The sequence below is a fragment of the Jaculus jaculus genome, chromosome 7 (assembly GCF_020740685.1).
Source record: "Jaculus jaculus isolate mJacJac1 chromosome 7, mJacJac1.mat.Y.cur, whole genome shotgun sequence".
Taxonomy (NCBI): domain Eukaryota; kingdom Metazoa; phylum Chordata; class Mammalia; order Rodentia; family Dipodidae; genus Jaculus; species Jaculus jaculus.
The window spans coordinates 38857057-38928610 of NC_059108.1; the positions used below are offsets into that span (position 1 = coordinate 38857057).

Below are 71554 nucleotides of genomic sequence, written 5' to 3' on the forward strand. Positions count from 1 at the left end.
TACCTGCAAAGCTAAAGGAGCCAGGTTTGATTCCCCAGGACCCACATTAGCCAGATGTACAAGGAGGTGCACGTGTCTGGAGTTTGTCTGTAGTGTCTGGAAGCCCTAGTGTGTCCATTCTCTTTCTCTCTCTCTCAATTTCTCTGTCAAATAAATAAAAATGAAGTATTTTCTTTAAAAAAATTAATAAGTGCAATAAGGAGTGGCTTGGGATTGTTTCTGTTTCTCTTTTCTTTTTCTTTTATTATTTTTATTGTTTTAATAAAGTTTATTTTATTTTATTTATTTGAGGTAGAGAGAGAGAGACAGAGGTAGATAGAGAAGGAGAGAATGGACATGGCAGGGCCTTCCACCCACTGCAAACAAACCCCAGATGCATGTGCGATCTTTTTCGTCTGGCTTTACATGAGTACTAGGATATCAAGCCTGGGTCCTTTGGCTTTGCTAACAAGCATGTTAACCACTAAGCCATCTTTTCAACTTTCCTTCCTTCTTTCTTCCTCCCTTCCTTCCTTCCTTCCTTCCTTCCTTCCTTCCTTCCTTCCTTCCTTCCTTCCTTCCTTCCTTCCTTCCATTCTCTCTCTCTCTCTCTCTCTCTCTCTCTCTCTCTCTTTCTCTCTTTCTCTCTTTCTCTCTTTCTCTCTTTCTTTCTTTCTTTCTTTCTTTCTTTCCTTTCAATGTTGGGAATTAAACCCAGGGCCTGATCCATATTAAGCATGCGTTCTCTCACTGATGCACACTCCAGTCCCAGGATGCTGGATTTCTGGATCAACATCTTTAGCAGTTGAAGGTATCAGCCAAGCACATTTTCATTCATCTACTTTCTTTCAACCTTCATGGTGACTTGGGAAGTCCCCCAAGTTCACAGAAGTGGCCTACCCCTGACCATGGAAATGGGTGAGACCTACTGATCCACTGTAGCAAGCATTGTACCACTGGCATATTCATAATGGAAACATATGTATTCTCTGTATTTTTCTAACAGTTTCTGAAGTGTTCATCAAGCCTTTGATTAAGCACTTTTAAATTCTGAGCAATGAAATGGGCCCTCTCGTACCCTCTTGGCAGGAGTGCAAATTGATATAACCCTTTTGGAGAGCCATTTGGCTGTATCCATCAAAATTAAAAATGCATATAATCTTTGACCCAGAAACACCACTTCTAAGAATTTATTCTGCAGAAATAACCTCACACGGCCACAAAACTGTATATAAGATTTTGGTTCTTTGTGGTTGAGTTTGGTGTAGTGAAAAGCTGCAAGTTAGCCAAGTCAGTCAACAAAGAATTGGTGTGATAACCTGCAATGCAGGCATGAAGTGGGAGATTGGTGCAGCTAAACTGAACAAATTCGAGCCAGGTCTACATGATAGGAGAGTGCCAGACACACAGAATAGTAGAGTGTTTCCATTTTTCAAAAATATATTTTATGTTGGGTGTGGTGGCACATGCCTTTAATCCCAGCACTTGGGAGGCAGAGGTAGGAGGACCACCATGAGTTCAAGGCTGCCCTGAGACTACATAGTGAATTCCAGGTCAGCCTAGGCTAGAGTGAAACCCTACCTTGAAAAACATATATATAATTTATTTATGCACAAGAGAGAGAAAGAGAGAATGAATGGGCTCACCAGAGCCTCTAACCACTGCAAAAGAACTCCAGAAGCATGTGCCATCTTGTGGGTCCTGAGGAATCGAACCTAGGTTCTTAGGCTTCACAGGCAAGCACCTTAACCACTAAGCAATCTCTCCAGTCCTGTTTCCATTTTTGTTGTTGTTGTTGTTGTTGTTGTTGTTATTGCTGTTGCTTGAAGTAGGGTCTCACTCTAATCCAGGCTGACCTGGAATTCACTATGTAGTCTCAGAGTGGCTTTGAACTCATGGTGATCCTCTTACCCCTGCCTCCCGAGTGCTGGGATTAAAAGTGTGTGCCTCTATAACTGGCTATGCTTCCATTTTTTAAAAAAAATTATTTATTTGCAAAGGGAGAGAGAGAGGCAGATAAAGAGAGAATGGATGTGTCAGGACCTCCATCTACTGCAAACAAATTCCAGATACATATGCCACCTTGTGCATCTTCCTTACCTTGGTACTGGGGAGTCGGACCTAGGTCCTTAGGCTTTGCAGGCAAGCGTCTTAACCCTAAGCCATCTCTCCAGCCCAGTGTTTCCATTTTTTTTTTTCTAAAAAGCATTTTTATTTATTTATTTGAGAGCGACAGACACAGAGCGAAAGACAGATAGAGGGAGAGAGAGAGAATGGGCACGCCAGGGCTTCCAGCCTCTGCAAACGAACTCCAGACACGTGCGCCCCCTTGTGCATCTGGCTAACATGGGACCTGGGGAACTGAGCCTCGAACCGGGGTCCTTAGGCTTCACAGGCAAGCGCTTAACCGCTAAGCCATCTCTCCAGCCCCAGTGTTTCCATTTTTATAAAAGTGTTCCAGGGGCCGGGTATGGTGGCACACACCTTTAATCCCAGCACTCAGGAGGCAGAGGTAGGTGGATCACCATGAGTTCAAGGCCACTCTGAGACTACATAGTGAATTCCAAGTCAGCCTGGGCTAGGGTAAGACCCTGCCTTGAAAAACCAAAAGTAAAAAGGGGGCTGGGGAGATGGATTAGTAGTTGAGGCACTTGCCTATGAAGCCTGAGGACCCAGGTTTGATTCCCTAGTATCCACCTAAGCCAGATGCACAAGATGGAACGTGTGTCTGGAGTTCATTTGCAGTGGCTAGAGGCCCTGGCATACCCATTCTCTCCCTCTCTCTTTATCTGCCTTTCTCATAAATAAATAAACAAATAAATAAAGCAACAAATAAAGTAAACAAAAAAATGTCTGTTTTATTTTCATTTTTTATTCTTTTGATTTTATTGAAGTAGGGTCTCATTCTAGCTCAGGGTGACCTGGAGCTCACTCTGTAGTCTCAGGCTGCCTTCAAATTTACAGCCATTCTTCCAACTCTGCCTCCTGAGTGCTGGGATTAAAGGCGTGTGCCACCATACCTGACAAAATGCCTGTCTGGAGGCCTTGAAGCTGCATCTGCAGAAATTTCAAAATCCAGGAAGAGATTGCTACTGATGTTAATTCTAGACCTTTTCCAAAGTTGAGATCCACATTGGATCCTTTTTAAAAAGACCATTTGAGTCAGCACCACAGCCTGGAGCCAATCTGTACAGCAACTGGTGACCACAAGTCTTGTGAGTGAGACATAAATTTGCTGGAAACTTTGGGATTGTTCGTTACCCAGCAATGCTGAAGCTAAATTGACTAATACATGGATGAGCAGCCAACACTACTGGAGCATGTCTTTTTTATTTTTATTTTTTCAAGGTAGGGTTTCACTCTAGTCCAGGCTGACCTGGTACTCCCTATGTAGTCTCAGGGTGGCCTTGAACTCACTATGATCCTCCTACCTTTGCCTCCTGAGTTCTGGGATTAAAGGCATGAACCACCATGCCCTGCTTATTTATTTCTTTGAGAGAGAGAGAGATACAGAAATAAGCAGGTAGAGAGAGAGAGAACAGGTGCACCAGGGCCTCCAGCCACTGCAAACGAACTCCAGACACGCATGCGCCCCCTAGTGCATGTGACTAACGTGGGTTCTAGGGAGTTGAACCTGGGTCCTTTGGCTTTGTAGGCAAATGCCTTAACTGCTAAGCCATCTCTCCAGCCCTGGAATATGTCTTGGATTTCACAGGTGTTTCAGATTTTGTTTCTTAAAAATTAATCTATTAGCCGGATGTGGTGGCACACGCCTTTAGTCCCAGCACTCAGGAGGCAGGGGTAGGAGGATCACTGTGAATTCGAAGTCAGCCTGAGATTACATAGTGAATTCTAGGTCAGCCTGGGCTAGAGCAAGACTCTACCTGACAAAATTGAAAGACAAAACAAAACAACAAAATCACAATATTTTTTTTTAATTAAGCTATTATACAAGCATTTGAGAGTCCTCTTGGTATCCTTCACCAATCTCATCTATATCCAAAGGGAACCAGTCATGAGTATTTACTATGTTGTTTGTACTTGCCTTAAATGTTTCCCATAACATCTACATACCCACAAAGATTATGAAGCACTGTGTTGTAGGTTGCAAAAGATTAAATGTGGTATACATACTACGTCATTCACGTCTCCTCCATAGTGCACATTTACCCATATTAAAACATCGCTGTAGCCATCTCCTTAAACTAGTCATTGGGCTGGAGAGATGGTTTAGCGGTTAAGCGCTTGCCTGTGAAGCCTAAGGACCCCGGTTCGAGGCTCGTTTCCCCAGGTCCCACGTTAGCCAAATGCACAAGGGGGCACCCGCGTCTGGAGTTCGTTTGCAGTGGCTAGAAGCCCTGGAGCGCCCATTCTCTCTCTCTCTCCCTCTATCTGTCTTTCTCTCTGTGTCTGTCGCTCTCAAATAAATAAATAAAAAATTTAAAAAAAAAAGCTTAAACTACAGTCACATTGCCTGTGTCTACCACAAAGTGTTTATTCTCTGTTGATGGGCATTTAAGTTATTAAATAGAAATGGGGTTTCAATTAACATTCTTTTTTAAAAATAACATTCTTGATTTGAATTTTATTTTATTTGTGAGAGAGAGAGAGAAAGAAACAGACAGAGAGAGAATGGGCATGCCAGGACCTCTAGCCCTGCAAACGAACTCCAGTCATATATGCTACTTTGTTCATCTGACTTATGTGGGACCTGGGGAATCGAATCTGGGTCCTTTGGTTTGCAGGTAAGCATCTTAACTGCTAAGCCATCTCTCCAGTCCACAAGGAACATTCTTACATACCTACTTGAGTACCTTGCTATTGGGGTGTCTGTGTGTGTGTGTGTGTGTGTGTGTGTGTGTGTGTGTGTGCATGTGTTGCTGGGGGTTGGACCCAGAGCTGCACATACATTGGGCAAGTGTTTGAACTACCTTTCCAGCCCAATTTTTCCTCTTCTCTGTAGAATGAGCAGGCAAGGGCATGGATAATGGATGATTGAACTTTTTTTTTAAACATATTCTACTTTTTTATTTATTTGAGAGAGAGAAAGAGGGAGAGAGAGAGAGAGAATGGGTGCATCAGGGCCTCCAGCCACTGCAAATGAACTCCACATACGTGTACCCCTTTTTGCATCTGGATCACGTGGATTCTGGAGAATTGAACTGGGATCCTTTGGCTTTGCAGGCAAATGCCTTAACCATTAAGCCATCTCTCCATCCCTGATTGAACTTTTCTTTTTAAATTTTTTTTTGTTGTTTATTTATTTGAGAGCGACAGAGAGAGAAAGAGTGAGAGAGAGAGAGAGAACGGGCACACCAGGGCCTCCAGCCACTACAAACGAATTCCAGATGCCTGTGCCCCCTTGTGCATCTGGCTAACATGGATCCTGGGAAATTGAGCTCGAACCGGGGTCCTTAGGCTTCACAGGCAAGCACTTAACCGCTAAGCCATCTCTCCAGCCCCCTGATTGAACTTTTATGTAAATAATATACAAGGTCGTTTCAGCCGAGAGCACAGCACTCTTGCTGAGGCCAAGACCCGGGAGCCTGAGTGCCCTTGGCCTTCTCCAACTCTGGCCTTTGGTGGGGAGTGAGATTTGCTGGAACAACTGCATGACGTTTCAATTGCTCTTCCACTTCTATATGCATATATATATATATATATATATATATTTTTTTTTTTTTTTTTTTTTTTTTGAGGTAGGGTCTTTCTCTAGCCCAGGCTGATCAGGAATCACTGTAGTCACAGGCTGGCCTTGAACTCACAGCGATCCTCCCACCTCTGCCTCCAGAGTGCTGGGATTAAAGTCATGCACCCCCATGCCCAGCTGCTCTTCCACATTCGACTCACCTGTAGAGTTCTTCATGTCTTTTTATTTTTATTTTTTAATCACTCTGAGATTTTAAGTTCTTGGTCAGGACTGAAATGCTGGCAAGAGTTAGAAACAGAGGAGAGAATGAAGACTGTTAATCGGCCTCTTTCTTCCTCACACAGCAATTTTTCTAACAGACGCAATTACAATTGAGAGCTGCAGAGAACGGAATCTTATGTTTTATTTCTTTATTCATCATTTTACAAATGTAGTTCCGGTCTCGGCTCCACACAGGGGGCTCCCGAGCCTCGGTTTTCACGCCAGCTGCCGCTGCCGCCACCTCGGATGGGGTGAGAGAGAAGCAGTCAGGGAGGAGGGTAGCAAAGACATCAAGCAGAGCTCATTTAAATTCAATATATTTTTATTCTTTGTAAATACAATGAGTACAACCTTTTAACTTCACAAATCAGTTAATTCACTTTGTACAAGAAAACTTTTACTCATCCTATGATAGTCCAAGTGCTGAATGTTTTTCCTCACTGCTAGTACCTAACAAATCAAAACGGGAAAAGTACAGCAGCTATTTTGTAATGTTGGCCTTCTACATTTTCATAAGTATAGACTCATACCAAAGGAGCAGCTTAGAGTGTAGGATGGTGCGGGGTGTGTGTGTGCACGTGTGTGTGTGTGTGTGTGTGTGTAAGTGTGCAATCTAGGCTTTATTAGAAACCAGAGTTTTCTGAAAGGCATTGAGGAGTCTCGGGCTGTTAGCAATGGATCCATCCAGAAACCTTTTAGCATGTACCACCTTGAAGCTCCTTCTGGCACCGTGTCCACGTTCACGTACCGTTTGGTGTGGCTCGCTGACCCATGAGTCCGGACCCCATTGCCTTTGGTTTCAGTACTGTGTTAACAGGACAGGACTCTGCCTCACTCAATCACTCATTTCCACTTTATTTGGTTTTGCTGTTTCCACTCATCCTCCCTCCACTTGGGTTCTTTCAGTAAAGCTCTTCTGGTTTTGAGATGTTATCCAACCTGAAGTCCTGATGAGAATTTCATGTTTGTCCATGAATTCCTTTCACAAGGTTGCCTGGCCTATGGTATCCAAAAAAAAAAAAAAAGGATTTAAAAAGGGTGTGTGGTGGGGCAGAGAGCGTACAAGGAAATCACACAGCCAGCATAGGCTACTTTTCACTGACTTGGTTCTGAAGGCCACTTAATGATGTATTACAATAGAAGGGAACTTTTGATAATACCTCTGATTAAAAACCTAACCATTATCTTTAACAGAAATGTTCCAACGCAACGTAGTTCAGAAGGCCGCAATATGATGTTATGCACAGAGCTATCATTGCTCAATCAACTTTATGTGCTAAGAAGGGAAAGTATGACTTGTCTTTCAGCTTTTGATAGTTCCAGGTCAGATGCAGAACGCCTCGCCTGTGATGCCCCCAGCTGGCCCCTTCCCCGGGCATGGCTGGCAGCAGCGACTTTTGTTCCATCAGGTGGTCCTGTTGTGCCACCCCTCCTTTTTGGCTGCCCTATGCCAGTGGGGCAGCAGGGCATAGCTATTAGAACTGTTTTGTGTCCTCCGGCTCCACATTCCCAGGTTTCTGCTTCCTGAAGGGTTTTGTTAGTTGAGGTCTGTCCTCCGTAGCTAGAAGTCCGTCTGATACTGTCTGTCCCATCTTGAAAAGCGGGTACTTGAAGAGCTTAGATATCGCTCGATTTGTACATATCTGAAAGCAGTCTCGTAATTGGCACGTTGCCAATGGTTTTCTTGAAAAACACTTCTTCTATGGTGGAAGGGCTGATGGAACGTAAAGCTGGCAACAGCAGCAGAAGTTTCCCAAAGCGGCAAGGCTGAGTAGGGTATCTGAAAGTAATGTCAGAGCCCCACACAAATGGGAATTAATATCTTTCACTTGAACACACAATATGCTCTCTTGTGTCACATATGATAGCTACAGTCCTGCAACCCTAGATGAGCACCGCTGTGCCCATTCCTCAGATAGGCTACTTCAGGCACAGAAAACAAAAATGACATGGCCCAAACCACACGGTGACTCTCTCTACATTAATAAAGAGGGTGCATTTGGTTCGGGGGAGCAGTTTTAAGACACCTGATGCTAATTTTAAGCCAAATAATAAACTTAATGTCACCACTGTAGGAAATGACCATGGCATCGATAATAAAGCTGGCAACAGAGTCCACGTTTTTTAAATTCTCAACACTCTTTCACAAGGCCATTTCCCTCAAATAAAATGGCTTCTTTTTCTAAGCAATTCTTCAAATTATTATTCAGGCATTATACTTCGTCACTCTCAGGAATAATTCCATCCTTATTACACTGCAAATTAAAGACTAAGTTCTGTTGGGTGGCACTGCCACCCAACTTTCATGTCAATGAAATTGGCATATAATTAAAGATGTGAGAAATTGCTGAACAATTTCCTTACTTGATGTCCAACACACATCTGTACTCAGATGTGTGAGTTCGGTTTCCTGCTGTCTTTAGATGCCTTTTCCCTGCAGCCCTGACAGACGCCTGCATGCCTCCGTAGCCCCAATGCTTCTCCAGCCATCAGCTTAGAACGAAGCATCATTCCGTACCCTCTACAAGGTGGGCTCCCTCCACTGAAACAGCCCACCTAAAACAGAGCCCTTGGAAACTGAGAGACATCAAATTCCTTCAAAGGAGTTTTCTAGCTGTGTTTAATTGCCTGGTAAATCCACAGAGTCCACAAGAGTAACTTTCATGCCTGCTTCTTAACTTGGGTTCAAGAGGAATCCCTCTATTCAACCAGATATGAAAAGTGTATAATTCTCCCTGGTCACTTCATGTGGCTCTTACACTGCCAAGTTTCATGACCACTCCACGGGCAGCCCGTCAGACGACACTTAATAATTTGGATGGGAAATGATGTTTATCAAAAAAGAAAAACAGCTGGATGTGGTACTTGCACCTGTAATCTCAGCACCTGAGAGGAGAATTGCCATATGTTTGTGGCTAGCCTGGGTTCCAGAGTGAAATACTGTCTCAAAATCAATTAATTACCCGGCATGGTGTCGTATACCTTTAATCCCAGCACTTAGGAGGCAGAGGTAGGAGGATCACTGTAAGGTCAAAGCCACCCTGAGACTACATAGTGAATTCTAGGTCAGCCTGGGCTAAAGTGAGCCCCTACCTTGAAACTACATTCCCCCCCAAAAAAAAAATCAGTCAGGCTGGAGGGATGGCTTAGTGGTTAAGGCGCTTGCCTGCAAAGTCAAAGGACCCATGTTCGATTCTCCAGGACCCACATAAGCCAGATGCACAAGGTGGCACATGCATATGGAGTTTGTTAGCAGTGTCTGAAGGCCCTGGAGTGCCCATTCTCTCCCTGCCTGTCTCTCTCTGCTTATCAATCAATCAATAAATAAAACATCAGTCAATCAATCGATCCCTAAGTTCCATCACTTGCTCTCCTTGCTGAATGTATCTGACAGCTTATCTAGAAAGGAATCCCAAGCTTTGTGTCTTCCTTTCATTCTGGCCACCTCTTTGTTTAGTGGCTCTGTCTCCCTCCCTAGAGACAGAGGAGAGGCAGCTCTGAAGACAGTCAAGGGCAGGCCTGCCACACTTCAGCAGCCGTCCATGTGCTAACTATCCCCATAATGAGAAACAACTTGAGACATAATGTCTTCCAAAGTGGGTGAAGCCAGGCGTGGTGGCACAGCACTCGGGAGGCAAAGGTAGGAGGATAGTGGTGAGTTCGAGGCCACCCTGAGACTACATAGTGAATTACAGGTCAGTCTGGGCTAGCATGAGACCCTACTCAAAAAAAAAAAAAAAAAAAAAAAAAGTGTGTGGATATTGTAGATTCTAGAGACACATGGACAATTAACGTTATTTTGTGTATGTGCATGTGTCCATCTGAGTGTTAGAAATAAACCCAGGGCCTTGTGTAGGCAGGTAAACATTGTGATACTGAGCTACACCCCAGCTTTACCCCTAGCTCTTCATTTTCTATGAATAGGTTATCCACTCATCTGCTGTCTTTTATTCTGTAGGTAGGAAAGGACTGGTTAGTCAGTCAACAAGAACTACCTACTATTTGTGGAGTAGAGAACCATCCAAAAACAATAACAATGTGTTTGAGTGCTCAAAATTATTCTGTAGAATATATACCCCTGACTTCATCTATTAGCATAATGAAGTAGACTTTTTTTTTTTACAGTTTAAAGTATTTTGTATCTATCACATATTCATGATCTCCAATTTGTAATATAGTTTTGTGAAATGCCAGTTCCTGGTCTTTTTATGTCCTAGAAAATTAGAGGAATAGCTTAGAGAGCTATAACAATTACTTCAGTTTGCATGTTAACTTTTCAGTTTAATTTCAGACCTTTCTTTCCTAGACAAGGGAGCACTTAGAGGAAAGAGTGTTCCCTGATTTGAAAGAGCTAAGAAAAAAGGCATAGTCATTTTTGTCATATATGTCACTCTAGCTGGTGCTGGTACGTGAGAGAGGAATTCTCTGCCAAAGCAGATGTCTGGCCAAAGATCATTTTCATATTTGAGGTGGGGAGGAGGAGCAGAGTTTCTCCAAAATACACTGTTCACTTGTGGTGCAATTCTCCCAGACTACCCTATTAGAACCTTCCAGAGTGCCAGGCTCTTGCAGACTCCCCTGGCTCGCTCTCTGGCCCCTCTTTTAACGCCTCCATCAGCTCCTCCACTGGCTTTCTCTGCGCGCACTTTTCCCTGCTAATCTTCCTCCACTATTCAAGGTTCCAATTCACACATCATCTCCTCCATCAATTAACCTCTGAATTTCCCCTCACTTCTTTCCAGCGAGAATGAATTTCTCTTACTCCCACTTTTCTCTCTGGCCTGAAGCAAAGTGATATTGCTGCACACTTTACACAGTGGAAAGGATAGTGCCTTGTTCGTTCTAATAATTCACAACACCCAGCAAAGGCCTGGCTGAACCAATAACTGAATGGCACATCCCTCTCCATTTGGTTTTCCTAATATCCTAAAGGCTCCAAACATCAGAGGTCAGTTGTGTTACACAGGTCAACTTTTGTTTATTTATTTGTTTATTTGAGAGCGACAGACACAGAGAGAAAGAGGCAGAGAGAGAGAGAGAGAGAGAGAGAGAGAGAGAGAGAGAGAGAGAGAGAGAAAAGGTGTGCCAGGGCCTCCAGCCACTACATGAACTCCAGATACATGTGCCCCCTTGTCCATCTGGCTAACGTGGGTCCTGGGGAATCAAGCCTCGAACTGGGGTCCTTAGGCTTCACAGGCAAGTGCTTAACCACTAAGGCATCTCTCTAGCCCACAAGTCAACTTTTAATGTGCTCAAATTATGTACTGCTCCATCTTATAATTCTGAACAAATATTAAGTGCCTGCTATTTATAGTCTGTAAATCAATCAGGATTTTACATTTCAAACCATGGCACTTTACTTTGGAAAACCATATATGCATGTACTATCACTCAAACTGACTTCAATGACATTCCATTAATACGGAACGGTTTATACATTCAGCAGTCAAAAGGGATTTGTGATAGAAATAAGGAGTTCCTAGCAACCTGCATGGATATCACTGACTTGGAATTTCTCTGACTCCTTAGTTGAAGAAGGCCCTAGTGGCCTCTACCTATATATGTACTTAACTCCACCACAGTGAGGTCCAGGCTGAGATGATTAGGATAGACTTCCTAGGGACCCTCTCAATTCTATTGTGACCTCAGAGCTACCACAGTCCTTACTTGGAAAGCTAGAGCGATTCCATTGCTCTGTTTTATTGTTTTTTAAGGTAGGGTCTCGTTCTAGCTTGGACTGGCCTCAGAATTCACTATGTAGTCTGAGATGGGTAACTCGCAGAGATCCTTCTGCCCTTGCATCCTGAGAGCTGGGATTAAAGGCATGTGCCACCACGCCTGACTTTTTTGTTGTTTGTTTTGCATCTGAAAACCCACATCTCTTGGTAAACTTACCCTGTTCTGAGCCTGGGAGGGCTTTTCTGGTGTTAGAGAGTTTCTAAGAGCCAACGCCTGCCTTTGCCTGAGGCCACTGCTTGGACAGAAGCCACCTGATGGGTACTAGCCCTCAAGAGAACGCAGTGGATACAGATCACCAATGCCAAGCAATCGGTCTGGCAGGGGAGGGTGTGTGTGTAAAGATGCCTCTCTAGAAAGCCCTCTGGTCCTGGTACTTGGGATTGGCATCTGAAGAAAGACACTTGCCTTCTTTCAAGGATGATCTGGCCACTGTCATCGACTTAATGTCTCGGGCTTCCTTTCTGACCTTCCCCACACTCAGGTGTATAGCCGTTTTGGTTGACCCTGTTCAGCCCTCATGGCTGCACTGAGTCCAACACTGCTTCTCCTCTGATCACTTCATTCAATTTGCTCCTCTCACCCAGCCCGAGAGATAGGTTAGGACATAACTGAAATAACTGGCTGCCAACAGGATAATTAGTCACCATGCTTGAACTGGCTTCTCACTGCCTACTGGAACGTTCACACTGAAGGCAATTTTCTCAAGTACATGTTCAAGGCCAACAATGCTCACCTGGTGTGGATGTAGCTGTTGAGAGTCAGCTGAGCCTCATCTTGGAGAGCCGCAATGGCAGCGGCATTCCGGAAACTTCTCAGCTCTGAACCACTGTGTGTAGGAACTAGAAATGAAGATCAGAAAACGGTAAGAGACAGCACAGCACGTTCTACAGAAACAGGAGGTGCCTGGGAAAACACAACTCTGAAAGTGGGTGCCCACAGGGAGGGCATGCAGGTCCCCCAGGACTATGGAAGATGGCAGGCGATGGGGTTGTCTGCCTCAGTGTAACAACTTCCTTGAAAACATTATCTTTTTTTTTTTTTTTACTCCACAGGTCTAAACTATACTGACGAGATGGCAAGCTGGAGGAGGAGGGGACACAGGGGTCTGTGTGTACGTACCGGCTTTGAAAGTGACAATGCATTTCAGACAGGCAAACTCGGTGGCATCTAATCGGAGCTGTCGAAACCGAGCCACCACCTCTTGTAAAGCCTGTATTTCAGATATGATCTTGTTCAGCTTCTGGGATTCTGTGTTGTCACTGTTCATGCCTAGAATAAAAATCTGGGATAAATACTCTAATATGAAGGCATTTTCATGATTTAAGATTGATTTTTGACAAAATCTTGCATATCAATATCTATCTATTCAACTGTCACTCTAAGATATCTGATTCCATGTAAACTGGCTATATTGTATGAAAGTTAATATAAAATCTTCTCTTGGATGATAACAAACACAGTAATTTGCATTTAAATAACAATGCAAGCAGTCATGAATACAACAAAACAACATTATTTGCATTTAAATATAGATTTATAAATGACAGGTATACTCTATTGTTCAGCAGGAATTTGTTATTCTTTACATGTTGTTCTTTTTTCAGTAATGTATTTTTATGGTAATTTCTACAACAAAGTCATTAAATTGAGCAATTCTTACCAGATACAGCCAGTAGAGTGTTAGCATCAACCGGAATGGCCCATTGTGCTATTCCTAGAACAAACAGTTCTCTCCAAGCATCTTCCAAAAGCATCAGCTGTCATACAATAGATGTATAATATAATATAGTGTGTCATTTATAAATTTATAAACAATTTCCATATGTAAATTTCCATTATTTTAAAGTGTTTTCAATGCCTGTCTCGGTGGATTTTTTTTTTCTAAATAGTTTTCATTTTCTCTTATTTCCCATATTTTCCCTTTGAAGAGGTGCCTATAGATAAGCACATGCATTTCAGAGTCAGCCATTCCAACTCCTCAAAGTTTATTTCCCCCAGAAAAGGATTAACCCCTCACATCCTTGCAGCCACCCTGACTGACCATCTAGAAACTTCTCCAGAGACCTAAGCTCTATTGAAATGCCACCAGCACTGAGCCAGGTGGATTCCCCTGTTGCAAAATGCTGGTGTCCTAGAGGCTGAGAATTCCTGATTAAGCTTGTAGGTTTGGATGCTCATATTCCTGGAGGACTGAGGGAGATGGTGCGGGGGGGGGGGTGGAGAGAGAGAGAGCGGGGTGGGGGGGGAATATCACTAATTCCCAAGAGGCCTGTGGGGAAAATCAGGGTGTAATTACATGAATTGGGTTTTGCTGAGTTTACCTCATCTCTCTGCCTGATTTTTCTGAGATTTATAAGTGGATAGCATCAAGGTGCTTGTCAGTTCTATTCTAATAAAATGTGCTTTTGAATATTTAAAATGAAACTCTATTGCCTTTTTTAAATTAATGTATGACTCCACTTCATGGCAGTGGGCTCACTGCTGAAAGGTTTCCACCAAAAGGCTAAGTGGGCAGACAGGAAGTGAATTTTATTTGCATGAGAGTCTACAAATACTTGTTTTGAGAAAAGACAGCCAATTTACACACGTGTGTGTGCACCTGCACCCAGAACACAATATTAAAGCCAACTGCCTACCAATAAACCTAGTCAAAGATAGGAACTAACAATCTTGGGTGGGGGGGGGGGGAACTCTACTTTTGAAAAATCTCGCCAGATGTGATGGTGCTGGATGATGTATATGAAAAAAAAAATTCTTTCTGAAAGCTAAGCATCATGAAGGCCTGTAACTAAAATTACAATTAGATCAAAAGACTTAATATTTCAGGTGCTTTATTACTTTTCTTCTTAATGCATTAAGTCCAGGAAATGATTGTTTTAAATGCAAGTAGGTTAATAATATCTAATTCTGGTCATATTTCATGCTAGAAGATTAAACGTATTTAGCACATTGTCCAGTCCTTCTGAAGAAAACATATAAAAGACACTGCTCTTTAATCCCAGCATTCGGGAGGCAGAGGTTGAGGATCACCATGAGTTCGAAGCACCCTGAGAATACATAGTGAATTCCAGGTCAGTCTGGACTAGAATGAGACCCTACCTCATCACCACCCACCCCCCAAAAAAACAAGAATGCCATGGTTTTCTTGGTTAGAAATGAACTGAAGAGCTGGGTGTGGTGGCGTACACCTTTAATCCCAGCACTCGGGTGGCAGAGGTAGGAGGATTGCCATGAGTTCAAGGCCACCCTGAGAGTACACAGTGAATTCCAGGTCAGCCTGAGCTAGAGTGAAACCCTACCTTGAAACCCACCCTCTCCAAAAGAAAGAAAGAAGAAAGAAAAAAAGAAAGAAAGGAAGGAAGGAAGGAAGGAAGAAAGAAAGATACTGTTTTTATAACTACTTGTGAGGGCCCAGTGCTAGAGCACCTGCTTAGCATATGCAAAGCCCTGGATTTGAGTCCAGCACCAGAAAAGAAAAACACACAACAATTATTTATGAGCCCCTTGGGAAAATTTTGTTAATTTCTTTTACTTGTAACAGCCAATAGTTGTGAACATTCAATTTTTTTTTCTTTCTCTTAAGATTAGAAAAATTCTGTCAAGGGCCATTTATGATATTCCTAACAACAAATTTCTGGGGCTTGATATAATGTACCTTTTAGCCATATATAATTTTCTTATCTGTAGATGTCCTTTATAACCACAGAATTATGTAAAATGCCTATTTGTTTACAAAATCTCTAAAAGCAAATTGAAGAGATATCAGCAGTTATAGGTGCTTGTTTGCAAAGCCTGCCTGCCCAGACTCAATTCTCCAGTATCCCCTTAAATACAGATGCACAAAATGGTACGTGCATCTAGAGTTTGATTGCAGCCCTGGTGTATACAAATAAATAAAAAAATAAAAAAAAAACCCAACAAGTCCTGGGCCTGGTATAGTGGTACACGCCTTTAATCCCAGCACTCAGGAGGCAGAGGTAGGAGGATTGTCATGAGTTCAAGGCCACCCTGAGACTACATAGTGAGTTCCAGGTCAGCCTGGGCTAGAGTGAGACCCTATCTTGAAAAAAAAAATCTTGGGCTGGAGAGATGAGTTAACAGTTATGGTGTTTGCCTGCAAAGCCAAAGGACCCAGAGTCAACTCCCTAAGACTCATGTACACCAGATGCACAAGGGAGGGGCGCGTGTGTCTGGAGTTCCTTGGCAATGGTTGGAGGCCCTGATTGCCCATTCTCTATCTGTCTCTTTTTCTCTTATTCTCTCTCCGAAATAAATAAATAAAAAGAAAATTTTTTTTCAAAATCTCTAAAAGCACTTAATGAATCAAGAAGGATGGGACTGGGGATGTGGCACAGTAGTAGTGTTCCTTAGAGGGATGCCCTGGGTCTCTAGCACCCCATAAAACAGACCAACAAGAATCAAAAACAAGGGCTGGAGAGATGGCTTAGTGGTTAAGCGCTTGCTTGTGAATCCTAAGGACTCCAGTTCGAGGCTTGATTCCCCAGGACCCACGTTAGCCAGATGCACAAGTGGGCACACGTATCTGGAGTTCGTTTGCAGTGGCTGAGGCCCTGGCACACCCCTTCTCTCTATCTATCTGCCTCTTTGTCTCTCTCTATCTCTCTGTCACTGTCAAATAAATAAATAAAAATGATTCAAAAAATATTTTTAAAAAAAGAATCAAAAACAATATGAGGGGACTGGAGAGATGGCCCAATCATTAAGGCACATGCCTGCAAAGCCTAAGGATCCAGGTTTGATTCTCCAGGACCCACATAAGCCAGATGCACATGGTGGCTCATTTGCCTAGAGTTTGTTTGCAGTGGCTCGAGGCCCTGTTGTGCCCATTCTCTCTCTCTCTCCCTCTCTCTGTCTCAAATAAATAACTAAATAAAAACAATATGAGGGCTAGAAAGATCACTCAGTGGTTAAAGCACTTGCCTGCAAAGCCTTACGACCCAGGTTCAATTCCCCAGTACCCACGTCAAGCCAGATGCACAAAGTAGCACATGCATCTGGAGTTCATTTGCAAAGGTTGATGGCCCTCGTGTGAGCATACTCTTTCTATCTGCCCCTTTTTCTCCTTCACCATCTCTCTCAAATAAATAAATATATTAAAAACAAATAAATAAAACAAAAGCCAATATGAGTGTGCAGTTGGTATGCCACGAATGCCTTGATCCAAACACTGATGATCCAATGGCCAAAACTGTGAGGATCACAATGGAGGATATCACACTGAGAACATGAAATGGTGAGGCTGGTTCCAAAGAAGTCTCTTGAGGGAATACTTTTTTGTACCTTCCATTTCTCTGAGTTCCAATATGTTTTACAATTTTTATCTATTCTAAAGATATATAAAGAGAGAAAGAGGGAGAGAGAGAGGGAAGAAAAAAAAATGGGCGCCACAGGGTCTCCAGCCATTGCAAATGAACTCCAGTTGCATGCACCACCTTGTGCGTCTGGCTTACATGGGTCCTGGGGAATCAAACCTGTGTCCTTTGGCTTTGTAGGCAAGCACCTTAACAACTAAGTCATCTATCCAGTTCTCTCCCCCACCACCCTTTTTTTTGCTTTCTTGAGGTAGGGTCTTGTTCTAGCCCAGGCTGACCTGGAATTCACTATGTAGTCTCAGCATGACCTTGGACTCACAGTGATCCTCTATCTCTGCCTCCCAAGTGCTGGGATTAAAGGCATGCACCATCAAACCTGGTTTGTTTTATTTTATTTTTTGAGAAAAAAAAAAAAAACATTCACTATGTAGCCTGGGCTTGGCTTTAAACTCAAGTTTCTCCTGCCTCTGCCTCCCAAATAAGCAAAATATTTTTAAAGAGAGCATTTAGATTTTAAATTTGATGTTCCAATTAAACTAAAAAAAAAAAAGGATATATATATTTTTTTTCGAGGTAGGACCTCACTCTATCCCAGACTAGGATAACCTGGTAGTCACTATGTAGTCCCAGGATGGCCTCAAACTCATGGTGATCCTCCTACCTCTGCCTCCCAAGTGCTGGGATTAAAGGCATGCGCCAATACGCCCAGTGAGATAATGTTTTTGAAAATATGTTTTTCATAAGTACAGCTTTCTTGAAATAAATCACTAATGATTACATAGATAGGCTATTTTGAATCTGTAAGATAATACTGGTAGGACAAAAGTAGCTTTCTTACTACTATTTGCTTATTTGTGAGAAAGAGAGAGAGAATGAATATGGGCATACCAGGGCTTCCTGCTGCTGCAAACAAACTCCAGTTTCAAGTGCCACTTTGTGCATCTGGCTTTACATGAGGTTTGGGGAATCGAACCTGGGCTGCCAGGCTTTGCGAGCAAGTGCCTTTAATTGCTAAGCCATCTCCCCAGCCACCCACTGCTGTTAAGAATGCATGCCTGCCTCGTGGATCTGGGCAAGCAATGTCATCTTATAATAAGGCTAAGTACCGCTGCTTCATTTCCACCTGCTCAGTGCCCTGTTGGTCATACCTGGTCTTGCAAAGACAGTGTGGAAAAGGCTGGCACACTCTTTGCCCATTTGATGCTCATAAAGAGAAGCCTTGCAGCTGATTCACACACTGACTCAGTGGCCACTTCGTAGAGATACATCGGGGTGCCGTTCACTTCATGAGGGTACTGGGATGAGAAGGAGGAGAGGGAAAAAACCATAGCTTTGTAAGGGAAGCCAACCGTTGATTCTCTGATTCAATCAGGGGAGGTGGTGGAAAGGAATCTGGAGGCTGTGCTTAAACATGCTGTTGCCATCAGTGGGTAAAAGCCAAACATTGCCATCTGTAGAGTTTGGGAAATGATGCCTATCCAGAGGAGGCCCATTTCCATTCTTTGAGGGCCTCTGCCTTCCCAGAGGGGTGTCTGGCTTTTCTGTCCCTTGCAGCAAATTTTTCTTGGGCTGAGCCAAGTGCCAGGCCTGGCCCTCAATTTAAACAAGAGCTGCTTGCATTTGTGTAAATAAAAATAGATGTGAAAAAAGTATAAATTAATAGGCACCCCATACACAAATATGCATGAGTATTTTTAGAAAGGATTAGTATATTATGGAAATATTTCAATTAGACATCTTAATCATTCACAGAACATTCCCATTCATAACTGACAACATATTCATAACATTACTTTTCTGAGCTTATTATACACATCAAGGGTAAGAAAGCAATATTAAATATTGTGCTTGTGTATGTGCCCAGGTGTCTGGCTTTCCTGCAGTGGGGGGCTGCAGCTGGTCTCCTCTGGGGAAATCCTAGGCTCTTCTCCCCAGGGGAGCCACTCGGGGCCTTGGGAAGGAATCAGCTGGTGGCCTGGGACGCAGTCCCTAGGTGGCAGCCTTTCTAGGTGGTTCAGGCTGTGGTCCTTACTAACAGGGCCCGGCCTGGTGGTGGCTCAGAAGTAAGGACAAGAGGGAGAATGCAGCCAGAATCCATGTGAGCTCCGCATCTTTCTCTCTCTTGCCCTGGGAACGAATCCCTTTGCTACGACGACAGATAACCAGAGATGAGCGACCCACGGGGGCTCTTCCTCCGGCTGGAGCTAGTGTAGTAAAGCAATGGTTCTCCTCTGTTCTCTTGGGGGGACACCTAAGGTTTAGATCGCCTCACACCCACAACCAGCAGTGGTTGTTTCCTAAAGGATGAAAGTTTCAGGCCTCCACCCCAAACCTGCGGAGAAGGAGTTTTGGGGAGGGGAGGAGGCGGGATGGGGTCGGGAGGCCTCTTTTGCACCCGCGCAGGGTGCACACTAAACGCGGGCCCCCTTGGCTCATCAGGAGAGAGGAGGAGGCCCGGGCCCGGACCCCATCACGTCTGCGAAGAGCTGGCTGCTCGGACCCCTCCGGGCTGGGCGCAGCACTGACCTTGGGCGTGGGCTGCGCCAGGCTCACGAGGGTCTGCCGCTCCGGGGTGGCGGTCACCGCGGCCAGCTCCAGACCGTGCGGCTCGAGCTGCGTGACGGCCGTGAAGAAGGCGGGGGCGGGCAGCGCGGCCGACGGGAAGTGCGCGCCGGCCCCGTTCTCCTCCTTGTGTCCTCGGAAGTACAGGGCCACCTGCTTGCGGATGGTGGACGTCCGAGGGCCCCGCTCGTGCTGCACGGCTGCGGGGACAGACGCCCGGGATCAGAGCCTTCGGCGGCGACACGGGGACGCTGCCCGCCCCGCCTCCGAGGCCGCGTCTGCACCCGCAGGGTTTACTCGAGAGCCCAGTCGGAGGGCGCAGGGCACGTGGGGGGCCTGGGCTCGTGGAGACCCGCGTCATCCTACAGGTAAGGGTCAGCAAGCCGAGGAAAACAGGAACCCGCGACCAAAGGGCCACAGTAGTGGTCCAGGCTCGAGAAACACAAGGTGTGTCCTCCTCATTCATGCAGGGGAAACAGAGATCTGGGGCTGGAGGGTGCTCCACAGTCAAGAGAGGGAGCCCCAAAAGCACAGCCAGGCCCGGAAGGTTCCAGCTCCTCCCAGAACGACTGCCCCCACCTCAACGCCTCCCCCACAAGTATGGATTGGCCTCCAAATGCCCCAGGAGAAAGGGACCCCAACCCCAGGGGGATGGGACGAGAGAGCGAGCGAGCGTGAGCGGGGAGAGAGAGAGAGAGAGAGAGAGAGAGAGAGAGAGAGAGAGAGAGAGAGGGAGAGAGAGAGAGAGAGAGAGAGCGAGCGAGCACCGGCCTCCAAGTGTGCTTGGAGGAAGGCAGGGGAGATGTAACAATTACCACCAACAGTTTAAACAAACAAATTAATTCAGGGTAATCTTCCTCCCGCCGAGCTTGACAACTTGTCAATACACCAGTGCAACAGGTTGGATGCTCCCGGCTGCTTCCTGCGCCCCGCCCTGAGGAGGGATGCCTGGCCTTGGAGGTAGGCTGGGTGCCTCCCTCTGCCACTGCAAGGCCCTCCCTGGGCCCTGTCCCCAGGTCCCCACTATGTCCTCCTGCCCAGGGTCCGATCTCCAGCCAGGCCTTTGGACACCCCTGCCATATCAACAGGGTCTGCAGCGTGGACTGCTCTCCTTATGCTCAGGAGCTGTGTGAAGGCCCAGTTCTGGTCTGAGCCCCAGGGGTGCTGTGTGTCAGGGCACCCACGGGCAGCGTCATCCTGTTCCCTAACTCCTTTTTTTTTTTTTCCTAATTTCTGTAGAATTGAGGAGGGGGGGAAACGTTAGAAAATTCCAATGCTATACTGATTTTGGTAAATTGTGAACTTGCCCACAGGGGCTTGAAATTTCCCCTTTTCCGATCTCTCTACTCTCTCCTCCAAAACACCACCATCTCTCACCCTCCCGTGGAGACCCCAGGAAGGGCATGTGCTCAGCGAAATCCTGGGAGCACTGCGATGGGCTTCCAGGACTTAGGGTGTCAGGCAGGAAATATCTCCTATCTTCCCTGCTGTATGGATTCCCCCAGCGCGGCCTCAGGGAGTGTGGTTTGGGGTGCAAATCTCCCAAAGTGGGAATGGACCTTGTCCTAAGGAATTTATTAGGGTGGGCCAGGACTACCCCCAGACAGGCTAAGACTGAAAACCAGAGGCCAATTCCCAGCATCTGGAAATGATTTGCATGCATACGAGCCCCTAGTATTTTCTGTACATATAATTTGCTTACTACTCAATCAACATTAGAAGAATAAAGACATGGACTGATTACCGTCTTTGTTCATGTTGACTTCCAAACACTTCTTCAGCCGACAGGCCCTGCACTGGTTTCTGTGAGTCTTGTCTACTGGGCAGCCTCCCTGGAACAGAATAGAAGCAGTAAGAGGCCCGCAGGGCATTTAGGTGGGGATGAGAATCCAGTGATTGGTGGCCCTGTTGGGGACCCCTCCTGGTCACAGACCCTGGAGCAAAGAGCTAAGAGCTGAGACCCACTAACTGGGGTGGAGGAAGCCTTGGACACAAGAAAGGTCAGGTAGAGAAGGGGCTGGAATGTTTCCGGGTGGGACAGGAGGGCCAGTCTACAACCCTGTGGAGGCCAAGCAGGAAAAGTCTTCCTGATGTGTTGGATTAGTCAGGGTTGGGGGAGGGCAACCTTTGCCAGTCGGAGTGGAGGACCTAGGATAAGTCTTTTCAGGACCCAAGACAGCGACCCTGCTGGTACCAGCTGGCCCATATTTCTCAGCCTTTAAGGTTTTAGAGCCAGCTTCCGAGTGAACCCCTTGATGGGACAGATAAATCATTCCCACTTATTCTTCGCTTCTCTGTACCCTCCTTTTTGCTTTTGTACTTGAAGCCATCCTTAGACAACCAGCATGCAGAAACAACTCTCTGGTTCTACAGACTGGCCTCCACCCAGGTTCACAGAAACAGCCACTGCTGGAAAGTGGGGTAGAAACCAGTGTTTAGTTGGCCAAGTCCAACAGAAAGGGAGGCTGGGAAGGGCAGAGCGGAGGCCCTGGGAGAAATACAGGAGGATATGTTATAAACGCTGCAAAAGATATATGGGGGCGGGAAGATGGCTTAGTGGGTCAAGAGGCTTGCTTGCAAAGTTGGCCAGCCCAGGGTTCAATTCCCTGGCTACCCATGTAAGCCAGATAGGGGTTTGTGTGCATAGCAAGGGATTCTGGCATGGACACACACATACATATATGTATGTACATATGTATGTGTGTGTGTATATGTGTATATATATACACACACACACATACATACACACACATATACATATACATACACGCACACACACATATATATATACATATATAATTTGAAGAATATACTATAGATTAACATAACATGATAACTGTTAGATAATTGCTGCTTTAGAAATATTTATCAGACAGGAATGAGAAAACAAATGTCTTACCTAATACAGTTTTCTGGGAAAAAAAAATGGCCATAAAAACAGAACATTTGGGCGTGAGAGATGGCTTAGTGGTTAAGTCACTTCTTGAAAGCCTAATGGACAGGTTCAAATCCCCAGTACCCATGTAAAGCCAGGTGCACAAGGTGGTGCATGCATCTGGAGTTCATCTGTAGTGGCAAGAGGTCCTGGTATGCCCATTTTAGCTCTCACTCTCTGGCCTTGTAATAAATATTAATAATCACAATAACAAGAATATTAGGCCAGGCATGGTAGTGCATGCCTTTAATCCCAGCACTAGCGAGGCAGAGGTAGGAGGATTGCTGTGAGTTCAAGGCCATCTTGAGACTACATAGTGAATTCCAGGTCAGCCTGGGCTAGACCGAGGCCCTGCCTGGGAAAAACAGAAACAAAAAACCCAGAACAGTTACAGATTAAGCTTCTCCCAACCCCGTATTCAGTGTTGGGATGAACACGACACTTTGTGCCTTGTAGGCAAGCTCCCATTAAACTATGTCCTCATATCTTGGGATTTTTTTTTTGAAAAAAATAAAACTTTTTCTTTATTTATTTATTCATGAGGAAAGGGAGATGGAGGGAAAGAGAGAAAGAAAAGAAAGGAGGAGAAAGAGACAGAGGAGGGGAGAGGAAGAGGAGGAGGCCAGAGCCTCTTGCCACTGCAAACAAACTCCAGATGTATGCATCAATTAGTGCATCTGGCTTTACATGGAAAACTGAGCCTAGACCTATAGATTTTGCAAGCAAACACCTCTAACTGTCGAGCCATCTCTCCAGCCTTCGTCTTACGTAGTTTTTGTTGTTTTTGAGGTAAGGCCTCACTATAGCCCAAGCTGGCCTTGAACGCAAGTGATCCTCCTACTGCTGCCTCCTTAATGCCACCATGCCCAGCTCACATCTTGGGTTCTTAAAAATATTTTATTTACTTATTTATTTATTTTGAGGGAAAGAGGCAAATAGAGAGAGAATGGTCATGCCAGTGCCTCTAGCCACTGCAAACAAACTCCAAATGCGTGTACCACCATGTACATTTGGCTTATGTGGGTCCTGGGGAATTGAACCCGAGTCCTTAGGCTTCACAGGCAAGGTAGGGTCTCACTCTAGCCCAGGCTGACCTGAAATTCACTATGGAGTCTCAGGCTGGCCTCTAACTCACAGCAATCCTCCTACCTCTGCCTCCCAAGTGCTGGGATTAAAGGAGTGTGCCACCAAGCTTGGCCATCTTGAGTTTTTGAGACCAGGACTTGCTACCATAGCTCAGATTGAACTTGAACTTGCTGTGTACTCTAGGCTGGTCTCAAATTTGTGACCTCCCTGCCTCTCTCTACACAATGCCAGCATTAGAGCCAGCTCAGATAGTTTCTTTTGGAATTTATCCAGTGTTCATGTCCCTACTGAGGGGACAATATACCTAAATACAAATTTTTGTTTTGAGATGCTGGGACTAGAACCCAGGGCTGAGTAATGACTTTGCCACTGAGCTACACATATAGCCATTTGCATGAGCATTTTACACACAGAAAAATATTTTCATATATATACATACATACATATATATATATGTATATATATATATTTGGTTTTTCAAGGTAGGGTTTCACTGTAGCTCAGGCTCTCCTGGAATTCACTATGTACTCTCAGGGGGACCTGGAACTTATGGTGATCCTCCTACCTCTGCCTCCCAAGTGCAGGGATTAAAGGCCGGCGTCACCACGCCTGGCTATTTTCATCGTTTTTTAAAGGCATGTGCCACTACACCTGGCCCTAATATTTATTTATTTATTTATTTATTTATTTATTTATTTATTTATTTATTTATTTATTTATTTATTTGAGGTGGGGAGGGAGAGAATGGGTACACCAGGGCCTCCAGCTACTGCAAATGAACTCCAGTAACATGTGTCACCTTGTGCATTTTTCTAGGTGGGTCCTGGGGAATCAAACCTAGGTTCTTTGGCTTTGCAGGCAAGTACCTTAATCGCTAAGCCATCTCTCCAGCCCTTGCTTCATCTTTTTTTTAAGAAATATTTTATTTTTTTATTTATTTGAGAAAGAGAGGGAGAGAGAGCAAAAGAGTCAGAGAGAGAGAATGGGCATGTCAGGGCCTCCAGCCACTGCAAACAGACGCCAGACGCATGTGCCACCTTGTACATCTGGCTTATTGGGTTCTAGGGAATCGAACATGGATCCTTTGGTTTTATAGGCAAATGCCTTAACTGCTAAGCCATCCCTCCATCCCCTCTTGCCTCATCTTTAATATCATTATCTCTGGAGTTGGAATGAGTATATTTACCTCCTGAGATGTTCATGAGGGAAAATTATACACAAGAATGTGGTGTTACATGGGTATGGTGATACACACCTTTGATCTCAGTGCTTGGGAGACTGAGGCAGGAGGTTCCAGGCCAGCCCAGGGCTACAGAGTGAGTTCCAACTCAGTTGAGTTAGACCCTGCCTCAAATGTGCCTCAAAAGTATTTATTCATATATGTGTGTGTATATATATATATATATATATATATGTATGTATGTATGTATATATATATATATATATACATACACACACACACACACACACACATACATACATACATGCATGCATATTTGGTGTTTCAAGATAGGGTCTCACTCTATCCCAGGCTGATCTGGAATTCACTATGTATCTCAGGGTGGCCTTGAACTCACTGTGATCCTCCTTCCTCTGCCTCCCAAGTGATGGGATTAAAGGCGTGTGGCCACCACGCTGGGCAAGAATGCAATTTTATATAACCTCAATTCTCCAGTTGAAAACATGCTGGCTTGCAACTGAGTGGGGGAATGTGGTTCAGTGGCAGAGCACATACTGAGCATGCATATGCACCAAAACCAGACAAAAATATGTGAACTTTTAAAAATGAACATGAACAAACATTGATTATAATTTCTAAATGTCTGCATTACTAATCAATACAAAACTAAAATATTTTTATCTAGCCTTAGGACAAAAGAAAGGAAATATAGAAATTTTAGGTTTTTGATTTTTTTTTTTTTTAGGTAGGATTTCACTCTAGTTCAGGCTGACCTGCAGTTTACTCTGTAATCCAGGCTGGCCTCAAACTCAAGGTGATCCTCCTACCTCTGCCTCTCGAGTGCTGAGATCAAAGGCATGTGCCAGGCAAAATTTGAGATTTATTTATTTATTTAGTTAGTTAGTTATTTAGTTAGTTAGTTATGTTTTTCAAGATAAGGTCTTGCTGTAGGCCAGGCTGACCTGAAATTCACTCTGTAGTCTCAGGGTGGCCTCAAACTCACAGCAATCCTCTTACCTCTGCCTCCTGAGTACTGGGATTAAAGGTGTGTGCCACCATGACCAGCTATTTTTTGGTTTAAGAGCACTCTTCAGGGTATCTTTAGCCAGTGTTATAATTCAATGCAAAGAGGTTTAATGAGCTTATTATTGCGGGGTGTTGTGGTGCATGACTTTAATACCAGCACTCGGGAGCCATTGGTAGGAAGATCACTGTTTGAGGCCAGCTTGGGACTATAGAATGAGTTTCAGGTCAGCCTGGGCTAGAGCAAAATTCTACTTCAACAAATAAAACAAAGAAAGAAAAGAACTTGTTATTAAATATAATCAAATGTCCGATGTTAGTGGTCTCTTCCTCACTATTCTGATAAACATGCAAATAGAAAATGGAACTCACCAGTTCTTTGGTGTGTCTTCAGGCCACATGAAATGTACATAAAGTGGCACATATATTCTCTTTGCAAAGAGATGCAGGCTTTATGGATCTGTCTCCACTCCTTTTCATGTGCTTGGACTGACATGACTATGTTGGAATTGATAGCCATCTCCTTTAGCAACACTAAGCTTAGCACCTGAGATTTCCCAATTCTTTGTTGCATACAAGTAAAAGATAATCTAACCTGGCATGGTGGCCCAATGCCTTGGACTGAGGCAAGAAAATCATGAGGTTGAAACCAGCCCGAGCTATATAGCGAGACCTGTCAATAATAATATTCTGAGTGGGAGCCTGGTCAAATCTGACACTCCACAGAATCCCAGATTTGTAGAGCTACCGGGGTACAGTTTTGTGTGTGTGTATAATGTGATATGTCCATAAGCTAGAGACTGTGTACACAGCTAAGTAGGTGAGAGGGCTGGAGAGGTCAAAATAACTATCCAAATGCATGTGTCATCTTGTATTTGACACTCATCCAAACCTAGCAGGAATGTGTATAAGCACGCATGCCATCTGAATAAATCACAGTAGGACTGAAGAGCCAGAGATGGCTTTATGGTTAAGGCCTTGCAAAGCCTGTTGGCTTGAGTTTGATTCCCCAATACCCACATAAAACCAGATGAACAAAGTAACACATGCCTCTAGAATTCTTGTGCAGCTGCAAGAGGCATGCCCATCTTCTCTTTCCCTCTCATAAATAAATAAACAAAAATATTTTTAAAAGTATATAAATAAATAAACATATTTTAAGAGTATTTGTATTTGTTTACTTGCAAGCAAAGAGAGAGAGAGACACAGAGAGAGAATGGGCATAGCAGGGCAGCCAACCGTAGTAAATGAACTCCAAATGCATGTGCCACTGTGCCTCTGGCTTTATGTGGGTACTGGGGAATCGAACCTGGGTCCTTAGGCTTTGCAGACAAGAGCCTTAACTGCTGAGCCATCTATCCAGCCCTAAGTAAATATTTTTAAAGGTCACAGTGAGTTGCTAGCACCAGACAATGGATTCATGTCTGCCAGCTGCACTAATTAGTGGAACCCTTCATCATTTGGTAACCAGAGGGTGGTTCCTGACTAAGGGGCTCTCATGGATCTTCCCAGGCAAGGCTGCCATGCAGAGGACAAGCAGAGCATAGATCAGAAGACTGGTCTTCTAGGGCCACGTAACCTGCTACTGAGCTGAAGGCCCAGTCAGTGGGGGGGGAGCGGGGTTCGCTCACTTTGGCTGAGCTCAGCTCATCCCTGACAGCCTTGTCTCTGTGAAACAGCTGTCTGCTGGAAACCAAACCACGAGCAGTCAGGCTGTCTTGCGAGCAGGGAGGGAGGAAGATACAGGAAGGTGAGAGGGTCACCCATCACACCGCAATTTGAGTTTTCTCTTCTTGCTTCCCTGGCCCGTTTCTGACTAGGCCCAGCTAAAGTTACATGGATGCAGAGCCTCACCACTTGCACATGCCTGGAGCAGCCTGCTTCTTCAGGGCTGAAGGGGCGCAGGGCCTGGCAAGCAGCACCTGTCTCCCAAGGAGCCATCACTCACCTTGGAGTCTGGGCTAAAGGTGGGCCTGACTCAAATGAGTTAGGATTAGGAATGGGGTGCAGTGGGCAACAAGATGATACGGCTTATTCTCCCTTTCTCCCTCTCTCTCTCTCTTATTTAAAAAAAAAAAATTTAGCTGGAGAGATGACTCAGGCTTGCTTGCAAAGCCTGACTGCCTGCATCCGATTCCCCAGTACCCATATGAAGCCAGAGTAGCGCATGCATCCAGATTCCTATGCAGCAGCAGGAGGTCCTCGTATACCCAATTCTTATTCTCTTTCTCCTTGCAAATAAATGAATAAAAATATAAAAACCATATGATTTATTTATTTGGGGGGGGGGGAGAATATGTGCTCCAGGGCCTCTTGCCACTGCAGAGGAACTCCATATGCACCAGGCTTTACATGTGCACTTGGGAATCAAACCTGAGCAGGCAGGCTTTGCAAGCAAGTGCCTTTAATGGCTGAGCCCTCCATTCTCCTTTCTACTTGTGGTCTGGAGTCTAAAGTTCCTCAGGTCCTCCGGGTGGGCTTCACAACCAGTAGGTGTGGGACTTACTCATTGTCAAAATCTGGCAAGAGGGTTTTTTTGTTTTTTGGTTTTTTTTAAAGCCTTGGAAGCCTATGGTTGTTTAAGACTCCCTTCTGCAGACTCATCTTTCTTCCCTTACCTTATCTGGGCTTTCCACAGTCGAAGGGCCTCCCAGAGTTGAGTCAGGAAGGACGGGACAGGATAGGAGGAGGCTGAGTCAGGCTTCTCTTCTGCCTCAGAAAGTAAAAAGGGGTGCTGGGCAGAAAAGAGGGGGAAAGCAGCGCGGTGGGGGGAAGGAGGGGGGAGCCTGACTGTGCTGAAGCCGAGAGGAAGGAAGGAAGGTACCTGGTTTCCAGACTTGCACACGTACGTCCTATTCCTTCGGATACTCCGCTTGAAGAAACCAGAGCAGCCGTCACAAGCATAGACCCCGTAGTGTTTCCCGGAGCTGCGGTCACCACACACTTTGCAGGGGATATCTAAAATGCGGCCTGAAATGGCAGGGAAGACAAGGAGAGGTGGGAAGGAGCAAGAGGAGAAGAGAGAGAGAAAGAGAGAGTGGAGCTAAGCAATCTGACCTCTGAGGGGATTAGCATGGAAGCTGCGGTAAAAGCAAATAATGAAGTGATTTTATAGCCAAACTTTTTTTTCCTTGAGCAAGTGTCAGTTTCCTACAATGAGCATTATTCATGCACCGCTACATGTATTTGGGTCCCCTCTAATCGCCGAGACCCATTTTGGAAGAAAAGATTACAGCAGGCCCGGGTGGCGGCAAGGCCTGCCACTGCCTTTCTGCTCCCAGGAAGGTTTGGCTGCGTCCCTCCTCTGGCTCTTGCTTTTAAACAGAAAAAAAAAAAAAAGTTGTGTGAGCGAAGCCCGAGGAGACAAACTTGAAATATAAAAGGGGAAAGAAGAAAAACAAACAGGGCTGGAACCGGGGATGGCAGCTGGAAGGCCTTGGAGCTTTCTATGAGCTCTGCAGTTGTTATGATTAGGATTATTATTGTGATGCTAATACTCAGATTATTAACGATAATAAGGGTAGTGGTAATGCTCAACTTTCTCTTTACCTATTAAAAATGTTTGGTGGATCACTTTTGAGAAATTGTTTCTTTTAGGAAAAAAAAATTTTTTTTTCCAAGAAGTAGCACAGGTCTGGGCAAGGGAGAGGAAGAAAGCAAGCTGTGACTCTCTTGAGAGGGTATCTTGGGACATCCTTTCTCCCCTAAAGACTGGCCTCGCCCGATTGGTCCAGTGTGCGGCTTCCTAAGACTTTTTCCACCTCTGGCAAAGGCGGAAAACAAAAAAAAATATTTTGGCTTCAGTTTCTCTAGGATGTCTCTATCCCGGGACTCCAGCTCAGGACAACTTTCCTTGGAATCCCCCACGCCTAGGCTGGTTACCATCCCAGGAGGAAGAAAGTAGGTGACAATTGAGAAAGTGAGTGGGGTGGTTTTTCCTCTCAGGTTCATATCCAACAAGTGCCTGGAATGATTTACAGGGACTCAGAAGTCCTTCCTCCTGAAAACAATGGGAAATTTTTGACAAGTGTGTGCACTTTAAGGAAAAAAAAACAAAAAACAAAAAACGAGCTAATGACAGTTACGATTTTCCCATCGCTACGGGTCCAGAAGTCTCCATTGGAGGCCCAGGCGATCTCAGACCTGGGGTGTGTGCGTGGGTGGGGGGAAGCTGCCCCGGGAGCGCCCAGGTCCGGGGATGGCGAGAAGCGGGAGTGAGAAGGTACCGACCGGGCCGGCGCAGCCCGGGAGGTGAAGGCCCAGCCGGCCGGCCGAGGCCCCGAGGCTTCGGAGGTGGATGCAGAACGTCTCAGTGTGTTGGCAAGCCCCGGCTGCATCCCCCCAGGTGGAGGGGGAGGAGGGAGGACCGGGCAGGGGGAGGTCGGTAACGACCGGGCTCAGCCGGGGTAATTACAACCCCGCCGCAGCACCTGCCTATAGAGCCACCAGTGACCCGTCAAAAAGAGTAGCATGGGAATTCGGACGGCGACAAAGGCAGGCGGGGGAGGCGCTGCGCGCGGCGGCCACCGCCTGGGCGCCCCCCGGCTCCCGCAGGGCAGGCGGGAGGCTGTGCTGGGGGAGGAGGGGCTGGAGGGGCCGCCGCGGGCCTGTCCCTCCACCGGCTGGCCTGTCACTCGGCCCCCCGAAGGACTCGCAGGAGCCTGGGTCGCGGGCTCTGCCGCCCCGCACCCCTTCTGGAAGCAGTAAACTGGGGTCTCCTGGTTTTGCAGCCATTCCCGTCTGCCGAGCACACGCTCTGGTCGTCCCGGGGTGTGTGGGGGCGTGTAGAAGGCACAGCAATACTGTCGCACCCAGCTGTCCTCTTCACGGTGGCACTGACGAAGATGACACAATGAACTCTTCGGGGGAGCACTGGTGGGCCCTCTCCCCGCCCCCCCCCCCCAATCCAGTCAGGAAGCCAGGGACATAGATCTCTGGAGAATCCACTGGGGACAGGGCGAAGACCACTGCGGGATCGGTGACCCTTCTTCAGCCATCTCATGGGCTGCAGCTCGTCCTTGCACCAGGATCACCCTTGGAACGAGGGCAGATGCAAGGCACAGGAGGGAGGGCCTCGAAAATTCCAGGGCATTGCCGTGGTCTGCGCCTCAGACTGCACCACCAGCCACATTAAGGTGACTTGGGGTCACAGACAAGCTGGTTGACCTGTGGCAGAACTCCCCTCATTTAGCAAGCCCAGTGAGCTTCGACTTGAGGCGAAGTGGTGGTGGTGGTGGTGGGGGGAATCCCGTAGCTGGAAAACCGTTCTTAACTTCCCTCCCCAGGGGGTCCCTGGGGCTTTTTGTGTGTCATAATTGCCTAAAGATATATGGCAGCTTCGATTACTGTAATCACCATCAGAGGCTGTTGAAAGAAGTTAGTCTGGGCTCCAGGGGTGACTGGCCAGGGTCTCGTTACCACCCAGGAGGGGCTCCGAGTGACACAGCTCTGCCCTCCAACCGCGCGAAGCCAAGCGCAGGGGGAGATGCAGACCGCCCAGCCCTGCCCGGTCCTGACCCTCCCGGCTGCTGGCCAATCCCTTCGCCGGGGCTGAGGGCCGCGGGTTTCTGAAGACCGCCTGGATTCAGCCGGCTACGACCAGGAACTGCCCTTAAAATTATTTTATTTATTTATATATTTATTTTTTTACTGCCTGAGCAACTTCTAACAGAGTTGCCCGGCCTGCAGGCCTCCAAGGCCAAAGTCAAGCTTGGCAAATTAGAGAGCTCTTTAAGTTTCCCCAAGGTGCCCGCACTGCACCGGGCCACCAATCAAGAGGATTCTCCAGCGTCTAGTTCACGGAGCCAGGGGGCAGTAACAGCCGCCCCCTCCCCCCAGCAGAGGTCCCTTCTTCCCTCTTTCTGGGGCCTCACCTTTCTAGCTTGCTGGCCAGGGCATCCCAAGGGGGTGGGGGGGGGGGGGGGTGAATGGAGTCGCAGGCTCCACACTTGCAGGGACGAAGTCCGGGGCCTGTCCCAGGATGAGGCCCGGAGGCCTGCTCGGACCCCAGGGCTTTGGCTTTTGCAATCGAGACATGGAATGCAACAGCAAAAGCCTCCTGCTTCCCTTGGGCAGGACACGCACCCTGAGGACACTGGCGACGAAAAAGCGAGCTCGCTTCTTTTAGCCGGGGGACAGCTGGGGACAGGGTAGGCCCAAGGCTCACAGAAACCGCAGCCCTTTCAAGAGCTGGCTGAGCACTGCGGCTGCGGTTCAGGCTCCTTCCCTCCGCTCTGCCCTCGCTCTCTGGACACCCTTTCTTTTTGCTGTTTTATTGCGTTTGTTTGTTTGTTTGTTTACATTGACTTTGCTCTACTTTTTAAACAGCGGCACTTAAGCCCAAACAAACAGACAAAATGAAACGCAACCTTTTCCATGTAGGGGTGGGAGGAAGGGGCGGGCACTGCATCCTCCCCCAGTGGGACTTGAGTATCCCGGACTCTCCCAACTTTGAAAGAGTGGGCACAATGCGGGAGAAGGAGGGGGAGGGGACGGCCGGGAACGCACTGAGCGCCAAAAAAAAAAAAAAAAAAAAAAAATGTTACAGGCGAAAATAAGGTGATCGGCTGGCGGACTCGAGGATGCGGGCCCCTAAGCAGTAGCATCCCCAGCCGGCGGTGGACCTTAGCACCCACCGCAGCCGGTCCCGGGGGAAGGCGGGAACTGCGAAGCCCCGGGGAGCTCGGAGAACCCCCCGGCGGCGCCTTCCCAAAGGCGGCTTCAGGCCTGCACACTGCCCGGTCCCACCGGGGCCGCACGCAAGTGCCCTCGCCTGTCCAAGGAGCCCTGCACTCCCGAGTGGGGTGGCTACAGAGATTAGCTGCGCCTCGGCGACCCGTGGGAGAGGAAGTTTGGAGGAAGGGGAGAAGCGCCCCGAGGGACCAGGCCGCTCCCGGCCGCCTGTGCCGAGCTCCCCGCTCCAAAAGTCCTCGGGATTAAGGATTTGGTTCTGTCTTTGCTCAAGTGGCTCGCCATACTTTAAATTCCCCAGTTATGACCTACACGGATTTAGGATTAAGGAAAATGTGACTTTTACATTGTTTCTGCTTCCCAGTTTGCAGGATTATTTGCAATAGCTAGAAACGGGGTGCAAAGCATTCCATTCAAATCCGCTTTGCACGGACGGAGTTGCTTTGGAGCTGGGAGTTTGGAGCGGGTGGGTGGACTGTGCGGCCGCCCGGGGCTTCGGCCCGGTTCCCGCCCCCCCCCGCACCCCAACTCACCCCTCCTCCCACCCTCCGCACCTGGCGGCTAAATGGAAACCAGTCGCAGGACGGGTGGGCTGCGCAGGTCGCAACCTCCCCAACAGGCTAGAGAGACGGGAATGCAAACCATCCAGAAGCAACGAAGTCGCTGTCCCCTTTCCACGAAACGCTCCAACTCGCGGTCCCAGAGGAGCTGGGCCGAGGGCACACGCCCGCCTGGAGCCCCTCTCCCGGGGTTCGGATCCGCGGGGTTCCGGGCTGGACCTCCCCCGCCCTCCTTAGGCTGCGTGCCCGGGCCACCCCCGCCCCCCGCGACCGCTCGAGAGGTACCCACTTGTTGATCCGGCCGGCTTGCTCATGCTGGCGGTCCCGGGGCGGAGCGGTTGGTGGGCACTGCCCGAGTCCCGGCCGGCAGCGGCCGTCTCGCTGCCCGGCGCCCCGGCTCTCCACACGCCCTCCAGCCTGCGAGGCTCTCGGGGCTGGACAGGTGGAGATCGGTCGCACCCTGTCCCCCTCTCCGAGAGCTCAGAATTCGTTCCACGGTGGAAATGTAAGCATCCTTAAGTTTTCTTCCCGGCTCTTGCAAAAACTGCAGCTGCTGGGAAATGCGGCTTGATGTGGACACGCGCGTGAACAGAAAGATGGAGAGATGGACAGGCAAGCCGAAGAAGGGTTAAGGAGAGCACAGGGGCGGGTGGGGGGATATTGAAGGACAGAGATGGAAACACGAAAACGGTCTTCCTACGGGGCAGAGAGGGCAAGATCGCCCTCTTTCCCCATGCCTGTCACTCGCTTTTCAGTGTCTTCCTGTGCGCAGACACGCAGATCGAGACGGACTGCAGGTCTCCGGAGAACACAGCAGCGATCGCCGAGGCCGACGGGGGGTCCGCGCTGCGGGGAACCCCGGCGCCCCGTGGGGACACTTAGATGGCTGGGGAATCTTGCGTGGGGACAGAGGCGGCCGGGTCTGGGCTTCCAGGGACAGCTGTGCACGCAGCAGCGAAGGGTCCCCGAAGTTCATTACCCTGTGACTTTGTGCCTGTCGCTGAGGGCTGGGTACCCTGTAATATCTCCAGAAGCGCTCTGACAGGCAGCCGCGGGGAGGGGAATAGGGCGTCCCTGGCCCACTTAGCTTTTCCCCCAACTCCTGGCGGGGTCTGACGTCAGCCATGTGCGGGGAGGAGATGGGGAAGAGGGAGGGGGTTAAATGCTAATGATATTAATGAACCTCCAAGCGGCTCCCAAAGAAAATGCAGGCGCTCTAGCGAGCTGACGAGTTAGAGTGTGAATATGGGAGTGCGGCTCGGTGCGTGAGTGATGGGCGAGGACCGCGCTGCTCTTGTAATAAAAATGAATTATCATTATATTTCATGGCAAGGGAGAAGGGGAGGGGTGTCGGGGCTTCCTCAAAACGCTTCCCCCCCCCCCACAGAGTGGCAGACAGATAGATTCGTGGAAGAAATTGGGTAGCTGTTGTTTGTGTGATTGTGCGCGCGCCGGACACGGCCATGTGAGTTGGTTCATTGTTGGTCTCGTGCCCCTTCTGTTGGGTAAAACTTGGATCTGCCCCCGAGGTGAGTAATTTCTTCATTTTGCAACTATCTATGGAGAGTCAGGACTGAGGACGCTGTGCGTGGAGTAGGGCCTGGGATGGGGGGTCTTCTGGAGGCTGTGAGATCCTGTGGCCTTCGCGTGGTGGGTTCGGGCACCAGCCGCGCGCAGCGCGGTGCCAGGCCCTCCTCAGCAAACCCGGCCCGCCCAGGGCTGCTCGAAGCTCCCCTCGTCGTCATTACGTGCCTTGGAGCGGCTGTGGCCGGTCGCCGGGAGTGCGTCGCTGGCTTCCCTCTGCAGGGCCTGGGATCCTGAGAGCTCGGCCAGCCGCAGCAGCTGGGCTCTCGCAGGGACCGCGCGCGTCCACAAACCGGCCGGGTCCAAGAGATGAATTCTATCTAAGCCCTCTGGGCAGCTTGAGCTTGTAGAACCTGAGCTGGCCAGCCTCTCCCCCGGCAGTGGGCCTGACCACACGGGTCGTGCCTTCCGCCTTCTGCCCCGGGGTTCCAGGGCTCAGAGGGGAGGAGAGTCCAGGCCAGCACGCAGCCCCAACTCCCTCCAGACTCACTGGGAACTCGGGTTTCGGAAGAGATCGTGTGCGTGCACAAGCGTGCCAGGCGTCCCCCCCGCCCCCAGCCCTCGCTCGAAGGGCGCTTGCAGGTCCTGGGCCCGGGACGCTCGGAGCTCCGGCCGCAGCACGTGACCGCGGCGGCTTGGGCTTGCGGGGCAGCGCGGGGTGCACACGCCACTCGCGAGAGCCCTGCTTGCTGAAGGGTGTGGCGGGCCACCCAGAAAACCCGAGAAAGGATGACCATTTCCCAAGCTCCCAGGCCTCCGGGGTGTTTTTCAAACTGGAGCGCGTTCAGGGCTTGGTGGAGCATAGCCATAAACCTGAGGGAATTTTTTAGGTGACAGGGTGAGAAATCAACATTTTTTTGACAGCCAAGTTGGGCCGACAGCCAGCCCTGCTTTCGGCATAAGTACAAGCTCGGACTCTGCGCCTAGAGGGGGGAAGGTGTTTAAGGCGAGGATTTGGGAGATGAGATGCCAGAATTTTTGAACCCTCGGATTCTGACTCCAGCCAGAAATCCACTTGATGCGGCCACCACCACGATCACGATGTGGAAGCGGAAGGGCGCGCTTGGTCAAGGACAAAGAACTTCAAGTCGAACTAATTTGCGGGCCAGTTGAGGGCAAGAGGTGGGGGAAGACTAGAACGAAGCCCGTCTCCAGGGGAAAGTTGAAGGCTGTGCGGCTTCCGAGGAGGAGAGCTAAGAGCCTTTCATGTGCTAGACATTGGAGGTAGAAGGATGCCGGCTGTCCTGGGCTCCAAACTACCTCTGGTTACTTATTCCCCTCTCCCCTACTCTAGCTGAAAACTTCCGGAGAATACTCTGGTCAGTTTGTCAAAATCAAAATGGCAATGTTCCTTCACAAGTCACCACCAGGTCCTGATCAAGCAGGGTGTCAAAAAGCCTACTGAGAGCCAGGCATGGTGGCCTTTAATCCCAGCACTTGGAAGGCAGAGGTAGGAGGATCACTGTGAGTTCAAGGCCAGCCTGAGACGACATAGTGAATTCCAGGTCGGCCTGGACTGGTGTGAAACGCTGCCTCAAAATAAATAAATAAATAATATATAAAAAATAAAATAAAAAGCCCATTGAAAACACACACTCCTGGCAAAAGGTGCAATGCACATTCACTGGGTGCTGGAGTGTAATCATCTGCCCGCTTTGCATAATTCACGATACCGTTCTGAAATCATTGTGATGACTTTCTGGCACAATTGCTTCAGTGGTAAGTAATGGTAACTTCAAGCTCCAGTGTAGGCAGGAGGGTCCCCAAAGAAGCCCGGAGCCCAAGAGTCCACAGGTTCTCTGCCCCCACCAAGCTGCTAATGGCCATAGAGACTTGGGTTCTAAATTGTGGGAACTGATGCACTCTTGGCCACAGCTCAGAGGGAAAAGTCTTTGCAGGATAAAGACTGTGACTTCATTTTCGTATTCATAGCTCCCAACACACCCGCACTGCGAGGCTTATAGTACAGCAGAAAAATGTAGGAAAGAAGAAAGAGACTGAGCACTAGCCGGTTTCTTGACAGACCAGCTCAGGCGCCGTCCTAATCGGCTGTGTAACCTTGGGCAAGTGACTAGACTTCTCTGGATTCTAGACTGTTATTTGTAAAAGGATTGTGTCTCTATTCAATTTTAGGTTTCAATGCTTTTCCCCATGAGACCATTAAAAAAATGATTGATGAAGACAACTTCCACCTTATCTCAGAAACACCTTTAAACAGAGACAAGCCCTTAAATTATTCTATTTATTTATTTGTGTGTGAGAGAGAGTGTGAAAGAGAGAGAAAATGGGTGCACCCAGGCCTCTAGACACTGCAAACAAATTTCAGACGCATGCATGCACCACCTTGTGCATCTGGCTTTATGTGGGTCCTGGAGAATCAAACCTGGGTCCTTTGGCTTTACAGGCAAGCACCTCAACTGCCAAGGCTATCATCTTCAGCCATTCCACACCCACACTCTTGTATGGAGCTCTCAACCAAGGCCAAAGCCCCCACTATAGGGCAGACATCTTTTCTTGAAGGATGCTTGCAGTTTGGTATAGGAGATAAATGGGATCATAAAAAAGAGACACAGGCTCCTGGAGTTTTTCTGTCCGTCCATCAGTCCACCCACTTCATCAAATAATGAGCACACCACCCCTAGGAAATGAGAGGTTAGTGACATGCCTCCAGTCCCAATGAAGTGAAGCAGACATATCAAATGTTTCAGATGGGGAAAAACTCAGGAAATGCTAGAAAAAATATACAGAGAGACCCCTAAACTATCACCAGTGCTGTGGGCTACAAAGGGGTGCCTGGGAAGTTGGCCTTGTGTTAAGAGAATGTGCTACCTGTGAGAACTGGTGCCTTCCGCTGCTCATGTCCCTTCCCAACAGCTTAGAGCAGGCCTGGCTAAGAATCCTGTTAACTAGCTGTATGAGGGGCAGGAAGAGAGAGAGAGGGAGGGAGGGCGGGAACCCAGACCGTCTAACCAGCTCTGCCATTCACTGGCTGGGGGAGCGGGGGGGGGGGGGGGCAGATGTGGCCCTCCTTTCCTTTTACTGTCTCTCCCCATCCTCCTAAATTAAAAGACATAGCGCGGGGAAGAAAAGTCTTCCTCATCAGCAAGCAAATCTGCTGAAGTTGGTATGAGATCAACACCCCTTTCCCAAGCAGCCATCAACTCCTCAGAGGCTTCATTCCTTCAGCTCTATTGGTAAGCAATTAAATATTCAGATGCAGGAAATGGCTGAGGGAGCTTACCAGTTGAACTTGGCTAAATTTGAATGTTCAGTTTGCAAAAACAAAGCAAAAAAACAAACAAAAAGCAACACTGACTTGAGTTTTTATTTGGCTGCTTGTTTATGTGAAGGAGAAATTGACTTTTCATTTGCTTCCAAGTTGTAATCTGACCAATGGTCATAGCTTGCCCATGGGTGGTGAGAGGCAAGTTTTGAGCAGAGTCTAGCATATAGCAGGTGCAGGGCTTATCCTGATTCTACTGTGGGCTTCTTGACAAGTTGTTTGGCTCTAACTTTTCTCAGAAGCACTGACAGCAATCCAGAGAACAGTGCCTATCCTCTGGAACACAATGAACGCTGAGTAACAGAGTTTTTCTTGACACAATCCAGAAAGGTGCTGCTAAGAGCTGTCACGGGAAGGGAAGACGTGTACTACTTACTAATCAACATCTGGGTGTGACAGCCCTGCCCTCTTAAATAACAAACCCTGTCTCTACAGTTCTTCCCACCTTCACTTGGCAGAAGAAACTCACTTCTGGAATCAGCTGAGGGTTAGAGATTTCTAGAGTGTCATGGCCCCTTGATAGTTTTCTGGGACTAAGAATAATCAGAGGGCTGGAGAGATGGCTCAGTGGTCAAGGCACTTGCCTGTAAAGCCCAAGGACCCAAGTTTGATTCCTCAGTACCCATGTAAAGCCAGATACATGACGTGGCACATGTGTCTAGAATTCCTTTGCAGTGGCTAGAGGCCCTGGTGTGCCCATTCTCTCTCTCTCTCTCTCTCTCATGAGTAAATAAAAGAAAAATCAAATAGAAACCCAGGTCCATGTGCACTGTAAACATGAAGGTGGGGGCATATGAATGAACCTGCTGGGTGGAAGTCAAAAAGCCCCAACAATGGGACAAGACTGAGTGAGAGAGGAGAGAGTAGGAATAGGTTCTCCCTGAACCCTGGGAGACACATCAAATCATGTCTGGCTTTTAAAACAAACAAACAAAACAAAACAAGACCGACTACAGGGCTGGAGAGATGGCTTAGTGGTTAAGCGCTTGCCTGTGAAGCCTAAGGACCCTGGTTTGAGGCTCCATTCCCCAGGACCCTCGTTAGCCAGTTGCACAAGGGGATGCACACATCTGGAGTTCATTTTCAGTGGCTGGAGGCCCTGGTGCACCTATTTTCTCTTTCTCTCTCTGTCTCTTTTTCTCTGTCTGTCACTCTCAAAAAAAAAAAAAAAAAAAAAAAAGACCAACTAGAGAATCAAGAAAGCAGACAGGAAGAGAGAGACTGGCTGCATAGATTTCTTTGCCTGTTCATTTCCTATGGTTTACCCAGCTTAATTTGGTTTCCATATAGCCCAGAACCACAGACTACACAAATCAGAGAGGACCTGGTACTCATTAACTTCACCATTTTGCTGATGAGGAAACCCAGACTATCCCAGAGGTAAACCTTGTCCTTGGTCACTCATCTGGAAATACAGACCACCCAAGAGCTCAGATCTCTTCCCGCAGAGTTCAGTGCTCCTTGAGATATTCGTTGCACTGCAGCAAGCTTCCTCTGGTTTCCCAGAAAAGCTTCTAGAAGCTCCAATTAAGGCAACTTCACTCTTTACTAGTGAAGTAAGTCATCAGAATTAAGACCAGTGCTCTAGGCATCTTGAAGTATTTCTGTAACCTTAGCCTCTTCCACTCTACAGGGGTTTCTTCAAATTCCCCCTCAGTCAGGACTTAAATTTCGTTGTGTCCCAAGGAATCTAGAAAGCCTAGGAGGCCCTTTTCTGTTTCATAGGAGGCCTGATGTGATCTCCAGGAGAAATACTGAAAGATGATACGCACAGATTTTGAGAAAAAGTCAACGATTACATTGAGCAATTAATCACTGAAGCTGATCATTGGGAATGGATAAGCTGAGCCCTTCAGATTTTTCAAACACCCCAGCCTTCCCCCTACAGCAGGTTTAGGACCTGCTTGATCCAGATTAGCATTTCAGCAGTAGTAGAAACAATTGTTATGTAAAAATAGGTAGCCCAGTTTAAATGTGGCTAACATACTTGAGAACAGACTTACATTCTTCATTATGTGAATAAGCATATCAGGACCACATAGCTGATGTCTGCCAATGCAGTGAAAAGCATCCTACAGTCTAGTTTGCTTTGTTTCCAGTGGATTGCACAGTGCTCTGTTGTCCTAGTAAGTAATTTCAGAATTCACATCACTTACAAAGATGCCGAGAAGCTATTTAAGGAAGTCTGTTTCAAAAAAAAAAAAAAAAAAAAAACCCTCCAAAACAAAACAAACCTCCCTCTCTCGTCTCCCTCCCCCAAACCCCAAGTGCTTTGTGCCAGAAGGAGTCAACCAGTGGGATTCACAGGAGGTCCCCAAGTCAAATGCTGCAGCTGCGTTTTAAAAAAGGGTTGGATAAACTACAGCCGTTAATAACATCTGTATCTATGCAAGCTAAGATGGTGATAGGGGTAATCAGATCTCATGCTTCAGGGCATAAGAAGATTGCTTGCTGGGAGTGCAGGAATGGGCCTTTCAGGTACAGGCGCTCCTGACTCAGGAGCTAGGTTATAGGAATTTTTCCTAAGCCTTGAAAATTTGAGGGGTGAATTTGGTGTAGTTGGGATCAGTGGTATGCAGTCTAACATTTCCATCCAAACATAGCATTAACTGAGGAAATATTTGAAACACCCACCTGCACTTTATTTAATTTTTAAAATTTTCTTATTTTTTATTTTTCGAGGTAGGGTCTCACTCTAGTCCAGGCTGACCTGGAATTCACTATGTAGTCTCAGGGTGGCCTCGAACTCATGGCGATCCTCCTACCTCTGCCTCCCAAATGCTGGGATTAAGGGCGTACGCCACCACACCCAGCTCCAGCTGCACTTCATATAACATGTGTGTCTCTTTTGAAGATAGGTCATAGCCATTTAGATGTCTTTTTCCACAGACGGGGTTCTTTGATATGTTTTGACATCCTTCAGTGGCCAAGTGGATGCTAAATAAATTCCAAACACAACAGTAAAAAAACGTACTGGTAATTTAACTTTAGTTTACGCATTTCTGACAATGTATAATTATTGCAAATACTCATAGCTCTACTTATTTGTATCCTACACATGTGTATTTCCAGTTGCATTAGCTAAATATTGATTAGAGTAGTAGATTTGGGGTATAAACACTTATTCTAATGTCCTCATCACCAAGGTAGATTTTTATTGATTGAATCAATTGTGGTGCTGGGGGCAAATCTGAGGCCTAGGATCTTCTACCACTCACCTATCACCCCAGCTCCAAAGTGATTTTTAAAATTTAATATTTGTCTGAGAGAGTGAGAAAGAGAACTTGCAAAATAATCTCTTTTGATGTCTGTAATATTTTCCGACCCCAAGAGGGGCATGCTGTAGTATAGTTACACAATTTAATCAATTTTGAAAACACTTTGTTCTAGTGTGATCAGGGTTCCAGAACTCCATTCACTTAGATATGCCAGTCCATACCGCTGGTCAAGAGGCGATGGACCGTCCTTTAAAGTCATCAATTTCTGGCAGAGTAGCTAGAATTCTCTTGGCCTGGAAGACTTTTACTAAAACACCCACTTCAGTTGCACACAGAGAGACTATTCTGAACATCCTAGCTGTTACATGGGATTTTTAAAATGCTGCACATAAACAGTTTTTAGGGGGAGGGGTGTGCAGCTGTTTGACAGCAGCCAGCCACGAGAAATGAGTCAGAAGTCCAATGCCTCATCGTTAGCAAGCTTCACTCTGTTGTCTGGGGTGTTTGTTTAAATACTATCGACACTGTGTATGTATTGTCATCTTTTCTAAATTGTAGCTCTTAACCACTGAAATCTCGTTAAAGACCACCTAGGGTTTCCTCTGTATGGTGCTCAAGTGTGTATTCACCTGATGGGTAAACAAAAAACAGATTTTTTTTTTGTTTCAATTTTCCTCTCATAGACAGCTAGCAAGGAAAAATGTTCTGGACTGGAGGAAGAATTTGCTTGGGTACAGTGGAAATAGACACTGTGGATACCCAAGCTTTGTATTGCCCATCTAGAGAGAGAAAATGAACGAACCCATCAACTGATTAATACAATTCAGTTCTGCTTAAAATTCACAGATCTGTTTGATATGAGACTGTATTTTAAAAGACTCATACTTGCCATTAAGTGTGAAGAAATCAGTAACTATTCTTTTCATCAACAGCGCGTTGGGTCCCCCCCCCCCATTTAAATTTTGCTTATTAAGTGAGGTCATTTGGGAGAAGAATGGCTCTGGTGGGTGGGGAAAAAAGGTCTAACCGCCTGACTCCCGAGTTGAGAGCCTTCAGTACAAAGCGTCTTATATCCTGACTTAAGAGGAGACAATGGCTGGTCTTACAAAAGGCACCACCTGTGACTTAACACGGTTGACATCTCTGTTAAAGAGGGCAGAGAGAGAGAGCACGTGGGCACACTCGGAGCATGTTAGCATGACCCACCTTTAAGACTGTGGCTTGGCACTGAGGCCTGGACGGTTTTCTTTTCTTTTCTTTTTTAATCTTCTCTCTCTCTCCCTCCCTCCCTCCCTTCTTTCCTTCCTCTCCTTTTCCTCTCCCTCCTTCTCTCCTCCCTCATCTCCTTTCTTCTGACAGTTTTTAAAGGGAGGTGGAGGGTGGGGGCGGGTGAAAAGGGAATCGCTGGCTGTGGATGCCCAGGGAGGGAGCCCAAGCCCTGCGCGCCTGGTTCGCCCTCCGCGGTCCCATTTCGCAGATGGGTAGCGAGGCGCGGGATGCCCGGGTCCGGGGCGCAGGGGGGCGGCGCGGCCGCGGGTGGGACTCCAAGAGTCCTGGTCTTGGGCCCAACCTTCAGGCCGGTGGCTTTTTGCTTCCTTCCCGAAGGTCGCTGCTGACAAATCTATCTATTTGGGGCAAATTGTCAGTGAGAAACTTCCGCTCGAACTGCCCGGGACAAAACGGGCCGTTTGAAAGGGTAAATCCCGCGGCCCCACAATGGGCTGGTGCGGGGCGGCGGGGGCGGCCGCGGGCCGCACAAAGGGCGGATTAATTGGGGCCGCGGCCGGGCGCTGCGCTCGGCTCCACTCAGCCCGCGCCGCGGGGCGCCCCATTGACTGGGCCCTGAGCCCCACTTTTCACAAACTCCAAACAAAAGTCAATTTCTTTTTCATAAGGCGGGGGAGGAGGCGGCCCCCAGCCTCTCCGATCGCTCCCGTTGCTGGGGGTGGGGGGCGGTGGCCAGGAGCGGCGGGGGGGGGGGCAGGGACCCTGGGGAGGGACCCCGGGGAGCCCAGGGGCTGGAGAGACAGGGACCCCTGGTCACCCAGGAATGGACAGGGACCCGGGCGTGGCTGCCACATTCCCATCCTGTCCCCGCCCCCTGGGAACCTTCCTGACGGGTGTTCTAGGAGCAGGACCCTAGCCTGAGCAAAGGGATGGGGAAGTGAGGAGGACCGAGGTGAGGACTGCAGGCCAGGGGCTGGGGGAGTACAGGCAGCTGCTTTAGTAGCTGGAGAGAGTAGCCTGCTATTGTCTCCGAGCCCTCTGGGACCTGACCATTCGTGGATGGCCACCCTACTGGCAAGCTAGAAGTTATTGACAAGAGGGAGACAGAAGTGAGTCTGCCTTTAACACACTGACTGACGGCAGGGAGACTCGCTGTTGACAGCATCTGGATGCAGGAGGATCAGAAGTATGAGGTCAACCTGGGCTGCAGAGTCTCTCTCTCTCTCTCTCTTTCTCCCTTACCACCCCCCCCCCCCACCATGTTGGTATAGAGCTGGCTGGTGAGGGAAAGGGGTCCCAGGCCAGTCTGGCAAGGAAAGCCAAGGTCCTTCCATTAAGTGGTGACATGGGCTCACAGGAATCCATAGTTGGAAAAGTGAAAGCAATTTGAAATGAGGCAAAAGATGTGCGCTCCACACTGGAGGTGGCACCACAGTGGACAGGCGGGGAATGCCTCTTCTCCGGATTCTGGGAGAATGTGTACAGACAGCTGAAGACCTGAGTTCGGATCCCACCAAGCATGGGTATACACCCTATGACCTCAGCACTGGTAAACAGCCAGGGACTCCCTGGGGTTCTGACTAGATAGTCTAGTCTGAGTAATGAGCTCTGGGTGGTCTCCAGAGGTACCCATTTAAGTACCTAAGCACACCACACATGCACGAGCAAAATAAAAAAAAAAAAAATGGGCAAGACTTGAATTTTCAAGCTTATTTTATATCTTATTCTAAAATCAAAACATAAATTGGAGGTAGAGGTAGGAGGATTACCTGAGTTCGAGGCCACCCTGAGACTACATAGTGAATTCCATGTCAGCCTGAGCTAGAGTGAGACCCTACCTCAAAAAAACAAAAACAGGACTGGATGGACAGTTTAGCGGCTAAGGCATTTGCCTACAAGGCCAAAGGACCCAGGTTCAATTCCCCAGGACCCACGTTAGCCAGATGCACAAGGGGGCATGTACATCTGGAGTTCGTTTGCAGTGGCTGGAGGCCCTGGCATGCCCATTTTTTCTCTCTCTCTCTGTCAAATAAATAAATAAATAATCAAAATATTAAAAAAGTAACAATAAATAAATTGGGCATGATGGCACATACCTATAATCCCAGAAGTAGGGAGGCAGGGGCAGGAGGGGTCTGGGAGTTCAAGGCCAACCTGGAACTACAGAGTGAGTTCTAGGTCAGCTTGGGCTAAAGTAAGACCCTACCTCAAAAAAATTATTTCACTATCAATGGACACATTCCCCAGACTTCCAGCCTCTTCTGTAAGACCTGCAGTGAGTGTTGGGGGGTGTCTATTGGACACTCCAGTCCTTTTCATCACTGCAAAGGCCACATTCACCAGCTTTGAGCTTGGTGGAAGGCATGTATTGGGTGGAAAGCTTAAGCCGTGTAACAGAAGAGATCCCAAGGTGTTTATTTTAGGCAGAGAAAGGGCTTTGGCTTGGGAAGATGCCTGGCACCTATATGCCCTACAGCTGGCAAAGCGACAACTTTGAGCTCTGGGTGGCATAGCGATCTTACAGCCAGTCTTTTGGTTAGAGTCCCTCCTAAGGCATCTGGCTAGCCTTCTGGCACCATTCTGGGTGGGCAGGGAGCTCTGATGCCAGGATACTGAATCGGTGGTAGGTCCAGCAAGGGTGGGGGGAAGCTGAAGGTGGTGAGTGGGCAGAGACACTGGCCTGGGTGGTGGAGAAAGACGGAAGAGCAGTGTGCGACCTGCTGGCGGCATCTCACCTGGGCTCCTTTTCAACCACATTTTAGAGCTGTCGAGTTAAAACCATCTTCTCTGGGCCAGACTGCGAACCCTTCCAGATTTCTGTTGAATCAGAGGCTGTGAAAATCAAGGACAAATATTTATCACAAGATGTCACAACTTTGAATTTCAATAATAACTTATCTGCTAATCTCTGATGGTGATCTGGAACAGCTGTTTCTCTATTGTGTATTTTCAATTCCCAAAAGACGAATTTGGGAATCAATGTTTTCCCTCCATCAACTCTCAGTGTGCTTGCTTTTAGTTTATTGATGCCTTTGCAAGTTCATGTCAAATAAATGATGAGAGTGTTAGTGTATGATGGAAGCTAGCAATGCCTGCCAAAAATTAATGTATTATTTGACATTTATTGGTGAATATGACAGGTTGAGGCTTTTTTTTTTTTTTTTCAATTTCAGCAAAAGTTGAGAGTAAGGGTGTAAAACATAGGATGTTGCATTATGAGGAAGGAAAAATGCAAGCTCAAGTCAGTCTAGGGAAGCTCCTAAACTGGGCTCTACTGTCTGCTAGTAGAAAGTTCTACAGCTTCTAAGAACACCCACACAGGGCTGGAGAGACTGCTCAGCAGTTAGGGTGCTTCACTGCAAAGCCCAAGAGCTCAGGTTTGACTTCCTCATACCCACCTAAAGCCAGATGCACAAGGTAGTGCATGCCTCTGGAGTCCACTAGCAGAGGCTAGAGGTGCTGGCATGCCCATTCTCTCTCTCTCTCTCTCTCTCTCTCAAATAAGTAAGTAAATATATATACAGAACATGCCAGGAATGGTGGCGCATGCCTTTAATCCCAGCACTTGGGAGGCAAAGGTAGGAGGATTGCCATGAGTTCAAGGCCACCCTGAGACTACATAGTGAATTCCAGGTCAGCCTGAGCTAGAGTGAGACCCTATCTCACCCTCCCCCCAAAAAAAGGAACACCCACACAGTGGATGAATGCCTTCTGGGACAGGGCACTAGGACATTTTGACAGGTTTACTCATATGCAAGGTGAATGGCATATCATACCAGTTCTTTCCATTACTACCCAGTTACATTTCAAATTAATAAAGTTTGAATCATTCTTCCCTTTAAGAAAAAAATAAAAAGATGGGTTGGAGAGATGGCCTAGCGGTTAAGGCGCTTGCCTGAGAAGCCAAAGAACCCAGGTTTGATTCCCCAGGACCCACCTAAGCCAGGTGCACAAAGTGGCACATGCCTCTGGAGTTCATTTTCAGTGGCTGGAGGCCCTGGTGTGCCCATTCTTTCTTTCTCTCTCCTTCTCTGTTAGTCTCAAATAAAAATCAATTTAAAAAAAAAATGGGTTGGAGAGATTACCCAGCAGTTAGGGTACATGCCTGCAAAGCCCAACAACCAGTGTTTGATTCCCCCATACCCACATAAAGCCAGATGCACAAAATGGGTACATGCATCTGGAGTTCATTTGCAGTAGAGAGAGGCCCTGGTGTATCCATTGTCTTTTTCATTTTCTCTCCCCTTGCAATAAATAATATTTTTTAAAATGTCAAAAAAAATGTGGATATCATGAGAGGAAAGAAGCTCCTGGAAATCTGATTATACTTAGATCTTTATTTTTACCATTTTACATTTGTAGCCTGAGCAAACCCTGCTGGAAAAGGGACAATAAGGGGTTGGTAGCCCCAGGCTTCAACTGCTAAGAAAGTACAGAAATAACAGAGGAGAGGAAGTATAGATCTAGAACTAGAATTTTTTTTATTTTTTTATTTTTAAATTTTTATTAGCATTTTCCATGATTATAAAAAAAAATCCCATGGTAATTCCCTCCCTCCTCCCCCACCACACTTTCCCCTTTGAAATTCCATTCTCTATCATATTACCTCCCCATCACAATCGTTGTACTTACATATACACAATATCAACCTATTAAGTACCCTCCTCCCTTCCTTTCTCTTTCCTTTATGTCTCCTTTTTAACTTACTGGCCTCTGCTACTAAGTATTTTCATTCTCACGCAGAAGCCCAGTCATCTGTAGCTAGGATCCACATATGAGAGAGAACATGTGGCGCTTGGCTTTCTGGGCCTGGGTTACCTCACTTAGTATAATCCTTTCCAGGTCCATCCATTTTTCTGCAAATTTCATGACTTCATTTTAGAACTAGAATATTATAGTCACCAGCCAACCAGAAAGCTGTCCTGAGCGCCTATAGACTTAACTCACTAAGAGAATAGACAGAATAGAACTGGGCAGGCGTGGTGGTCCACTCCTTGAATCCCGGCCCCCAGGAGGCAGAGGTAGAAGGATCAATGTGAGTTCAAGGCCACCTTGAGACTACATAGTGAATTCTGAGTCAGCCTGGGCTACAGTGAAACCCTGCCGAGAGGGAGGGGGCGACCTGTAGGTAAGGTAAGCCTGTAACCCTGGCTCTTGGGTGTGTGTGTGTGTGTGTGTGTGTGTGTGTGTGTGTGTGTGTGTGTCGGAGGGTGGGGGGGAAGCTTGTGGATGTAAAGAGATGAGTTCAAGGTCATCCTTAGCTTCATATGAATTCAAAGATAGCTGAGGCTACATGGAACCCTCCCTTAAAAACTCAAAATAGGCCAAGCATGATGGCACACACCTTTAATCCCAGCACTCGGGTGGCAGAGGTAGGAGGATTACTGTGAGTTCGAGGCCACCTGAGACTACCAAGTGAATTCCAGGTCAGCCTGGGCTGGAGTGAGACCCTACCTTGGAAAACAAAAGCCAAAATAAGTGCAATGGGTGTTTGAAGACCAAATTAAAGAGAGAAAAGTTTTTACTATTACTATTATTATTATTTGCGATCTAGGGATACATCTACATCTTTGACCGAGAAGTAAAGTGTTTTTAAAAAAGTATTTTTATTTATTTGCAAGCAGAGAGGGAGAAGGAGCGAGAAAACATAGGCATGTAAGTCAGTATGCCAGGGCCTCCTGCTTCTGCACTCAGACTCCAGACCCAGTGTGCCGCTTTGTGCATCTGGCTGCAGGCGGACACGGGGGCACACAACTGTAATCCCAGCTAATCCCAGCATTTAGGTGTTGGAGGCAGGACGGTCAGGAGTTCAAGATCATTCTCAGCTACACAGTGAGTTGTAGGCCAGTCTAGGATAAGTGAGACCCTATCTCAAGGAAGAAAAAACAAAACAAAACAACAGTCAGAAGCTATGCTAAAATACAATCTATGTCCACAGGAAGACTCTTCGGAATGGCATCATCCCTCTTCAGTCACACGACCGTCACTGACTTGCTATTAATCTTTGCTTACTCATAACACTTATGTATACATTTCTAAAATACTGTGGAGTTTGCTTTTTTAAAAATAATTTTGGGAGCCGGGCGTGGTGGTGCATGCCTTTAATCCCAGCACATGGGAGGCAGAGGTAGGTGGATCGCCGTGAGTTCAAGGCCACCCTGAGACTCCATAATGAATTCCAGGTCAGTCTGGGCTAGAGTGAGACCCTACCTTGAAAAAAAAAATGGGGGGGGGTGGCTGGAGAGATGGCTTAGCGGTTAAGTGCTTGCCTGTGAAGCCTAAGGATCCTGGTTTGAGGCTCGATTCCCCAGGGCCCACGTTTGCCAGATGCACAAGGGGGCACATGTATCTGGAGTTCATTTGCAGTAGCTGGAGGCCCTGGCACACCCATTCTCTCTCTCTCTCTCTATCTCTCTCTATCTGCTTCTTTCTCTGTCTGTTGCTCTCAAATAAATAAATAAACAAAAAATTTTTTAATTTATTTATTTGAGAGAGAGAAATATGGAAATAGGCAGGGAGAGAGAGACAGGGAGAGAGAATGGGTGCACCAGGGCCTCCAGCCACTGCAAACGAACTCCAGATGTATGTGCCCCTTTGTGCATCTGTTTACCTGGGATTTGGGGGATCGAACCTGGGTCCTTTGGCCTTGCAGCAAGTGCCTTAACTGCTAAGCCATCTCTCCAGCCCTAAAGTTTGCTTTTTTTTTTTTCAACTCCATAGGGATAAAGCAAACACTATATAGTCTCCAGGGAGCTAGCTTTTGTTCTCCCAACTGGTATCCAATTGATTGTGGTACATTCACACCATGTGGCATTACCTTCATTGTATAGTATTCCACTGTGGCAATATGCCACAGTGATTAATTCTTCTATCAGTGCTCTTTTGGGTCTCGCTCTAGCCCAGGCTGACCTGGAATGCACTATGTAGTCTCAGGGTGGCCTTGAACCCATGGTGATCCTCCTACCTCTGCCTCCCAAATGCTGGGATTAAAGTCCTGCACCACTGCTTCTGGCCTCTTCACTTTCTCTTGTAGAATTTATCAACAATTTCCTTAATGAGTTGATTCTTTTATAAAAAATATTTTTTTAAAATTTTTATTAACATTTTCCATGATTACAAAATATATCCCATGGTAATTTCCTCCCTCCCCACCCCCACACTTTCCCATTTGAAATTCCATTCTCCATCATATTGCCTCCCCATCACAATCATTGTAATTACATATATACAATATCAACCTATTAAGTATCCTCCTCCCTTGCTTTCTCTTCCCTTTTAAAAAATAATTTATGAAAAAACTAGGATTTTTTTTTTTTTTTTTTTTGGTTTTTTGAGGGAGTGTTTCAACTCTAGTCCAGGCTGACCTGAGATTCACTATGTGGTCTAGGGTGGCCTCGAACTCATGGTGATTCTCCTATCTCTGCCTTCTAAATGCTGGAATTAAAGGCGTGCACCACCATGCCTGGCATAGGACATATTTTTTAAACATATTTTATTTTCTTATTTGCAAAGGAAGAGAGAGAGGGAGAGAGAATGGGCACCAGGGCCTCCAGCCACTGCAAATGAACTCCACACACACATACCACTTTTTGCATATGGCTTTACATGGGTACTGGGGAATGGAACTCAGGCTGGCAGGATTTGCAATCCAATACCTTTTACTTCTGAGCCCAGTGGGTTGATATTTTTAATGTCTTGTTGCATAAGCCTTGCCCATTATGACACTGTAATGATAATCTCCTAAATTGTCCACTACATTTTATAATCTCTCTCTCTCTCTTTCTTTCTTTCTTATTTATTTATTTATTTATTTATTTTTTTTTTTTTTTTCTTCCCAAGGTAGAGTTTTGCTCTAGCCCAGGTTGACCTGGAATTTACTATGTAGCCTAAGGGTTGGCCTCGAATTCATGGAAATCTTCCTACTTCTGCCTCCTAAAAGCTGGGATTAAAGACATGCACCATTATGCCCAGCATGTTTTATAGTTTAAAAAATATTTTATTTATTTGAGAGAAGCAGGTGCAGAGAGAGAACAGATGTGCCAGGGCTTCTAGCCACTGCAAATAAACTACAGACACAAACACATGCATCACTTTGTGCAGCTGGCCTTATGTGGTGACTGGGAAATAGAACCTGTGTCCTTTGGCTTTGCCAGTGAGTGCTTTAACCACTGAGCAATCTCTCCAGCCCCATTTTATAGTTTTAACTTCTGCCTCCAAGTCTTTAATTGGAGTTGACTTTTTAAATTTTATTTATTTATAAGCAGAGAGAGAGGGAGAATTTGGGAGCACCAGGGCCTCCAGCTTCTGCAAAAGAACTCCAGACCCATGGACTACTTTGTGCATCTGGCTTTACATGGGTACTGGGGAATTGAACCTGGATCATTGGACTTTGCAGACAAGTGCCTTAACTACTGAGCCATCTCTCCAGCCCTTGGAGTTGACTTTTTTGAATGGTATAAAGTAGGGCTTCAGCTTTATTTTTTGCAGTGTTTAATGAATGAATCTTTTCTGCTCATCTCCTGTGCTCACTGTTACAAGATTGCTTCCAGGTTTTGTCATTTCTGCAGATATTTCCTCTATCTTCAGCCAATGTCTTCCTGTCATTCCTTCCTCTGCATGGTGAGCCTTGCTGTCTGTGGGAGAGCAGCCTTTCTCGCTCTGCTGTCCTTCATCAGAACAATGACTATTTGTCATCTTGGGTTGTTACATCGACATTTGGTCAAGACCCATGAGTGTGGGCTTGGGAGATGCTCAGCTGGTAAAGTGCTTGCCATGTGAGTGTGAAGACCTGACTTTGGATTCCCACACCAAGGTCAAAGCTGGAGGTGGCAGCCTGGGCCTGTAAGGCCAGTGCTGGAGAGGCAGACAGGAGGATATTTGGGCCTTGCTGCCTAGTAACTTAGTAAGCTACAGGCTCAATGAGAGAACCTATCTCAAATAAAGTAGAGGGGCCGGAGAGATGGCTCAGCAGTTAAGGTGCTAGGATTAAAGGCGTGTGCCATCAATCGCGGCACAGCTTCTGTTAAATTTAAATTATGATGTATTTTGCTATTATAATGGCATTCTTTTAAGCATTGCATTTTCTTTCTGTTTTTCTTTACTGTATGAAATGTATATTGATTGAAAATTTCTCTCTCTCTCTCTAAAAAAAGTAATAAAAATTTATTTATTTATTTGAGAGAGGGAGAGAATTGACATGCCAGGGCCTCAGCCACTGAAATTGACCTCCAGACACTTGCACCACCTAGTGGGCACGTGTGACCTTGCACTTGCCTCGCCTTTGGGCATCTGGCTAAGGTGGGATCTGGAAGAGTAGAACATGGTCCTTAGGCTTCATAGGCAAGCGCCTTAATGGCTCTACAGCTCTAAATACATTTTTTAAGTGAGAAAAAAAACATGCAAGGAAATTCATGTAGTGAATTACTCCTAAGGATTAGCAGCAGATACTAAAAGTGGACCCTAGGACATCAAATGTGTACTTCCTTTCTAGTTCAGAGTACTACCAATTTGGGACTTTTTATATTAAAATATTCTATTGTTAGGGATAAAAGCTTTCTACATTTTTATTTATTTGAGAGATGGAAAGAGAAGGAAAGAGAAAGAGAGAGAATGGATGCCAGGGAAGATATGTGCTTTGTGTATCTGGTTTTACATGGGTACTGAGGAATAGAACCTGGACCAGCAGTTACCCACTGAGCCATCTCCTCAACCTCAAAAGTCTCCCCTTTTTTTTTTTTAAACTAGAGTTTCATTATCGTCCAGGCTGACCTGGAATCCACTATGTAGTCTCAGGGTGGCCTTGAACTCACGGGGCATGAGCAGAGGGTGAACAACCCCTCCTGGCAAACATCAGATGGACAACAGCAGCAGAAGAGTGTGCCAAACACTGGCAAAGGGAAGCTGGCTATAACACACATTAGCCCGCCCACAGAAACACACACCACCTCCAGGAGGCTTCAATTGCCAAACTGCAACCAGCTGGGGACCTATGATTCAGAACACATGAGTTTATGGGGGATGCCTGAATCGAGCCACTACACCCAGCTTAACAGTTCTTTTTGACTGTGTGAATGGTATGAATCAAGACAGAAAAGTTGTATAAAACCTAGCTGTGGGGCTGGAGAGATGGCTTAGCGGTTAAGCGCTTGCCTGTGAAGCCTAAGGACCCCGGTTCGAGGCTCGGTTCCCCAGGTCCCACGTTAGCCAGATGCACAAGGGGGCGCACGCGTCTGGAGTTCGTTTGCAGAGGCTGGAAGCCCTGGCGCGCCCATTCTCTCTCTCTCCCTCTACCTGTCTTTCTCTCTGGTCTGTCGCTCTCAAATAAATAAATAAATAATTAAAAAAAAAAAAAAAAACTAGCTGTGGTCCTAAATTCTTAGAGGAGGTTTTTGCTCCCTGTCTTTCTGGCATCATCGTCAAGATAAGTATCTTCATTATAGCACCCCTATTAGGAGCAAGGTTTGCTTATTTCTCTATCGAGAGTGCTTGGCATGCAGCTCAGTGGTTAAGTGCTTGCCCAGCAAATTCAAGGGCCTGGTTCCAATCCTCAATACAACCACTTACTACTATCTTAAGTTGAGGTTGTAGGTTTTTGGTTCCAGCCTTGTGCAAGGATTCTCCTGACTGGGTCTCCCTGCAGCCTCCATTGGCAATGCCTGTGGATTCTCTCCATCATCGCAGAGCTGTGATCCAAGACATACAGAGAGACATGAATTCTCAGTGAAGGCTGGAGGGCCAGTCTGAGACTACAGAGTGAGTTCCAGGTCAGTCTGGACAAGAGTGAGACCCTACCTCAAAAAATAAAAACAAACAAAATCCAGACATTGTCTAGCCGTCACATACACAATGTTGATATTTTCACCTTTGGTTCTCTTTGAAGTTGGAGAGTATCTCCCTGGAAAGAAAATAATTCTGTAGCCTTTCTCTTCTTTCTTGATTTTTCTCTCTTTCTCAATCTCTCTCTCTCTCTTCCTTGTCATGAAAAACTGAATTATTGCTTTAAAACATAACACTAAATATCTAAACAAGGAATTTCACAACATATGCATAGTCAAGGGATTGGAAGCAAATATTAGCACTGGTTTTCTGCATAGTGGAATTATCTATTTTTATATTATTTAAATTTCCTACAGTAATCAGAATTTATTTATATTTTGAAAGAAAGAAAAAGACAGACAGGCAGAGAGAGAGAGAATGGGTACACCAGGGCCTCCTGCCACTGCAAACTCCAGACACATGTGCTACTTTGTGCATCTGACTTCACATGGGTACTGGGGACTCAAACCCGGGTCATCAGGCTTTGCAAACAAGTTTTTTTTTAACTGCTGAGCCATCACTCCAGCTCCAAGTAATAATAATTTAAAAATATTTTATTTTATTTATTTGACAGAGAGAGAGAGAGGGAGAGAGAGAGAGAGAGAGAGAGAGACTGGGCATGCCAGGGCCTCCAGCCACTGCAAATGAACTCCAGATGTGTACCCCCTTGTGCATCTGGCTAATGTGGGTTCTGGGGAATAAAACCTGGGTCCTTTGGCTTTGCAGGCAAACGTCTTAACCACTAAGCCATCCCTCCAGCCCATAGTCATAATTTTTTTTTGTTTTGTTTTCTGAGGTAGGGTCTCACTCTAGCTCAGGCTAACTTGGAATTCACGATGGAGTGTCATGGTGGCCTCGAACTCTTGGTGATCTTCCTATCTCTGCCTCTCATGTACTGGGATTAAAGGTGTGTGCCACCACTCCTGGCTCATAATCATAATTTTTAAAACAATATTTTATTTATTTGTATGCCTATGTATGTGTGTGGGGGGTGGGTACATCAAAGCCTCTTGCCCTTTTTGTGTTCAGATTTTGTGGAAGGAGGCTTGGGAATTCAACCCAGACCATCAGGCTTTGCAAGCAAGGGCTTCTAATGATTGAACCATCTTCCCAGACTTGTCTCATAAAATACTTTTAAATTTATTTTTATTTACTTATTTGCAAGGAGAAAGAGAAATAGAGAATGAGAACAGGCACACCAGAGCCTTTTGCCACTGCAAACAAATTCCAGATGCATGTGCCATGCTATATCTGGCTTTATTATTTTTTTTCAAGGGAAGGGTATCAAATTAATTTTAGAGAGAGTTAGAATTAAAAGGGAAAGGAAAACAGAAAAGAAATCCTCCCCCTTCCCAACTGGGGATGGTAGACCAGGAAAATCTTCCTCACATGAGGAAGAAGAGAAGAGGCTAAAGGGTAAGGTACAAAGAATAAGAGCTATATCTGGCTTTGTGCAGGGACTGAGGAATTGAACCTGGGTCATCAAGCTTTGCAAGCAAGCACATTTAACCACTGAGCAATCTATCCAGCCCCTCATAAAAATAGTTTGGTTTTTTTTTGAGGGGGGTTTTCCAAGGTAGGGTCTTGCTCTAAACCAGGCTGACCTGGAATTCACTATGTAGTCTCAGGGTGGCCTCAAACTCATGGCAATCCTCCTACCTCTGCCTCCCAAGTGCTGCGATTAAAGGTGTGCACCACCACACCTGACTAAAAAATAGTTTTAAAACCCAAATTATCTTTAAATTCACAGAGCAAGAATCTAAAACATATTGAGGCATTTTCCTTGCAAACAGAATTTTTCCTATGCATGGTATATAAAACTAGGCCAAATGATAACAAATTAGATAATTCTGTAACCTTTGGACAATTTTCATGTTTTAGATCATTTGTTCAAAGCTTACAAATTTTGCATTTACAGCTTTACTAAAAGCAAAGATACTTTTCCAGCTCCTCATTTAGCTTGATTAGATAGCGTACAGCGTTGCAGGTCTTTGCCACTTTGCTACATCTCCCTCTTCTATGGGAGGCCAGTTCGTCTGTGAAGCTAGGATGCTTTGTATGAGTAACCATGGGAAGACCAGAAGGACCAGTGTAGGGCCAGAGACTGAAGCAGTTCCTTCTGTGGGAGTGAAGGGAATAGATGGGAAATAGGTATGTCTGTGAACACAGACCCAGCTTTCTCTGCAGAGGGGTGGCCTACTGACTGAGCCAGGAAGACATTAGTGTCAGTGTTAGGACCTTCTGGGACTTGAATGCCTCTCTTCATCTTAGTTCTTGTTGTTTTCGCTGTCTCTCTCCTAGCTTTTCTTACTTTCTTTCTCTTAGATATTTTATGTATCTATTCATTTATTTGAGAAAGAGATAAAGAGAGGCAGATAGAGAGAAAGAGAGAATGGGTGTGCCAGGGCCTTTAGCCACTGCAAATGAACTCTAGACACATGCACCTTCTTGTGCATCTGGCTTATGTGGGTCCTGGGGAATCGAACTGGGGTTCTTAGGCTTCACAGGCAAATGCCTCAACCCCTAAGCCATTTCACCAGCCCCCTAGCTTTTCTTAAAAAGAAAACAAAGAATACTAAATGGTTAGGAAAAAAGAGGAGAGGACGGGTTAGTTCTGTCCTGGCATTCCATTGTTCTCTGCAAGGTGGTCGGGATGGTGGTCACTGACTTCTCTAAAGTCACAAAGAACAGTGGCATTTGGATCAGCAGAGCAATGAACATGCAGCAGAAGCTTCAAAGACCCATACACACATCTTGAACATTTTTTAATGTGTCTGTATACAAAAATTGTATGTAAGGCAGAGGTAGGAGGATCATTGTGAGTTCAAGGCCACCCTGAGACTACATAGTGAATTCCAGGTCAGTGCAGGATAGAGTGAGACCCTACCTCCAAAAACCAAATAAATAAATAAATAAAAATTGTATGTATAAATTTGTGTGTGTGGCTTCCTGGGTGGTGGATGGGCCACCTATAGTTCTTAAAATTTTTTTTTTTTTTCATTTTTTGAGGTAGGTTCCTGTTCCAGGCTGACCTGGAATTCACTATGTAGTTTCAGGGTGGCCTCAAGCTTCCAGCAATCCTCCTACCTCTGCCTCCCAAGTGCTGGGATTAAAGGCATGTGCTACCACGCCCGGCTCTTTTTTAAAATTTATTTTATTTTACTTTATTAAGCAGAGACAAGGAGAAAGAGGCAGATAGAGAGAATGGACACACCAGGGCCTCTAGCCACTGCAAATGGATCCCAGACACATGCGCCGCTTTGAGTGTCTGGCTTACGTGGGTACTGAGGAACTGAACATAGGTCTTTAGACTCCATAGGCAACTGCCTTAACCACTAAACAGTTAAACTGATCTGTCACCCAGCACAGCAGTTTATATTTCTGAATGAAGACCTTCCTTTTTGGTGAGAAACAAACAAACAAAACATTCTAAGTATTGATATGATTAAAAATGGATAGGTGGGACATGGTGGTGCGTGCATTCAATCCTGGCACTTCGGAGGCAGGGGTAGGAGGAACCCATGAATTCAAGGCCTGCCTGAAACTACATAGTGAGTTCCAGGTCAGCCTGGCCTCAAATGAAACCCTGCCTTGAAAAAAATTATGGAGAGGTGAGAGGAAGAAAATGGTCATATAAAATGGGAAGTGAGAGAAGAGAAACAAGAAAGTGAAAAAAAAAGAGGAAATGTAAAGCAACTAAGGGGTTAAGTCAGGGATATGGCAGGAGTACCCTGCAAATTCAAACTTTAAAAAGAAAAAAAAAATGGCTGGGCGTGGTGGCACATGCCTTTAATCCCAGCATTTGGGAGGCAGAGGTAAGAGGATCACCATGAGTTCGAGGCCACTCTGAGACTCCATAGTGAATTCCAGGTCAGCCTGGGCTAGAGTGAGACTCTACCTTGAAAAACCATAATAATAATAATAATAATAATAATAATAATAATAATAATAATTTTATTTATTTATTTGAGAGAGCAAGACAGGAAAAGAGGCAGAGAATGGGCACACCAGGGCCTCCAGCCATTGCAAACAAATTCCAGATGCATGTGCCACATTGTGCATCTGGCTTATGTGGGTCCTGGGGAATAGAACGGTGGTCCTTTGGCTTTGCAAGCAAACGTCTTGACTGCTAAGCCATCTCTCCAGCCCAGAAAATCTTACTTATTTGAATCCAGACATGTGCATGTGTGCGTGTGCATGTGCATAGGTACATCAGGGTATCTTGCTTCTGCAAATGAAAATCTTTTTGGCATTACATGGGTAACTAGGGAATTGAATCACAGGCTGGCAGGCTTTTGGAAGCAAGTGCCTTTAACCACTGAGCTATCTAAGCCCGCCCCCCCCCCCCCCACTTGTGAGCTTTCTTCAGGGAAAACATGCATCTTTCTTAGCTGTTTTGAGGTGTTTCCCTGCTTATGGGCTGAGTAGGAGGGTCTTTCTGATATTGAGAAAGAAATGAGATTCCAGATAATGTGTAATGATGAAGTTTTCTCTGTCATGTCTCTGGCCCAGTTTGATGATGTCTATCCCTGCATTAGCAGAGTAGAGGATTCTCATTTTCATTCTATTTCTATTCTGCCTTCCCTCTTCTGTTTCTATCCAGTACTGTGAGGACTATGGTGGAAAAACACAGAAGTGATTCAAATAAGGAATTTTCTGATCTTTCCAATCAATCTCTTACTTTCTTGTTTCATCCTCACTTCTCTTTTTCTATTTTTTTTTTTTACATTTTTATTTATTTTGCACATGGGTGTGTTTGGGCATGCCAGGGGGACTCTTGCCACTGCTAATAGACTTGCTTGTACCACTTTTAACATCTGGCTTTTATGTGATTTGGGAATTGACCCTGAACAGCAGGTTTTGCAAATAAATGCCTTTAACCGCTGAGCCATCTTTGGAGCCCCACCACTTTTTTTTTTTTTAATTTTTCTTCCAATTTTTGTTTTCAAGGTAGGGTACCACTGTAGTCTAGGCTGACCTGCAATTTATTTTTTATTTTTATTTTTTTAATTTTTTTAAATTTTTTATTTATTTATTTGAGAGTGACAGACACAGAGAGAAAGACAGATAGAGGGAGAGAGAGAGAATGGGCGCGCCAGGGCTTCCAGCCTCTGCAAACGAACTCCAGATGCGTGTGCCCCTTTGTGCATCTGGCTAACGTGGGACCTGGGGAACCGAGCCTCGAACCGGGGTCCTTAGGCTTCACAGGCAAGCGCTTAACCGCTAAGCCATCTCTCCAGCCCTTTTTTTTAAAATTATTATTATTATTTATTTTATTTATTTATTTGAGAATGACAGACACAGAGAGAAAGACAGATAGAGGGAGAGAATGGGCGCGCCAGGGCTTCCAGCCTCTGCAAACGATCTCCAGACACGTGCGCCCCCTTGTGCATCTGGCTAACATGGGACCTGGACCGAGCCTCGAACCGGGGTCGTTAGGCTTCACAGGCAAGCGCTTAACCGCTAAGCCATCTCTCCGGCCCCTTTTTTTTTTTTTTTTTTAGGCCCTGTCTCATTCGAGTAGTCCAAGCTGACCTGGAACTCACCATGTACCCCAGGCTGGCCTTGAACTCACAGTGATCCCCCTATCACAGCCTGCTGACTGCTGGGATTAAATGCATGAGCCACCACACTCAGCTTGTTTCCACTTTTCTCTGGCCACTATATCTCCTTCCCCCTCCACCCCAAGAACAAACAAGAGGACTAATTCAGGCATATGAATCTAATGGAAACTTGTGACTACGTAAATAATCGAAACCCATACAATCATATTGTTACATAAGTGGTCAGAATCTGGAGGAAAATCCTAGAAGATCTTGAACTTGTTTTTCCCCTAGGCTTGTTCTTTCCAGCACTTGATGTTATGTTGCGGGGGAGGGGGGTGTTGGGTGACGTTTTACTGCGGCCATCATTGTTCTGTTTGTCCATATGTTATAGGATGCAGAGCGCTCCTGTTTTGTAGGTGGTTTGGGGATGTCACAGTCAGCTTCACGTGTTAGGATGAACTTCCAAACCAGGCACAAGCTATGGGAGAAAGGGACTTCCATAGTGGTGGGAGAAGCTGGGCCCCTTGCACAGGTCCACCCAGAGAGAAAGACCACCACCAGCACCGTAAGCTGGCATACTCCGAGCTCAAGCACTCCGCATACTTTAGGCTGGAATGCAGATCTGCCCGGAGTTAACACCCTAGGACTGGACTCTAGGATCCGCCCACAGTGACACCTCTCCCAGCCAGGCAGCTGGAAATCCAAGAAGCCTTCAGAAAACTGAACCTATTAGAGGACATCCATTCAAACTATCACATGGGCTTTCTTTTCAAAGTCTCACTAAGATGAGGGACCAAAATGTGGACTCTGGCACATCCCTGCCGACACTTAAACAATGGCTGACTTAGTTCATATCCTATCAGTAGGCATTAGTTTCATGCACTCAAATAAGATGCACTTGTCAGTTGACCACTGGGGAAGAAAGAAGAGGGGAAGAGGGAAGAAGGAAAGAGCGATTTGAAAACTTGTGATCTTGGCTCAAAGCTGATCAATGAACAAAAGATTTTTAGCTTTTATTAAATAATTTTATTTGTGTCAATTACAAATAAAATTTGTGTGATATCCAATATCATGTTCCATTTCTTCATGTGCAGATATTTTCACTGAAATAAATTTTTAGTTTTTTTTTTTTTTTTGAGGCAAATTCTCACTCTATCCCAGGCTGGCCTGAAACTCACAGCCATTTTCCTACCTCAGCCTCCCAAGTACTAGGATTATAGACATGAACCACCATGTCTTTAATTTTCAGGCATTAATTTTCAGTAATTTTTAAATATAATTCTCTGGTTATCTATTTTTCTGTTTTGATTCAAATGTCTTAAAACTTCTTTTTATTTCTTGTTAATAGTATGTTATATACATTCAAGAAAAGGTAACATTGGAAAAGACAAAATTATTTAATTTTTAATGCTACCCTAACACTAAAAACACAAATTACTATCACAAATGATTCAGTTACTTAAACATAAACTTAATGCATTTGAAAATATTATCTAGAAATATAGTTTTATTTTGCCACATCATTAGACCATGACATCTTGAAATGTCTCAGTTGCCAAAACAAAAGAGGAATTTGCTTCCTAAATGAATTATGGTTAGTAAAGAGACTTGCTTGTATTTGTAGAAGGATCTTTCTATCTGGGTATGAGAGACTGCCTTACTATTGAGGAATCAAGCTAAAGGAACTAAAAACTACGATTTGATTGAATATTAGAAGAGAAATGGAATTACCTTACTGAGGAATCAGAGAAGATTTTTGTCAGGTAAATTCTATATTTCATGGCTCTCCTTGTTGGCTGTTTAAGCAGAATTCTCATTATTACTATTATAAATTGACTGAGCTAGCTGGAAAAATGGATCAGTGATTAAATGTGCTATACAGCCTGATGACTAGAATTTAGACCCCAAAACCCACATAAAGCCTCATGCAAATAGGGCGTGCATCTGTGATCCTAACATGCCCATAGCAATGGGGTGACATGTAGTGTGTGCATCTGTGATCTCACTGTGCCCATAGCAATGGGAGGCAGAGTCAGGAGACTTTCAAAGCTGGCGGGCCTGAAGCTGGTCTGGTATTCATCTGTCTCAAACAAGGTGGGAGAGAACTGAGGCTCTGAGGTTGTCCATGCACATGCTCTTCCACACATATTCATTCACACACACACACACACACACACAATTAACTTCATCTTTATTCTAAAAGTTTCCTTATACCCTATATATTTTCACAAAGATTTTATATCCATCTCTAATTATTATACTTGGAAACAATGGGCCAGGTGTGGTGGCGAATGCCTTTAATCTCAGCACTTGGGAGGCAGAGATAGGAGGATTGCTGTGAGCTAGAGGCTGAGACTACATAGTGAATTCCAGGTCAGCCTGAGCTAGAGTGAGACCCTACCTTGGGGGGGGGGGGAAGGAAAGAAAATAATGATATTGCATTAATTAAATAGTAGTTTGTATTCTAGACATAACAGCAAGGTATCCTGAGTCCCTTCTTTAATATTAGCAATATTTTAAAGTACATTATTTTTATTTATTTATTTTTTCATTTTGTTTTTTTAATTTTTATTAGCATTTTCCATGATTATAAAAAGATTATCCCACGGTAATCCCCCCCACTTCCCCCTTTGAAATTCCATTCTCCATCATATTACCTCCCCAGATTTTTATTTATTTATTTGTGTGTGTTTGGGTGTGCATGCCAGAGCCTTTTGCCCCTACAAATGCATGCCAGACACTTGCACTACTTTTTTGTGTCTGGTTTATGTGAGTGGATTGGGACTTGAACCAGGTTCTTTTGCTTTGCAAGCAAGTTTCTTTTTTTTTATTATTATTATTTTTATTTTTGGTTTTCCGAGGTAGGGTTTCACTCTAGCCCAGGCTGACCTGGAATTCACTCTGTAGTCTCAGGGTGGCCTCGAACTCACGGCGATCCTCCTACCTCTGCCTCCCGAGTGCTGGGATTAAAGGCGTGCGCCACCACGCCCGGCTCTGCAAGCCAGTCACTTTAACAACTGAGCCAGCTCCTCAGCCCCAAAGGCACATTATATTTCAAACCTTTAGTATTTTAGTAGAATAACTGAAAAAAATGATAAACACTTGAAAAGTATTTCAGACTAAATCATGCATAGACATTAAAATCTATGATAGTTTGTATTTTTTTCACATACCTATTAACATCTGTGAAATTTTAGGTTGATGAATCTGAGTTTCCAATTTTTTTGTCTCAAATTTCTTTGTTTCATTATTAAATTATTGTGTTTATTTAGTGAAGTTAGGGAAGTACAGAAGCAAGGAAAGACACCCAGGTGGCAGGCCTGGAAAAACTGTGGAAAGGGCAAAAAAGAGTTCAAAGAGTTCCTACCACGTGGAGAAGGAGCCCGTGTGGAAAGTAAGGGGAAATTCACAGGCAGCTGGAGGTTCCCAAGTGGTCAGGCAGCTCAGTTTAAATCTTAAATCTCAAATCTTAAAGTTGCTATTCTCTTTTCTTCTGTTTTGTAATAAGAACACTGTGTGTGTGTGTGTGTGTGTGTGTGTGTGTGTGTGTGATTTCCTTACATCAAATGGCAGGAATGTTGTTTATTTTTATTTATTTATTTGAGAGCAACAGACAGGGAGATAAAGGCAGATAGAGAGAGAGAATGGGTGCGCCAGCGCCTCCAGCCACTGCAAATGAACTCCAGACGCATGCACCCCCTTGTGCATCTGCCTAACGGGGTCCTGAGGCTTCATAGGCAAGTGCTTAAGCGCTAAGCCATCTCTCCAGCCCAAGAATTTTCTCTCTCTTATTACGAGTAGACCTGGATCCCCGAATATGATAACAAGGTAAAACAGTAATGACTGCTTCTTATGGACTCTTATCATATGCTAGGAGCAGTGTAAAGCTTGACTTCATTAGTTCTTTTAGCCCCCCTGTCCATGCGGTGAGGTTCATTGCTGTTTAAATCCTGTCTGTAGGTAAACAAATAAAGGCCCATTTTAGAGACTAAATCCGCAATGCTGAGAAGATGCACCAAGACCCACTCATTCATTTCTTGTACAAAATGTGTAGGGTGCCGGCACCAAGGTGAACATTTTTTATATTTACTTATTTATTTAATTTATTTATTAGAAAGAGATAAAGAAGCAGATGAGAGGGAGAGAGAGAGAGAGAGAGGGAGAATGGACATGCCAGGGCTTCTAGCCACTGCAAATGAACTCCAGGCATGAACTACTTTATGAATCTGGCTTTATGTGGGTACTGGGGAATCATTCTGGGTCCTTAGGCTTCACAGACAAGTGCCTTTAACTGCTAAGTCACTTCTCCAGCCCATGTACATTATTTTTATGAAACAGTTTTCTGAGGGCCAGAATCTTTACTCCCTTTGCTTAAATGACTGTAAAAATGTAAATCAAGTTAGAGGAAATTTAGGGACTAGCTAGCTCATGCTAGACAAGCTCTTTACCAGTGAGCTATACCCCCAAATCAACATTTCCTTTTCTTTTCTTTTTAAAATTTATTTATTTATTTATTTATTTGAGAGTGACAGACACAGTGAGAAAGACAGATAGAGGAAGAGAGAATGGGCGCGCCAGGGCTTCCAGCCTCTGCAAACGAACTCCAGATGCGTGCGCCCCCTTGTGCATCTGGCTAACGTGGGACCTGGGGAACCGAGCCTCGAACCGGGGTCCTTAGGCTTCACAGGCAAGCGCTTAACCGCTAAGCCATCTCTCCAGCCCCAACATTTCCTTTTCTGAGATGAGCTTTCACTGTGTTGTCCAGGTTGGACCTTAAGTCATTCTCCTCTTCCTCCCTTCCCAAGCAGCTGGGATTACAGGTGTGGACTACCATGCTGGGCTTAAAAAAAAAAAAAAAAGGGCAAGGTCTCACTGTAGCTCAGGCTGACCTGGGATTCACTATGTAGTCTCAGGGTGGCCTCCAACTCATAGTGATCCTCCTACCTCTGCTTCCCAAGTGCTGGGATTAAAGGCATGCACCACTATTGCTTGGCTAGTTTGTTGTTGTTTTTGGACATTCTTGTGTATTCCAGGATGATTTGGAATTCGCTATTTGAAACTGGCCTTGAACTCTTGATCCTTTTGCTTTTGCTTAAGTTGTAGAATTATAGATCTGCTCCAGCACACCTGGTAGAGGCTTTTTTTTTATGTGTCTGTGTTGTGTGGTGTATGCATGTATGTGCCTGTGTGTGCAGATGTGTGAGCCCCAGAGATTCAGATTCCCCTCATAGACTGGGTTATAACTGTGTATTGGCACACTCAGCTTTTGTTGTTGTTTTATTTTTTAAAAATTTTTATTTATTTATTTGAGAGTGACAGACAGAGAGAGAAAGAGGCAGATAGAGAGAGAGAGAGAATGGGCGCACCAGGGCTTCCAGCCACTGCAAATGAACTCCAGATGCGTGCGCCCCTTGTGCATCTGGCTAACGTGGGTCCTGGGGAATTGAGCCTCGAACTGGGGTCCATAGGCTTCAAAGGCAAGTGCTTAACCGCTAAGCCATCTCTCCAGCCCCATTATTTTTTAAATATATTTTATTTATTTATTTGAGGGAGAGAAAGAGGGAGGGAGGGAGAGAGAGAGAGACAGAGAGAGAGAGAGAGAGAGGGAGAGAGAGAGGGAGAGAATGGGCATGCAAGGGCCTCCAGCCACTGTAAACGAACTCCAGATACATGTGCCCCCTTGTGCATCTGACTTACGTGGGTCCAGGAGAGTTGAACCATGATCCTTTGGCTTTGCAGGCAAACGCCTTAACCGCTAAGCCATCTCTCCAGCCCCCCCCCCCTTTTTTGAGATAGGGTCTCATTCTAGATCAGGCTAACTTAGAACTTGCTCTGTAGTCCCAGGCTGGCTTTGAACACACAGGGATCTGCCTACCTTTACCTACTGAGTGCTGGGATTAAAAGTGTGTGCCACCACAACTGGTGAGATTTACTACTTAAAAAAAAAAAATAGAAATGAAGCCAGGTGTGGTGGCGCATGCCTTTAACCCCAGCACTTGGGAGGCAGAGGTAGGAGGAACACAGTGAGTTCAAGGCCACCCTGAGACTACAGAGTGAATTGCCAGTCAGCTTGAGCTACAGTGAGACCCTACCTCAAAAAAAAAAAAAAAAAAGGAATGGAGCGGTTGTAGTGGCGCATGCCTTTAATCCCAGCATTTGGGAGGCAGGGGTAGGAACATTGCTGTGAGTTCGAGGCCACTCTGAGACTACATAGTGAATTCAAGATCAGCCTGGGCTAGAGTGAGACCCTACCTTGAAAAACAACAAAAATGGGAATGGAATGCTCATTCTACTAACAGAACCTAGCCATTTTTGTGCATTAAAATAATCTTGCTGGGCATGGTGGCGCATGCCTTTAATCCCAGCACTTGGAAGGCAGAGGTAGGAGGATCACCAAAAGTTCGAGGCCACCTTGAGACTACATAGTGAATTCCAGGTCAGCCTGGGCTAGAGGGAGACCCTACCTTGAAAAACCAAAAACAAATAAATAAAATAGTCTTGACCAGTGGTGCATTTCAGAATCATACGAGGAGCTTTTACAACATACCACTTGGGTCATACTACTCAGTGCGGTGAAAATATTTTCCAGACTGATCATTATACCTGAAATATAATAGAAAACCAATTTAAAATGGCTTAAGCAATAAGAAAAATTATTTCTTCACATATATCAAGAAGTCCAAGGTCAGAGTTGTTTAATACAGGAGCGCCACATGATCACTGAGCTCCAGTTCCCTCCCTTTCTTCTGTTGTGCCTCGTACCGTGCACATCTGTGTGCGTGTGTGCGTGCATCCAGGTGTTTATATGCAAGCTAGCTGCTGGAGTTCTGGGTAGCCTATCTGGACCAGAAAAGGTCCAGTGAAAGAGAAATCACTCCCAGAGACCTTGCTTGTCTCTTCTTACATCTCGTTGGACTAAAACTTCATATATACCTTAATTTAAACCAAGTAGCAGCCAAGGGAAAGGAAATTCCACACAAGAATGACTTAGTTGAAGCGAGGTTTATGGCTTTCTTAAATAGGCATGGAATGGTTGCTCTGCTATCAGAGAAGGGAAAAATGGATGTTGGCCCAAGCAACTAACAGTGTCTCAGCTACAGGCTACAACATGGTGATGAGGAAAATATTAGCCTGGATCTTGAAATTGATTCTCTTGAACCATTGACACAACACTCATTTCCTATGGCTCAACCTAATAATTCCCAATGCCATTTAGACAGACTAACTGAGTGAAAAGATGGGGAGAAAATAATATCAGCCCCAGGTTTTAGTTCAATCACTCAAGATAGCTCATGAAGTGTGAATCACTTCAAATGATTGATACAAGTAAATCAGACTCCTGTGAGAGAGAAGAATTTGCATAATACAAGATCTTAGCTGATTTTTTTTTTTAAGAAAAAAATCTCTTTCTGGGCACATCTCAAATGTTAGGCAATATTTCCCCAGCTGCAAGACCCAAAGCATGACTTCATGTGCATGTTGCTAAAAGCTGTGGTGGTTTCATTTATACAGACTTAGCAGGTAGTTTGATTTTGAAAAATTAAATCACAGAATATGGTATTCTGTTCTTAGTAAAATAACTAGCTAAACAGATAAAGATATGAAAGAGAAAGTGACTGTGTCCATTCCATTTTGGGAATTTCATATTCTAGGAAGAACTTCAGAAGTCTCGTACACATTATTTAGCGTATGGTCATGGCAAAGCTCTTCTAAGAGTTGGCCACCAAAGTGAGGTCAGGGGAAGAGATTGAGTAAAGGAAAGGTGGAGGGAGGGCTAATCAAAATCTAACAGTAGGGCTGGAGAGATGGCTTAGTGGTTAAGCGCTTGCCTGTGAAGCCTAAGGACCCCGGTTCGAGGCTCGGTTCCCCAGGTCCCACGTTAGCCAGATGCACAAGGGGGCGCACGCGTCTGGAGTTCGTTTGCAGAGGCTGGAAGCCCTGGTGCGCCCATTCTCTCTCTCTCCCTCCATCTGTCTTTCTCTCTGTGTCTGTCGCTCTCAAATAAATAAATAAAATTAAAAAAAAAATCTAACAGTATATAAATAAATCATATGGAAACCTAAAAAAAAAAAAGCATGGGCCATCATCAAATTGAATTGTACAAAGCTAGGCATTGGAAACTGATAACCTTTCTCTTTAACATTTTTAAAAAATTTGCCAGGTGTGTTGGCACACACCTTTAATCCCAGCACTTGGGAGGCAGAGGTAGGAGGATTGCTGTGAGTTCGAGGTCACCCTGAGACTCCATAGTTAATTCCAGGTCAGCCTGAGCTAGAGTGAAACCCTACCTCAAAAAAATATTTTTTTTCAAATTATTTATTTATTTATTTGAGAGCGACAGACACAGAAAGACTGATAGAGGGAGAGAGAGGGAATGAGTGTGCCAGGGCTTCCAGCCTCTGCAAACGAACTCCAGACGCATGCGCCCCCTTGTGCATCTGGCTAACGTGGGACCTGGGGAACTGAGCCTCGAACCGGGGTCCTTAGGCTTCACAGGCAAGCGCTTAACTGCTAAGCCATCTCTCCAGCCCCCCAAATTTTTTTTTAATTTATACTTTTATTACTCTGTAGTCCCAGGCTAGCCTCAAATTCACAGCAATCCTCCCATCTCTGCCTCCCAAGTGCTGGGATTAAAGGTGTGTGTCACCATGCCTTGCTCCTCATTTATTTTGGATAGAGATAGGGTCTTACTATGCAACCCACACTGGCATCAGACTTGTGATCCTCCCACATCCTACCTTACACCTGTTCAAAATAAGACGTCATTCTTATTGATTATCAGATTGAGAGGCTGAAAACAATCTATGCTTGTCAGTCTCCTGAGTGTTGGGATGGATTCACTTATTTGTTGAAACTTATTTAATCACTTTTGGCAGCACTTGGGGTTGAATCCAGTGTCTCACTCATGCGAGGCAAGCACTCTACTATTACATTCTATCCTTAACCTTTGACCTGTTTATTTTTTTAAGGCAGATTCTTTTTTTTTTTTAAGTTTTATTTTTATTTATTTATTTGAGAGACAGAAAGAGGTAGAGAGAGAAAGAGAGGATGGGCATGCCAGGGCATCCAAAACCACTACAAACTCCAGACACATGCGCCACCTTGTGCATATGGTTTACATGGATCCTGAGGAATCGAACTTGGGCTCTTTGGCCTTGCAGAAAAGTGCCTTCACTGCTAAGCCATCTCTCCAGCCTGATCTGTTTGTTTTTATGGATGCACAATATTCCAGTTTATTGAGGTACTATGTATATTTCCTTAACCAGACTCCTGTTGGTAGACATTTAGACTGTTTTCAACCTTTCAGGTTTTTTTTTGTTTGTTTTTTAAACCTGAGAGAGCTGGGTGTGGTGGTGCATGCCTTTCATCCCAGCACTCAGGAAGCAGAGGTAGGAGGATCGCCATGAGTTCAAGGCCACCCTGAGACTACATAGTGAATTCCAGGTCAGCCTGAGCTAGAGACCCTACCTTGAAAAACAAAGAAAAGAAAAACAAAGTTTATATTTAGTTATTACTAGCTGTGCTCTGCTTTCCAAGCAGAGAACAAGGATGAAGCAGCCATGGCTGTTCCCTGCGGGAAGGCCCTGCAGCACAGCCTCTTTAGAGAGACCTCCTGGTGCTGGTTCTAACCTAAGTGTGTCCTTCCCATTCCTCAGAGGTGCCCAGGAGGGAGGGAGGGAATGGAGCAGAAGGTTCACCTACCTAAGAAAACTTCCGACAGGACTTCCCTCCCTTCCACTCTCCCTCCCTCCCTTCCACTCTCCCTCCCTCCCTTCCACTCTCCCTCCCTTCCTCCCTCCCTCCCTCCCTTCCTACCTCTTCCCCTCCTTCCTTCTCGCGAATTGCACTGATTTACCACTTGTACAGTTTTTAAAAATTTAATTAATTAATTTATTTGAGCGAGTGAGAGAAAAAGAGGCGGAGAGAGGGATCAGATGCACCTCCGAGCACCACCTTGTGCATCTGGCTTTATGTGGGTACTGGGGAATCAAACCGAGGTCCTTGGGCTTTGCAGCAAACACCTTAACCGCTAAGCCATCTCTCCAGCCCGCTTGTACAGTTTTTTCCAGTGTGATTTCACCTTTCCTTTTGGCTTTTTCAATACCATTTGTTCCTCATTAAGACTATTAAAAAAATATTTCTGGGATGGACCCAGAGAGATGGCCCAGCGAGTTAAGGCGCTTGCCTGAAAAACCGAACCCCCCCCCCGCCCCGAGTTTGGTTCCCCAGTATTCACATAAAGCTGAACGCATTAAGTGCCCCACATATCTGGAGTTCATTTGCAGCAGCTAGAGGTCTTGGCGTGTCCAGTCATTCTCTCTCTCTCCTTCCCCCCTCTCTGTTTGCAAATAAAGAAAAAAATTTTAAAATTTTTCTGGGAATTGGGAGTGTAGCTCAATGGCAAAGTACACGAAGACAGAAGAGAAGAAAAGAAGAGAGGAAGGAAGGAAGGAAGGAAGGAAGGAAGGAAGGAAGGAAGGAAGGAAGGAAGGAAAGGAGGGAGGGAGGAAAGAAGGAAGGAAGGAAGGAAAGGAGGGAGGGAGGAAAGAAGGAAGGAAGGAAGGAAAGAAGGAAGGAAGGAAAGGAGGGAGGGAGGAAAGAAGGAAGGAAGGAAGGGAAGAAGGAAGGAAGGAAGGAAGGAAGGAAGGAAGGAAGGAAGGAAGGAAGGAAGGAAGGGAAGGAAGGAAACCAGCCAGCCAAGAATTTAGGCTGTACCCACTTGTTCACAGTCCCAGCTACCCAGGAAGCAGAGGGGGAGGGAATTCCTTGAGCCCAGGCATTGCAGGCCAGATAACCTTGTCTCAGAGCAACAAAAATCAAAAACTCAGCTGCTTCTGACCAGCCTACCTGAGAAGGTCCCGCTCTTTTGCTAATAGTTTTTGGTTTCTTCCAGCACTTCGTAGGGCCACCCCAGTTTCCTCCGGCAGTGACTTGGCGGTACCGAGCCCTGGGCCCGTCCTGCAATCCCTCCACATAAAAGCTGGTAGCTGTTGCAGTTTCTCTCTAAACTCAACTTCTTTTGTTGACTTGCAGAAGCTTACATTCCAAAAAAAGGTAATTTGAAAGTGCTGCTGAATTTAGATGCATTTTGCTAATTTGTTTTTATTATGCATAGAAATATTGGTATAAAAGGTGTTTCAGTGATTTTCTAAGGGAGGGACCTATGTATTCTCTGCGGCCACAAAGCTTTTAAATGGAGTTATTTTTCCCGGCCTATAATCATTCTCTCTTTTAAGTACCCCAGCAGCAAAAGTAAGTTTACTGCTCGCAGCACAATGGGCCTCTTCACATTTTGGGTTTGGGAGACCTGGGTGACCTACGAAAGTTAATTAGAAGGTTAACAAAGACGAAGACAGAGTCGAATCCATCGCCTCTCCTTCAGCCAAAGATGACATCCATTAATTAGGGAAATCTTTCAGGTGGCCTTTATAGAATCCATAGAAAATCAGGCGGCGGCGGTGCACAGTTTTGATCAGATTTTCCTCTGCCTCATAATGCTATCCTTAATGGTACGAAAAGCGGCGGCCCGGGGTGGGGAGAGGGCGCGGGAGGGGGTGGGGACGGTGGGTTTCAGCCTCGGTACAGTTAACCAGCCGCCGATGGGGACGGCTTTGATTCTCAGGCTGCCCCGCATACTTGCTCCATGATGTAATCCTTATTGAACCTGCGAGCCGGGCCCAGCGAGCGGGAGGAGGCGGGCGCAGCGCTGCCACCGCCTCGCAGCCGCGGGAGGCCCCGGAGGTGCCCGCGCCGCCCGGGGATGCTGCGCCCGGGGCCACCGCGGCGGGCGGGCGGCCGGGGATGCTGCGCGGGGCGGCGGGGCCCGCGGTGTGGGGCCGGCCCTTCCCGGGAGGCCGACGGGCGCTGGCTCCTCCGCGGGGCTCCAGGCTTCCTTCGCCTTCCCTCGGGGGGGTGTCACTGATGCCCACAGCTCCCACTCGACGAGTAACATCTCCATCCCTTCCTTGCCTTCCTTGCCTGGTACATACAGTCCTACGATGTCTGGGCAACTTTATTTAAAGTTTAGGTCTGGTCTGGTTTGGTTGTTTTGGGGACAGGGTCTCACGATGTCCTCAAACGCACTAGGTTGGCCTAGAACTCAATCCTCCCACCTCAGCCTCGTGTGGGGATTATATATAGGCCTTCACCATTATTCCTGGTTAAATTTTATTTTATTTTATTTCTTTGTTATTTTTGGTTTTCTAAGGTAGGGTCTCGCTCTAGCTCAGGCTGACCTGGAATTCACTATGTAGCCTCAGGGTGGCCTCGAACTCTCGGCGATCCCTCCTACGTCTGCCTGCCGAGTGCTGGGATTAAAGGCGTGCGCCACCACGCCCGGCTATTTTATTTTATTTTATTTTATTTTATTTTATTTTATTTTATTTTATTTTATTTTATTTTATTTTATTTTATTTTCAGGGAGTGTCTCGCTCTAGTCCAGGCTGACCTGGAATTCACTATGTAGTCTTCAGGGTGGCCTCGAACTCATGGAGATCCTCCTACCTCTGCCTCCCTAGCACTGGGATTAAAAGGCACCACCATTGGCTAAAATTGGGAGTTTTAATGTGAGCTTTTGGCATCCGCCAGCTTAGATAGAGCCAAACTGTAGAAAACTCACTCAGACAGCAAATTGCCATTTTGATTCGTTTTCTTTTCAACCCTTGGCAGGGTGGGTAAGAGCTACTGTCCCTCAGAGAAGTGGGAAGTGTCATTCTCTGCTCGCAGAAGAAAGGACTGGCATGGTAAATACTCAAAGCCCTGGTAGCCCACCACACCCAGGCCCTTGTCTCTTTCTCAGCCTGGGTGGAGAGGAATTTATCTCCTTGTCAACATCCTCCTCGCCCTGTAGGAGTCCAAACTCCAAAGTTCAGACCAGGGCAGA

At 46.0% G+C, this 71554-nt stretch overlaps 1 protein-coding gene across 1 annotated transcript; it reads right to left on the reverse strand.

Moving 5' to 3' along the window:
- Positions 1-6906: 6906 nt before the first annotated feature.
- On the reverse strand, positions 6907-34082 carry Nr2e1 (nuclear receptor subfamily 2 group E member 1). Its single transcript, XM_004660612.3, has 9 exons — positions 33288-34082; positions 28573-28718; positions 21269-21356; positions 19489-19724; positions 18111-18257; positions 13290-13386; positions 12749-12898; positions 12363-12468; positions 6907-7670 (listed from the first exon to the last, which is right to left on the reverse strand). The coding sequence occupies exons 1-9, from the start codon at positions 33310-33312 to the stop codon at positions 7508-7510; spliced, it is 1158 nt and encodes a 385-aa protein (XP_004660669.1). The 5' UTR covers positions 33313-34082; the 3' UTR covers positions 6907-7507.
- Positions 34083-71554: the final 37472 nt, after the last annotated feature.

Coding starts and splice junctions, on each gene's coding strand:
- Nr2e1 (XM_004660612.3), bottom strand. CDS start 33,312: ATGAGCAAGCCGGCCGGATCAACAA. Junction 19,725..21,268: donor AGTCAACATGAACAAAGACG/GTAATCAGTCCA, acceptor CTGTCCCCGCAG/CCGTGCAGCACGAGCGGGGC. Junction 12,469..12,748: donor CATTGTCACTTTCAAAGCCG/GTACGTACACAC, acceptor CTTCATTTCTAG/TTCCTACACACAGTGGTTCA.